We start from the raw sequence: 72,089 nt of genomic DNA on the forward strand, positions 1-72,089 counted from the left end.
TCTGCTTTACATATGATATTTTAATTTCATTACACGCTCAGTTGTAACATTTTGAAAATGTCCCTGCATTTACAGAAATGAAACAACTGTTAACTTTACTTTTACTGTCAACTATTAATGCCTAAATGTATTGTACTGACAACACTTCAATATTTAAACATTATATAAATGATTGTATAATTGCAAACAATGATAAGGATAATTATTACAAATCTTAATGTGAATATTAACATGAATCATGGATAATGGAAAACATATTCATTAAAATCAGCATTGCAATAACAATGATGACGTGCACCCATGGAAACAAAAGGAGCAACCACCAAGAATGTTGCTTTCTATAAGCCATGTTTACAGTGTGTTTAGCATGTTTTCAAATGATTAAAACCCACTTAAATATGATGTGAGCTGTGAGATTTTATTTACTGTCAACACCTCATTTATTTATTCATGTATTTGCTTACTTAGTGTATTTGCACACATACACATGCAGACAAACACAGGAGGGGAACCAACAGGGGACAAACAGACATGATGCTGCTGGTTTGCAGGTTTACATAAAATACTTTTAATGGTTTCAGTGTTTGCAGATGTTTGAAGACACAGACATACAGAGAAACTTGGAGCCTCCAGAGGAAAACAGCTGCTCAGGACCCGAAACCTGTGTGACTAAATGCAAAACACTTAATCCTTTAGCTTAGATAAAGTACTTTTTGTAAAAATCAACACATTTGACCGTTATATGTGTGTAGTTGTGTCAGAAATCAGTCTTAATCAAATTTCATTCAGTGTGGTTTATAGTTTGTTATTTTGGTTTATTATATTATTGTAATTATGGAAGAATTAAAATAAAATTGTAACAAAAACTAAGACATTGTAACAAATGAAGGCACAGCTTTCTTCCTGCCCATGGAGAGATGTAGCTGCAGTTTCTTTATATTCAGTTACAGATAACTTTATTACCTGTTTGCATCAAACTGTCAGCACTCTCTCCACATATTTTCTAGACATTTCTCTGCAGTTAAAACACACAATAATTATTTGATTACTGTATTAGTTTACTTTCTTCAAACATGAAAAAACTCTCTATGTAAGGAATTTATCTCCATCACAGTCACATCTGCAGTGGTTTGTGTACAGCTCTGTGGCTTCCTGTGTCACTGTGGCTTTCGGAGATCAAGATTTGCATTGACTCCGCCTCACAGTGCTGAAAAATAAGAAGAGTAAAATTGACATTTATCAACTGAAGCGAATTGATCGATTTACTCAGAAGGTATTTTTTTTTATTATTTTAAGATATTAATTACAGGAGTGTTCTGCCGAATATTTGCTTATTATATGTGTTTTTTAATTGAGGTTTCAGGGCTGGTTGGACGAGACACACAAAATAAACTGAGAACTGAGTGGATCCAGCATTTGGTGCCTGATTCCGAGCACACAGCTTGTAACAGCAACATATGATCCATTTCTTACATGAATTAATGGCACACAGCTCAACTGAACTGAGTATTGTGATGAATCTTTCAGCCATTTTATGGCCAGAAGTGAGGAGTCGTTTCAGGATTCAGTCCATCTTCCAAACCGCTTGTCTTTTTCATGGTCACAGGGTGGAGCTTTTCTCAGCGCACACTGAACAAGACAGGTCGAAACACATGTACAGACAAACACATTCACACACATGAACACTTGAAAAAGTTAGAGTAGCCATTTTACCTAAATTGCATTTGTGTTGACAGGGTGAGGAAACCATCACAGACACTCTGAGGACGGAGGAAAATATTAATTGTAAGTGTGTTAGTGGTTTCCTCACTGCCATTACATCCATGTATGTTCCACGTCAGGCCATTGCTGGGATTAGTATTAAAAACGCAGTCAGTCCTTGTCTGCCCTCTAGAGTTTTAAAGAGGGGACTGCAACTCATTTCCATTTCAACACAATGTAACTCACAGGTGAATCCTTAAAAATCCCCTCCACTAAAAATTTGTTTTTCTTATGTTTAAGTTCCCTAAAATGTCAGACCTTGACTTTACTGACTTGTATCCATGCAAAGTTTGTCACTAGAGAGGTGTTTTCACATTCCTCTACTGAAGGGGGAGATGTGTGTACACTTCCCTAAAATCTGGGATTCAAACAAGCTAGATTTGGGATGTCACAAATTCGAAAGCCAACAGCAATGCCACGGACAAAGAAACCTGAAACCTCAAACGCAGAGCGGACTTGTGAGTACAGAGAGCGAGAGTTTGCACTAAGTTAGTGAAGTGAAAGTTTTGACAGCAAACATGGTCGAGTGTGCAGTTTTTGGATGTAAACAGGACCTGAGCTTCCTTCCACTATCTACTAGGTAATAAGAAGAGTAGATGTGCTTCCAGCCCCTTTTCAGAGTTTTTATTTTTACTTTTAAGTGGGAAACCCGTATTAAACAAAATATTAATCATAGCAGAGTATTTTTACATACTTTAAAACATGTCTGGAGGGGAACTTGAAAATATAGAAAGATGGTTGTGTTCTGCAATACCTGTCAACCTGTCCAGGACGTGTCTCATTTGTGTATACTTGCTCTTTTACAAACAGGTAAGAATGTAGGAAGTTTAGGGATATTCTGCAGTGATTACCAGTTTTCATGATTTTATTAAAAACAACAACAACAACAAAAAAATATAGAATTCTTTCTCAGTATCTACCAGCCGAGTAAAGATGAGTCCTGTAGGATTTTGTACAGCTGCTCAACCAACTCCAGTCACTGTGAGTCTCGAGCACAATAATAAACAGCAGAATCTTCCGTCTTCAGACTGTTCATCTGCAGATACAGCTGCTGTCTGCTGTTGTCTCTGGAGATGGTAAACCGGCCTTGGACTGACTGAGAGTAGAATTGGCTGCTACCACTAGGTTGACTGATAGTTGCAACCCACTCCAGTCCCTTTCCAGGAGCCTGTCTGATCCAGGCCATCCAGTAGTCACTGAATGTGAATCCAGAGGATGTACAGGTCAATCTGTGAGATTCTCCAGGCCTTTTAACCACTGGTTCAGATTCTGTCAGAGTCTGACCATCAACACCTGTCAAGACAAATAGAAAACATGTGAAACATGTCATTTACACAAATGGAAACTATGTCAAATCCAGATCAGAGAAGATCTTCACCTGCCCAGCAGAGAGTTAAAAGCAGCAGTCCTGTCCTATAGTCCATCATGTTAAACTGTGTGTCCACTGTTCTCTGTCGTCCTCTCTGCAGTCAGATAAGTAGAGGTGGAAGACATCTGAGTTTTGCATTGACTCCTCCTATGAGAGAAAATGAGTGTGTGTATCTGATCTTTTTTTCCTCTGTTTTAATTCTATTCAGTATGGTCTTTTAAGCCATGAATAAATCAACACGAAACAGACTTTATATTAAGAACACTCTTCATTCATTCTGATATATAAAATACACAAACTTTTACATATGTGTATTTTAACACATAGATTTAGTCTCTTATGTTTGGAGAAAGAGAGTTCACTCTACAGGAGTCACTCCTATACAGAGCATTTTCCTGTTTTCCCGAACATTTTTTTATATTAATGCTTTAAATCTTAATCCTGTTCCAGCCTGACAACTAACAAACAAACTGTACTGACAATAATTAAAGCAGTGAAAGTCTCGGTATATTTTGATGTCAAGGCTCTCATTCTTATTATTTTATTTGTTTAACCTTTATTCATACAGAGTAGGTTTGCTGATGTCATGGATACGCCAGGCTCCACCATCCACTAACCATCCACTCCTGCTCCCCATTAGACCCCAATCACAGCCAGCATATAAACCCTGCACTCACCTCAGTATGTGTCCGACCTTGTTACTTGTTGACTAGGACTCTCCATGTTACTCGGCATTATGCATGGTCTCCCTGTCTCCAGTGATCTCCCTCTCTTCATATCTGCAATATCTGGCTGTCATTCAGTAAAGAACATTCTATGTCAATCTCAGTGTCCCCTGCCTGTTGTTAGATTTTTAGGTGACATTGCAGACTTTTCCATGAGCTTGCTGCACTAACATTATTATCATTATTATTACTCACTGTAAGCAGCAGCAGATGAGAGCACAGGGAGCGATCATATGCTCCCAGCATCAAATCAATTATTTTATACCTCTCCTTTCTGACGTAAAATAACAAAAGTACTGAGAAAACAAAGAACAAAGAATGACTGATCATCTCAGGTGTAATTGATTTAATTTGGGTTAAAAGTAAGAAGTCCACCAGAGTACTGGTGTCTTTGAAGAAAACATTATTTACTGTTTCTTTTAAATAATCAACTTTTAAAAACGTATCTGGTTCAGGGTGGACTGAAGTTTGCCAATTAGCTGAGTGGAATGTGTTGTTTTGCTCCAGTGTTAAATGCAGAATCTGCTTAATGGTTGTGGTTATTTAATACAACAATGTTAACAACAAACAGGTGAATGTTCACTAACATCCTGCTTTCATTACTCTCTTCAATGAGAGCAGCAAAATTCAGAGAAGATGATGATGATGATGATACACATTGCATCATTAAGGTGAGCTGGTCATGTATATGAGTGAACAGATAAAGAACAATGGGTGACAGTCTGTGACGACAGTAGGTGACGATATCTGAAAAAAAGACAGCTGAAGGAAACTGATTAAAGAAAAGATGCTGCTGCCTTTGGTCTCTTCTTTCATAATGGAAAGAGTTTTTGCTCATATTCATTATAAATGTATGAATAGTGAAACAAAAACAATCTATTTTTTTTGAGCCATCACTATATCTGTCTAAATCCCAGGTTAGACGTTAGTAAGAAGATATTTCAAAAATAACAAAGAAAAAGTGGTCAAAAGGTTTTGCTTTGAGAAATATCTAAATGTTGACTTTTTTCAGGATTTTATGTGGATTTGGTTATATATAAGAAAAAACATTTTGGTGTACAATCTGAAAATCACGTGGAAGATTTTTATGTTTAAATGTCACCCAAAGGTACATTTTTGTGTCACATTGTCTCCATGCCTGTACTTATGAAGATATGTGGACACAGTTTCATCATACTAATATGGAGAATTTAATCTGCAGCATTGTATGAAACAGGAAATAGTCTTTTTAGATCATCTAAAGCACAAACATAGATCATTATTCCTTAAAAAGAAATAAAAACATCTTATTTCTCTGTATTTGTTTAAGTTGCAACTGAATTTACTATTCAAAAATAAGAAAAAAATAAGACTTCAATATTCAATCAATCACTACTAATTTTCACAACTGACAGTCACGATCAGTATTGTAAAGAAAAAAAGATACTGAGACAACTGAATGTTGCCAGTGGTGGCAAATAGAGGAAGTAGTTTTTGTATGACTCTCCTATTATTGTCTCTCACTGTGTCTCCTCTGGCACAGTAATACACAGCAGTGTCTTCAGGCTGCACATTCTGTCCGTTTAGAGTCACTGTGTTGCTGAAGAGTCTAAGTTGACACTGAACTTGTTCTTTAGTGAATCTTTGACAGTTGTGTCAGAACTTATCCACTCCAGTCCTTTCCCTGCAGGCTGTCTGATCCAAGCTGTGACGTAGCTGCTAACAGAATAAGAGACCTGACAGGTGATGGTCAGACGTTGACCTGGCTGCACAGTCACAGAGGCTGGCTGTGTCAGCTGTTCACACTTCACACCTGTTAAAAAAAGAAAATGTTTAGTAACAAATTATCAAGTTAAACTGCAAAAGAAGAACTGCTGACTTTGACAAATCCAGAGAGACTCACATCCAGCTGCCAACAGCAGCAGCAGAGCTACAGAAAACATGGTTGATGTTGAAACTGACGTGCTGTGAACTCCACTGACAGCCTGATGGGAAGTTTTTATAGCTGAGTAACAAGGAAGGTCACTGAGTTTGCATAGAATCAAACACATGAAGCATCAATGTTGGTCTAACTGGAGCCAATAGAAGAGTCTGTTGACTGTTATTATATCTGCAGAGTGAAAACATGCCTGGAAATCACCTCTGCTTTACATATGATATTTTAATTTCATTACACACTCAGCTGTAACATTTTGAAAATGTCCCTGCATTTACAGAAATGAAACAACAGTTTACTTTTACTGTGAACTATTGATGCCTAAATGTATTGTATTGACAACAATTCAATAGTAAAACATTATGTAAATTCTTGTATAATTGCAAACAATGATAAGGATCATTATTACTAATCTTAATGTGAATATTAACATGAATCATGGATAATGGAAAACATATTCATTAAAATCAGCATTGCAATAACAATGATGACGTGCACAAATGGAAACAAAAGGAGCAACCACCAAGAATGTTGCTTTCTATAAGCCATGTTTACAGTGTGTTTAGCGTGTTTTCAAACGATTAAAACCCACTTAAATATGATGTGAGCTGTTTTACTGAGATAATTTATTTACTGTCATTTATTCATTCATGTATTTGCTTACTTACTGTACTTATGTATTTGCTGCAAACAGAAATCCAGTGACAGCAGCCAGGATCATGTAAATATTATGGAAACTTAAGTGTGATGTGTTATGGTACACAAGGGCTGGACCCAAAAGCACGAGTGGCACAGAGGGAGTTGAAGTAGTTGGTTTCAGTTTATTGTAAAAACACAATGAGTAACCAGGAGTGTGGAGGTAATCGCTGTGAGCTGGTGGACTGGTTGAAGACAGCGGGCTGAGGTGGAGCAGTGGAGATCCGAGGTGAGGTCTTCCTGGAAAGCCGGTGAGGAACATGGAGGGAGGTGAGAGGAACAAATCTGAACACAGGGAGTCAGAGAGTTAGTCAGGGTTTCAGATAACATGAAGGCAATTCTTTCAGAGCAGTAAGTCAGAGGCCGAGGTGTAGTGCCACTTGGGTAAACGGACGATCTGGTGAATACTGGTGACAAGAGCAATACAATATACTGCCAGGTGTTGATTGGTAGATGGAGAGCAGGCGTGTCAGTCTCTGATTGGACCAGAGGCTGCACCCCACAGCACACACACACACACATGCACACACATACACATGCAGACAATCACAGGAGGGGAACCAACAGGGGACAAACAGACAGAGACACTAGGAATGGTACAGCTGTACCATGACATGATGCTGCTGGTTTGCAGGTTTGCATAAAAGACTTTTAATGGTTTAATGGAAACTTGGAGCCTCCAGAGGAAAACAGCTGCTCAGGAAATGAAACATTTTAGATAAAAGATATGGTAGTTCCTGCATTTATAAGTTTGAGACGTAGCTACTTTTTCTTTATATTCAGATACAGATAACTTTATTACCTGTTTTATTGCATCAAACTGTCAATATTCTCTCCACATCTTTTCTAGACATTTCTCTGCAGTTATAACGAGAAAATTATTCTTTGATTACTATATTATTATACCTTCTTCAAACATGAAAAAACCTCTCTTTATAAAGAATTCATCTCCAGACACAATATATGTAGGATTCAAGTAGATTCACTTTGTTTGTATCTGTTAAACTTGAATATGCTGTCATCACTCCACTTCTCCTCCACTTTATAGATCACTGCTGTCTTCTCTCAGAAATGGTTTGAATCAAACTACAGTCTGTGATGGAAAGAGTGAAATGTTCTTACTCTTCAGCTGGTTTGTATTATAGAGCAATATGAGTCTGTTTGTGAGTTATTTTCTCATGAAATGTAACTTTAAAGCCAGTCATACATCAGTGGTACTCAAATGTCTGTGTGTTGTATCATTTTGAATGACTTGACCTGAGGACATGAATCATGTGAGACAGTGCAGGGTCTGTCAGCCCAGTGAGGATGAGAAAAGACTTTTTTAGAAAGGGTTTTTGCTCCGAAATCCCAGAAAATGTTTCTTACTGCAGGATCAGTTGTTCGTCCATCTTTAATCACAGTCTCACAAGCACCAGAATACACAGCAGCTCCTTCAGGCTTCCTGCTGTTCATCTTGAGATCTACTTCCTGTCTGCTGAGATGAACTGACACTGACAGATGGAGCTGCAGTCACTGCTGATGGTAAACACCTTATAGTCCAACTTTGCTGTTCAAAATGTGCTGAATCAAGTTGACACATGACTTTTGTTTAGAAAAGTTTCAACTATCACAACATGCAGTGGACATGAGCAGCAGGAGTGTTCAGCTTTAGTTCAGTCCAGGGTTCGAGTGTCAGTCAGTTAAGATCAATGAGAAAAGCAGATCTGAGAGTCTCCTTTTAGTAACAGAGGAGAGAGAAACTTGACACTGACTGCCCTCTACTGCAACATTATTTTTCACTCTCATATTCTGACTCACTTTAGATTCCACATCATTTACAGACATTATTGTGTCTTAATTTGTAGAAATGTTTAGTATTTGTAGTAGTTTAATTTCAGCAACCAGATTGTTGTGCTGTCTTTGGCCCATTTATGAACCAGTGATCTTTATTGTGTTTAATATTTTATAATGTTTTTTCTCAGGAACAGTTTTCAGGACTTTGTATAACGTATTATTTAAAAAAATATATATGCAATTAAAAATATGGAATACAAAAAAAATTTAAAAGCTATGCAAAAATATAAAATAATAAACAAAACACATAGTATACAATATAAATACTAGAAAAAAACGTCATGCTTGGGCTCTACCAGCCCGAAAGATGAGTCCTGTAGGATTTTGTACAGCTGCTCAACCAACTCCAGTCACTGTGAGTCTCGAGCACAATAATAAACAGCAGAATCTTCAGTCTTCAGACTGTTCATCTGCAGATACAGCTGCTGTCTGCTGTTGTCTCTGGAGATGGTAAACCGGCCTTGGACTGACTGGTAGTAGGAGATAACAGCACTGTCATGTTTTATAAGTGCAACCCACTCCAGTCCTTTTCCAGGAGCCTGTCTGACCCAGGCCATCCAAGAGCCACCAAAGTTAAATCCAGAGGCTGTACAGGTCAATCTGTGAGATTCTCCAGGCCTTTTAACCACTGGTTCAGATTGTGTCAGAGTTTGACCATCAACACCTGTTAAGAGAAAAAAGATATGCATGTCATGTGTTGCGTTGGCAGCACAAATGAACGTACTGTAGGTCACATCGAGATCAGTGAAGATCTTCACCTGCCCAGCAGAGAGTTAAAAGCAGCAGTCCTGTCCTATAGTCCATCATGTTAAACTGTGTGTCCACTGTTCTCTGTCGTCCTCTCTGCAGTCAGATAAGTAGAGGTGGAAGACATCTGAGTTTTGCATTGACTCCTCCTCACAGGGAGGAGAGAGCTGGACTTTACTTGGATCTCACTAACTTTTGGTGAATGTACAGGAGGATTTCATTTGTGTAAAATATCGACATAAACTTTGAATCAACAATCAAAGCATTTTTGTTTTAACTTAACAGGCATACCCGGGAATCTAACGTCAGCCGTCAACATCCACACATTCACAACAGACCTCGTATACTGTAACTATTTTGTTGAAAGTATTTTTTTGATATTATTTTTGTAAATTGCACTTCCATAATTAAAGCTGAAGGAATAAAAACTCATATATATAATTTTTTAGTGTTTTTATGCAGCTGGCATTTGCTCAGAGCTCTGACTGGACTTCTGTTGATCATCATGTAGCTCTGGTGGCTTTGAGCTTTTTAAAATATAGAATCAACTCGGGAAGGGTGATATTATGACATGCTGAGGGCGGCTCTGCTAGCATGTTTTTTTAAAACACTAACCATGTCCTTTGCTCAAGTACATATATGTCATTTTGCAGCATTTAGCTGCATTTCCAATAAAGGGTTTCATTGTTGTTACCTGCCCAGTTGACTCACACGATGATCACACCACATCGCACACATCTCTGCAAAAGATATGATTTAGATCATCATCCTACTTTATGATTTTTTTTAATAAAGATCGTTGTCAAGTTATATGACCTAAAGTTTATTTATATCCAATTTAAATTAATATATTTATTCTGCTCAGCAGCATTTGGTTGGCCATCCATGTACTGGATATATCATGCAGAAAAGTCCAAATATATTTGCAACACTTCCTCTTAAAAATCAAGAATGGGAACATTATTAACCATTATTGTTATAGAAAAATAAAAAAAGAACATAACAAATGTAACAGTGAGTGAGTCACAAACCACAACATCAGCTGTTGCTTTCATAGTGTGCATGTGTGTGTTTTTAGCAACACGTCTGACTTCAGATCTTCTACTGCCACCTGTAGGTCTTTGGACACAAATGTTCTGTGGAGTTTTTGTAAAGCCTCTCTGCTTCCTTTAACCAGTGTGTTACTCTGGCACAGTAATACACAGCAGAGTCCTCTGGCTTTAAGTTGGACAGCCTCAGATGCACCATGCTGTTGCTATCACCTCTGGTGACTTCTATTCGTCCTTGCACACTGCTGGCATAAGTGTTTCTGCTGGCATCGGAGAAGCCGCTCCCTATCCATTCCAGGGCTTTTCCTGCAGGTTGTCTTATCCAGCTCATAACACAGCAGCTAAATGTGAAGCCAGATCCCCTGCAGGAGAGACTGAGAGTCTCTCCGGGCTTTTTTATTTCTGAACTGGAAGGAATGGACTCCATACTCTGACCTGTACAACCTGATGAGATGAAAGGAGAGAGGACCCACAGAAGAAAGCGAGACAGTCAGTGAGACTGGGAAATTTTCTGGTATCACTGACTGACCATCAGTCCATGTTGTGTGATAAAAGATAAAACAGCAAGAAGCAGGAGAACTCACAGGGCAGAGAGAGAGCAACCAGCAGAAGAGTGAGTGTGTTCATCATCCTGAGGCTGGAGATGTGACCTCTGATGCTCCACACAAAGTACAAGAGTAGTCAGCAGGACAGAAGTACACTGCACAGACTGAAGATTTGCATCAGGATATCATGGGGAGGGAGCGGCTCCTGCACTGCTACTCAGCTGTAGTTTAATTCAATTGTATAATTTATTATTTATTTACATTTTTAATATAGCATGTTGAATGTTGAATACAAAATAGGACATTTTCAAACAGCTCCTTTTTTAAAAATATGTGACTTAAATTGTTTTTTAGCGTATTATAAAAATTAAATAACATGGTCTACCTGACTCAGCACATTCATTTATCAATAATTTTCAGTTGTAAAAAGCTTCATGCTTGATTATTTCATGAGGAAATGTGGTCTGTAGGCTGCTGGGTATGTGTGCAGGTACAAAGTAGCAGCAACGTACAAAGTAATCCATCAAAATGACGGCGTTTTTCTACAACTCACAGGAAGAGAAGGTGTAACTGCACTGAATCGTAATGAGACACATTAACTTGTACTTCTGGTTTCTAACATCCTCATGAGATTGACTAAAGATTACTGATTCTCTTAAACTGTTAATGCTGTTGTTGATAATGTGACATTATCTAAATCATAAAAGCATCAACAGTTTCAGGGTAACATTGCATTTATTTTGTAAAATGTTCAAATTACAAACAAGTAAAATAAAGAAAGTGAGTTGTTGAGTTATTGTTGTGAGCGAAGGAGCTTTTAAAATCCCAAAATTAAGATGAATTCTTGCTGTTAAACACTTTTATGCAAATACATCCACCATTTTATTAAAGTGACAGTTTCATCTCATACCTGTCTCTTGCATTTAAAAAAGCTTTGGAAGTTTTTAGCTTTATAAAGTAAATTAATGTAATAATAAACTTTATTACTGATGAAAGTAAATGTTATTGATGTTGTTATATGGTATTGATTATAAGTCCATGAAAATTCATTAAAGATTTGTTTTATATTTATGGCTTTACTGAATTTTTTCAAATGTTAAAACTTTCCTCACAGATGGTAAGTTATGAATTTGACACTGATCTAAAAATTACCATTTGGATAAATAATCTATTTTATATTATTTCCACATCTTAATGATATATATACTGTTTATTCAAAGACGAACTGGTGTTGAAACCATTAGTGGTCTGAGGGCTCCTCCTCTGGTGGCTTCATGTTACAAGTGTTCAGGCACTGAGGGGTTTTTGTTCAGGTCTACTGATGGTTTGTGTTATTGTGGCTCTCTGGCACAGTAATACACAGCAGTGTCTTCAGGCTGCACATTCTGTCCGTTTAGAGTCACTGTGTTGCTGGAAGAGTCTAAGTCGATACTGAACTTGTTCTTTAGTGAATCTTTGTATTGAGAGCCTCCAGTATATTTCATACTGTAGGATTTTGTACAGCTGCTCAACCAAATCCTGTCACTATGAATCTCGAGCACAATAATAAACAGCAGAATCTTCAGTCTTCAGACTGTTCATCTGCAGATACAGCTGCTGTCTGCTGTTGTCTCTGGAGATGGTAAACCGGCCTTGAACTGACCGAGAGTAGTAGATGCTGCTACTGGCACTATTAAGCCTGGCAACCCACTCCAGTCCCTTTCCAAGAGCCTGTCTGACCCAATGCATGCTGTAGCCACCAAAGTTAAATCTGGAGGTTGTACAGGTCAATCTGTGAGATTCTCCAGGCCTTTTAACCACTGGTTCAGATTCTGTCAGAGTCTGACCATCAACACCTGTCAAGAGGATAAAAACATCAAGTGAAATAAGTTGGTTAGACAAATAAATGTTATGTCAAATTAATATCAATTAAGATCTTCACCTGCCCAGCAGAGAGTTAAAAGCAGCAGTCCTGTCCTATAGTCCATCATGTTAAACTGTGTGTCCACTGTTCTCTGTCGTCCTCTCTGCAGTCAGATAAGTAGAGATGGAAGACATCTGAGTTTTGCATTGACTCCTCCTCACAGGGAGGAGAGACATGGACTGGACTCAGATGTCACTTTTCTGTCTGTATGTATGTATATGTTTAATGACGAAGAAGTATCCGTCCAATTCTGAAAAATTTAAAACGTTTCTGACGCATTTCCAATTGAGTAACTTGTTCATCAACATTAACACAGCAGCCAAATAACTACACACAGTCACACACCAGGCAGAAGCAGCAGGGTCCACTCCTTTCCAGGTTGTGGACATAGCAGCATAAGGTCTCTGCCCATGTGATCAATAAACTATTCTGGGTTACACTGCAGAGACAGAGAATGTACCTAATAATGATTGCATCTCAGCATTGACATTATTTCACTACAGTGCAATGATTTATTTTGTTAAGTTTCAGGGAAAGCATGAAAAATGTTCAGTCTGTGTTTCACCCCTGATGCTCTGATGCCAGGTGTCGTGTGGACACGATTCACGTTGGGAAATATGTCACTGGGACATTTACATCCAGTACTTCATCAAGGCCACTGCGGTTAAAACTGGCTGTTTTCAGCACCCATATTTGTCATTTACTGTAGTGGATGATGTGGGAATAGTGCAGGTCAGGGTGTAGCTCTTAGCTGCTGCCATTCAGAAAATTAATTATCACCATGAGGTAAACAAGACTAAACATTTTTTTTCAGCAGTCAGAAATCCAGACAAATGTTAACAAGATAGAGTCTACAGCCATGGCTCTCCTACTACAGTCACAGTGGTGCTTTGAGTTAAATGCTAACATCAGGATGTTAACATGCTCACAATAGCAATGCTAACTTTTTTAGATTAGATTCAACTTTATTGTCATTACACAGGTACAAGTACAAGGCAACGAAATGCAGTTTAGGTCTAACCAGAAGTGCAATAAGCAAGTGCAGGATATAAAGTGTGCATAAATGCAGGATAGAGCAGTATTATGAAAATAGAGCAGTGCTATGAATACATGCTGATATTTAGGCTAGCTTGTATAATGTTTACCATGCTCATCGTCTTTGTTTAACATGTTTAGCATGCTAACATTTGCTAACTGGCAATAAACACATTGTTGCCTGCAGATGAGGCTGATGGGAATGTCATTAGTTGTGCAGGTATTTGGTCACAAACCAAAGTAGACAAGTTGAAATTTTGACCTGATGATGGTGCTTCACCAAAAGATAAGGGATCACCAAAGTCAGCAGCAGTCATTCTCTGGGGACCATGAAAGTCTGTACCAAGGTTTGTGCCAATCCATCCAGATGTTGCGATATTTCACTGGATGTGCAAAAATTTTGACCAGCTGGTGGCGCTTGAGGAAAAGTCAGGGGATCATCAAAATCATGTCAATTCATCCATTAGTTTTTGAGATATTTCAGTCTGGACCAAAATGGTGGCCCAACAGGCCGACATTGCCACCTCTAAAACCGTGCCGCTAGCATGGCTAAAAGTAGTTATTGACTGGTGTTCATTCAGTCATTTGTTACCCTATTTGTATTAGACACCCTTTGATTGGGTGGGGTTTTAGTGGGTGGGCACAGGCCCACATTCTGGATTGATATTAAAATTAAACAATCACATTTCACCCCCAAGAGGAGGATCATTTTATCAGTAAAATAGTGATGACTTCTGGCAGCTAGAAGGCCTGAAGAAGCCAACAAGAACAGCAGCTGTTTCAACCGAGCAACTTGGGGGTATTGTTGCAAACACTGTTTTTGTGACTGAACCTGGATGAACATTTTAAATTGGTGAAGAATGGAAGACTTTTGCCCGAGAGGAGAAGATTGGAGATTTAGTTTTTTTTTAGATTTAGGTGATGGATGAAGTTTTTGAGAGCATTTTTTAAATTTCGTTGTCCTGTGTTCAACTCACATCAAGGCAAGATGGTGAGTCTACTTTTTTCCCCTTGTGTCTACGTAATTGGCATGTTAGAAAAATAGTCTTTAGACTTTAGAAATAATAAACTCCCAGCAATTATACTTGTCATTCTAAAATGAGCTCTGCAGTTGTTGATCAAGTTTTTTTTAAGGTTTGTAAAACTACACCAGACAGTCACAAATTACATGAGCATTGCTGATGGTGTGTTTGTAATGAAGGAAGAGTTTGCGTAGACCTCCCTCTACGGGTTTGAACAGGGAACATGAAACACAGATGTATTTTAAAAGAGTATTATTTCTACGAGAGCAGGGGAAAGTGTAAAATACTAAATGCCTGGAAACTAGTCATGTTGTCGTAGATTATTTGGATGGGACAGACAAGAATATTTTCTCACCACATGTTTAACTCTAAAATTAAATTCATGATTCGTTGGGGATACAAGTTTTTAAATGATAAACCTGACATTTGCTGGAGAAGGTAACTTTAACTGACAGACACACTATTCACTACCTTATGATGCAACACACAAGGAGGCCAATTTACATGATGAGCTTTAAAAAGCAAGTTATGAGCTGAATTTATTCCCTCACTTTAAAGCTTATATATACATCCAGTACAAACAATGATGTATCAGTGAATGTTAGAAAAAACAGAAACAGAAAAACATAAACAATCTATTCTTTTGGCCAGCACTATATTTGTTATACCATTTGGACTCTAAATCACCATTTTAGACAAGTTGAAGATATTTAAAAATTCCAGAGAAAAAGAGGCAACAAGGTTTTGATTTGTTACATATCTAAATGCTACTGTAAAGGGTGTTTTTTTGTCCTTTTTTATTGCTGTAAAATCTGTTAATTTCAGTCAAATTCAGATTTTGTGTGGATTTGGTTGTGTATAGGAACATTTTCTTTAAAAATGTTGGTGTACAATCTGAAAATGACGTGGCAGCTTTGTATTTTCAAATGTTACCAAAAGTAAGTTTTTGTGGAAATCATCATGCATGTAAGACATGTGGACACAGATTCATCAGACTAATACGGAGAATTTAATCAGCAGAAGAATTGCAAAAAAAAGTGATACTGAAGAAAGTGAGTGTTCCCAGTGGTGGTGGTAAATAGAGGAAGTAGTTATTGTATGACTCTCCTATTATTGTTTCTCACTGTGTCTCTCTGGCACAGTAATACACTGCTGTGTCCTCGGTCTTCAGACTGTTCATCTGTAGTTAGGGTTTACTGCTGGAGTCGCTTTATACTGATAGCAGTATTTGATAGCAGTATAGCAGCAACAGTTCTCGGTTCTCCTCCCTAATCTGCTGAGGATGCTATAAATGCACCTGGTGAGGATGATGAGGAGTTGTAACATTTTAACTGCCGCCTACACGTTCTCGACTCTGCGGCCTCTTATAATATCCCAGTCAGTCAAGCAGTGGCAATGAGTGACACTCCTCAGACGGAACGAAAAGGAACTAGTTACAAGGCCAAACTCATCACACAAGCTCTCAAAGGCTTCCAGCTCCTTCTGCTGTGTGCTGCCATGATGCTGTAGATACCAAGAAGAACGCTGATATGAAACTATCCATCTCTATATCCGCCATGAATTTACAGCTCTGCAGCGTACAGCAGAACAAACAACATAACACACAAATATACTTGTACTTGTACCTGTATTTGATATCTCTGTTAATTTATCCGGCTTCATCACAGTGTTTCACAGTTGTGAAAAATGCTTATGATGACACTTTTCTGAAGATAGTTTGTGTTGCCTTTGTGTGTGAGGATGTGTGTCTGCTGTATGCATGTGTGCCGCTTCACGCCTGGATACATGCTGATATGCAAATAAACACAGTGAAAGATGAGTCTCTTGCTTCGAGGAAGTTTATTCGTAGCTCTGACGGTTTCTACAAAGTTTCACTGCTACAGGTGTGGTCCCAGAGGTGCAGAGAGAGGGGAAGTGACTCTCTAAAGATGATATGTTTAGAAACTCCAGGAAATTGAAAAACCTTCAGAGCTTAACTGATAACAGACGTTTACAGTACATTGACTTGATGTGGTGTTATTTTTGATGTTGTGAACAAAATCCTCAGAAGCTTTTTATGTTGATCACAAGCACACTATGACTCATATTCATACTCCCTTTAATGCTTGTGTCTGTACAAATCTCATCTATTACAAGTATCATATCTATCAAATTTATGATGAAAGCAAATATGATCAACAAAATGACCAAACATGAAAAGCAAAGATTTCTGTTTCTACTACAGTACAATTTGTTATTTACATATCAATGACAAGTTAATGCTACACTTCACTAACACATTTTAATGAAAAGTAATCAAGAACCTCTGTAATCATAATGTAACAACAATCCAAATGTATTCATATCAACAATTGCAGTTGTATTTTTGATTTTTCTACAGGTTACAGAGAAATCCATTTTCAGTGTTTAGTTAATCATTATATATGATGACCATTTCATTTAGCAGATGTACAGTAGATCATCGATAATGTACATGTTTTAAAAAAGACAAAAAAACAAATGAAGACCTGTAATCGTCTGCGCTGTGCATCCATCGTCTCTTCATCTGAAAAAAAAAAAATCAAACAATTAAAATCAATATATTATATTCACTTGTCAAATACAGAGTGTTAAACAGCGGTGAGGTTTGACTGATCACTTCAATCTGGAGTTTCACCCAGCTGGAGAATTGACACCCAAACGATCTCTGTGTCTTCAGTACAGCAGATAGTTGTGGCCAGCAGGTTTGCTGCAGGCGACTGGTGTTCTATAACAATTATATTAACTGCTGGACTGGATGAGTGGTGAAAAAAAGGTTTATCTTCATACACCCAGTAACTGGAACTGCCTGTGATTTGTTACTCAAAGATGAAATCTGTAATGTGTTTAATTCAATAAACTGTTGATAAATCAGTTTGTGCATTGGAGCATTAAAACAAACCAGCACATTTTCTGTGGTTGGAGACGCTCTCCACTCTGCTGCTGCTAAATGTTGATCAGTCTCACCTGTGCTGGTTGGCTGTGCCAATAAACTCTGTTCAGAACAGAGCTAGTGAACTGAATGTGATGCATTTCACACCACTTTACTGTGTGAATGTGTCCATCCAAATCAACACAATACACCTGTAATACCACATGTTTCTCAACATGAGGTTTGTTCTAGCCAGAGAGAGCAATTCACCAGTCAGAGAGAATGATTTGGTGCAAGTTAACTTTTCAGATATTGCTGATAATCAATTATATGTTTGATTTTTCTTATTTTTTTGTCTCTTTTGTCTAATTCTTTTGTCTTATTAAGCTAAACTGATGCATTGATTTGCATTACAATGGTCTCCCTTTTCAGGATCATGTGCACTGCACACACTGGACATACCTGGAAAAGTTGGCAGTCCATCACAAGCACAGACAGAAAATCACTAACTTTCACATTCATATCTCTGGTCTTTTCTTCTCCTGCACATTCTTGTCTGTGAAGATGGGAAGAAACTGTCGCACCCACAGAAAAACTGTGCAAAGATGAGTCGGTCAATTGTCTCTCCTTCATGTGGCATTTTTATTGTTCACATCCCTGGGCTTTATTTTCTAACTTGTGCCGTACTTGGTCAAACTATTTACTTATTTTCAGTGAATATATAAATCATGTCTTATATCTTGTACAGTCCTGCATGTTTACCTTGACCAGGCTGAATATCATGCTATAGAAGAGAGAGGATATGAAGAGGAATATGAAGGAGGAGGTTGTGGACCACAGACTGCTGAACTCATCCTCTTCAATAGCATTCTCTGTGCAGCTCAGAGCAAAACCCAGTTTTGACTCTGGAGGAAAATCTAAGAGGAGGAAGGTATAGGTGGTTAGATGAGAGGTGTGTGTGTGTTTGTGTGTTAACAATGCTTTTATATTAAGATAACATATAGATGTCTTTGTCTCTCTTGAATAGTGCTCATAAAGTGGAATCGAGCATTATCTACTCTTTGATCACACGTCGAGTGTGGACCTTTCTCCAGTTGAACAGTGGAACAGTACAGTATACTACTGTGACTTCGTGCTTGCGTTTCAGTTTGTTTTAAAATATTGAAGTCATTCATGAACACGTGCTGACCATCAACAGACTTTGTTGTTTCATTAATGTTGTCGGTCACATCTTGTCCATCAATTTGCCAAGGGACTTTAATTTCATTTACAATGGTCTCGTCCTGTCCAGTAATGATACACTCCAACTCTGCCTGGTTGTTGCTGAAAATTTCTTTGGGACTTGGTTGGTTCAGTGTCACTGTGATAGGAGCTACATAAAAGAGAGCAACAGAGGAAACCATTTCTTAACATACATACACAGAGTATACCACTTTAAGGCTTCACTGAAAACTGCTTCCTTTGTTCTTACTTTTCAGTTTGTTTTAAAATATTGAAGTCATTCATGACCCTAACCCTAACAAAAGTGTCTCCATGCAACATTTATTTGAAACAGTCAGCACACTTCTCAAGCTGTTAGACAATGTGACAAAGACAGATTGGAACACAATATGATGACAAACAAAACTAAATTGACATGTTGACTGTTATTTTTACAATCACAAAGACTGACGACATCACAGAGTGCACAGGTTCCCGTGGCAGAGAGTACACACACAGACAGAGCAACACATCAGCACACAATACCACGTTTAAAGCTGAATCTACTATTTTCTACATTCAATCGAGTTACCATGGGACTTAGACACTCCTCGGGGTTCCATGGAGTCATTGCTGCCAGCAGGCCAGACGTGGCAGTTGAACATGTTGTACTTGTCCCACTTTTCTTTGGTGGTGGTGTAAACACTTGTAACTGAGTAGCCTTGTTGGGTCTTCTGTGGGGGGAAGTTAATGCCATCAGTATATTTGTTGGTATTTTCTTCTGACCAGGCGATGTAGTAATCCTGCAGCACAGGACTGGAGACCAGACACACCAGAGTGACCTCAGCTCCTTTGTTGATGTCCTCCTCTGGGAGGACGTGGACTGTCACTATTGGCTCACTCCCATCTGAAAGAAACACCAGCGAGGTTCATATATAAGCTTTATGTTTGCTATACATAGATTATGACGTGTTTGTGTGTGTAAATTGGCTGCCTCCCCAGACTTACGGATTACTGTTCTACCAGTGAGTCTTCATCCCTCAGTAACATACCTCCTTTGTGGACAGTCAGATCTTGAATAACTGGAGTCATATTGTCTCTAATGGCAGAACAGCGCACTTTGTTGACTCTCTGCCACTCAGTGCGACCACGAGTCATCGTGCTGGTTTTGATGCGCTGACCATCAACAGACTGTTTTTTCAGTAATGTTGTCGGTCACATCTTGTCCATCAATTTGCCAAGTGACTTTAATTTCATTTACAATGGCCTCGTCCTGTCCAGTAATGATACACTCCAACTCTGCCTGTTTTTTGTTAAACATTTCTTTGGGACTTGGTTGGTTCAGTGTCACTGTGATAGGAGCTACATAAAAGAGAGCAACAGAGGAAACCATTTCTTAACATCTGGACGTTCAGTGCAACAGTAAAAACTCTATGTTTGAGAATCACCCTAAAATGTGCCCGTATTTACTGACAGAATGTGCTGACTCTTTCCAGTACTGTGACAATTTGAGTCCACTTTTAAACACAGTGGTAGTGGAGATTAGATATTAAAACTGAGTGTTCCCAGTGGTGGTGGTAAATAGAGGAAGTAGTTTTTGTATGACTCTCCTATTATTGTCTCTCACTGTGTCTCTCTGGCACAGTAATACACTGCTGTGTCCTCGGTCTTCAGACTGTTCATCTGTAGATAGACTTTACTGCTGGAGTCGTCTCTGGAGATGGTGAATCTACCCTGGACTGACTGGGAGTAATAGATAGAAGAACTAGCTGTCTGTATGAAAGCGACCCACTCCAGTCCCTTTCCAGGAGCCTGTCTGACCCAGCTCATAGCAGAGCTGCTGAATGTGAATCCAGAGGCTGTACAGGTCAATCTGTGAGATTCTCCAGGCCTTTTAACCACTGGTTCAGATTCTGTCAGAGTCTGACCATCAACACCTGTCAAGAGGGTAAAAAACATCAAGTGAAATAAGCTGGTGATACAAATAAAAGCTACGTAAAATTAAGATCAGTGAAGATCTTCACCTGCCCAGCAGAGAGTTAAAAGCAGCAGTCCTGTCCTATAGTCCATCATGTTAAACTGTGTGTCCACTGTTCTCTGTCGTCCTCTCTGCAGTCAGTTAAGTAGAGGTGGAAGACATCTGAGTTTTGCATTGACTCCTCCTCATAGGGAGGAGAGACCTGGACTGGACTTGAATCTCACTTGTTTGGTGAAACTAGAATGAATCTGACCAGGAAGTGTCCATCTAAGTTTGTAAATTTAAAAATGTTCTCACGTGTTTTAAATTGAGTAACTTGGTTACCAACATTACTATTACAATCATTTAATTTCTGTCATCAGATTGATTATATCTAAACAATAAGCAACAATCAGAGAAGCAGTGGTGCACAGCACACCTTTATGTGGCCTTGTGATAGACTTAAGGTAATTTCAGAAACGTTACTTAGGAGGCGAACATTAATGTCAGCCTTATTAGGAGCTGCAAACATTTAAGTCAAACCAACCACTTATTTCCTTCCCTGTCATTTCTTCCTGTATATGGACGTTACTGGGATAAGTGCTCAAGCCAGTCCTTATCTTCCCTCTAGAGTTTTAAAACAGGGATGGTCGCTACTTTTAACATTCAAGTTAAAAGTTACTCACTAGTTACAACCAAAAATATAGAGATTTGTTTGTGATTCAAGCCCTGTGCTAGTTTCCCTGGCTTTCATCCAAAGTGCCAACGTGACAGTGAGCACAGAAAAGCAGAATGAACATTGCTGTAACTGATGTTCAGAGGACTAGGATTTCATCTGTTGTTCTTCTTTACAGCTGACTTTTGTTTTGCTTTGGATATTTGAAAACAACAACAACATGCATTTTATCAATGGTTATTCACCTCTACATATCAGTGCTCCACATTAAATGCTTTCATCTGTTGCATCACTCACTGCAGAGTTCTCTGAGATTTTATCAATGTTTATTTACACCTCTATATCAGTGTTACACACAGATACCGCCATCATCTGTTTTTATCTCATTTTCATGATTCTTCACTTTATTAATGTGTAAATTCTGAAAGGTATTCTGTACATGAAAGGTGTGAACACATACACAACTTGTAGAGGATAACTTTAATGTGATATAGTTGGTGTCGGTCCAGTAAAGATGAGTATTGTAGGATTTTGTACAGCTGCTCAACCAGCTCCAGTCACTGTGGCTCTCGAGCACAATAATAAACAGCAGAATCTTCAGTCTTCAGACTGTTCATCTGTAGATACAGCTGCTGTCTGCTGTCGTCTCTGGAGATGGTAAACCGGCCTTGGACTGACTGAGAGTAGTAGATGTTAGCACTGTTATCGCTGATAGTGGCGATCCACTCCAGTCCTTACAGCAGCCTGTCTGATCCAAGCATTGTCATAATCACCACCGAACCCTGAATATGTGCAGGTCAGTCTGTGGGATTCTCCAGGCCTTTTAACCACTGGTTCAGACTTGGTCAGTGTTTGACCCTCAGTACCTACAGACATTTAAACAGCTCATTAGTTTCTGTAATGCAGCCATATTGTCTTTTACCAGGAGGTTTGTCATAAAAACAGTTATTGTTCTTACCTGCCCAGTTAATAGACAGGAGGAAAAAAGCAACCAAATAATCCGGTCTGATCATTGTAAAAGCCAGTTGTCTCTGTCCAGTCTGCAGTGTGTATGTCAGTGATTTAGTCTCTGTCCTTCACTCTGCAACACATATGTAGAGATGGAAGAGATCAGAGTTTTGCATGGACTCCTCCTCCTCAAAGAGAAACACACCACATCTCACACATCTAGATTACTCTTTTATATTATGATGATGATTGTTTTATGATAAAGATGATTTGCAGATTATTCAACCTTAATGTTTATTTATAACCAATCAAAATGTATTTATTTACACTGCTCAGCGGCATTTGGTCGACTATTCACCTACTTATTTAAATTAAAACATTATTATTATTATATATGTTTTAAATCCAGGCTTAACCAGATTTGTGTTCCTACAATGTGATAGTCTCAGTTATTTTAAAAAAAGGTTATTTCTTTAGTCTTTATTTTATTGTTTATGTAAAGGGTTAGAAAAATGGATATACAGGAAATTTAAAAGAAAAAAGGCATTGGGACTATATTGTACAGTTCATGGATAAAAGAACAATTTAAATGTGTTAACAAATAGACACCCATATATATATTATTATTTTGTGTCTATTCTTAAATAGTGATTAAACTTTTTACTGTGTCAGTGCGATATTTAAACAGGTCACTAGATGGCGCATAGCGCTTGGGGGGAATCTAAAACCCTTAAGAGGCAAGTGTCGAGCTGAACGCAAGCTAAAATCTTCTGCCTCTTTGTTTCTACATACTGTCAGCGTGTTTGTTCATTTGCAAAAGAAAAGTCTGGTGAGAAGCTATTCCTTAATTTGGCATTTATTAAAGCATTGGAGGATCAAAAGCATCTTGTACAAGGATCTTTTCTATTCAGAAAACCACAGTCAGCAAGCTGTTAATCTGTAGCCATCATCCAAAAAAAAAATGCTATTCTTAACATTACACAGAGTTTTAAATGAGAACGTACAACTAACAAAAGAAGGTCCGTTTCAGGTGAAACTAGGCAGGGTAAACAGCAGACACTCAGGAAGACTCCTCCCTGAGGGCAGGGCTTAAACAACACAGAGTAGCTTACATTTCTGAGTTCTCAGACCATTTTCACATTTGAGAATTACTTCCGGATGGGAGCCGAAACATCCTGATTCTGAAAACAGTGTCCAGACTGAAACCTTTTCTACGATGGAACACTCCTGGACGAATGAGGGACTACACCGTCTTAATGTTCAAATGATAGGTTCCTACAGAGGTGGGGAGGAGCTGTGGTTTAGACTTAGCTCTCCCTTCGGTGGTGCACAGGCTGGTCCCAGCCTCTTGGCACACGATTCCACCCTTTGTGTGGAGACAGCGCCCTAGTGGAGGAATCCTACACTTCCTCTGTTTGTAAGTTGCTAAAGTCTCTGCTTCGTTCCCCTTTTCCTCTCATGGTCGTGGACAATACATACTGTCCTCAGTACATGATGTTCTTTCTGATATTCCTGTTTCTTTGTATAAATGTAAGCCTGTTTGCAACAGCTAATCAACTTTTCCCTGCAGTCAGGAAGTCTGCAGGACAACACTTTGAATTGTTAAGCCTCATGCCCTGTGTGTGTGTATATGTGTACAAAAGTTTCAACATGTTATTAATATAATAGGCAAGCAACCTTCATTTAAATTTTTAATTCTCACAATACAGGTGGGTTAATTTTCCTGAAACTCACGTGCATGTACCCCAGGATAAGGGGTAATAGTGTGTGAATCCTTGGTGACAACGTACAATGTTTAGAGTTGAGTGGTTTTGCAGTAATGTTGAAATGGAGATGTTAGCTATACACTGCCATGCTAGGCTAGCGGACCTGTTGCTAATGGGTAGCATACACAGTACAATAGAAATGCTAATGGAACACGCGAAAGTGATGGTTTTGTTTTGTTAACCTACCTGAAGATGCATACAGTGTCAATGCATATAGCTCACGTTCTCTTAAGCAGTTTTCCTGTGTATGTGTGTTTGTTATTGACTTTAGAAGAGACGTAAATACAGTAATTTGTGAATGTGTGACAAAGGAGTTGGAGTAATATGAGAGGTAAATGTAATAGTTACTCACTGTAAGGTTGTGTATTATGGGTTGATATATGCAATGTGAGGAAAGTGTTGAACTATGGGAAATGTTAGTTACAAAAACCAAATAAGATTAAATTATGGTTGTTTTACTTTTAAATAAGTAATTCAAGTGCAACTGAAGAACAAGTAAACTTATGGTCATTCATATTGTTTATTTCACAGTGTATTTACATATGCTATGGTTACTTATGTATTTTCTGAAGTTATGGTGATATTTCTTATACTTGAAGATACTGTAACTTACCTGATGCTACAACAAACTTTTTGTTGATTACCTCGGGAAGTCATCGTTTTAGTATTTCCTATGTTGAGGGCAGAATAAATCCTGCAGTCGAGCTGAACGCAAGCTAAAGTTTTCTGCCTCTTTGTTTCTACATACAGTTGCAGGGTATAGGAACATACCCCTCCCTGACACCCACCAGGGGGGCAACATTTACATGTAAAATATTTATTTACATTGGAGGTTAAAGTCACAAAACAATAGCAAATATATTTGCATTCATTTTTGCTTACTTACTGTATTTACTTATTTATTTGCTGTAAACAGAAATCCAGTGATAGCAGCCAGGATCATGTAAATAGTATGAAAACTTAAGTGTGATGCTGCTGGTTTGCAGGTTTGCTTAAAAGACTTTTAATGGTTTCAGTGATTGCAGATGTTTGAAGACACAGATATACAGAGAAACTTGGAGCCTCCAGAGGAAAACAGCTGCTCAGGAACTGAAACCAGTGTGACAAAATGCAAAAAACCGAATTCCTTTAGATTAGATGAAAACTATCATAGTTCATGCATTTATTGGTTACTTTTCGTAATGATCAACACATTTGACCTTCATCTGTGTGGTTGTGTCAGAAATAAAATAACAGTCTAAATCAAATAACATACAGTTTGTTGTTTTGGATTGTTATATTACTTTCAGTTGGTTTGTATTATAGAGCAAAATGAGTCTGTTACATCAGTGGTACTCAAATTTCTACAAATTAAGACATTATTGAGTCTTAATTTGTAGAAATGTTTAGTATTTGTAGTAGTTCAATTTCAGCAACCAGATTGTTGTGCTGTCTATGGCCCTTTTAAGAACAAGTAATCTTTATTGTGGTTTTTTAATTGTTTGTTCTATAATAATTTTTCTCAGGAAAGGTTTTCAGGACTTTGTATAATGCATTATTTAAAAAATATATATGCATTTAAACATATGGAATAAAAATAAATAAAAAGCTATGTAAAAAAATAAAACATTAAAAAAAACACATAGTATACAATATAAATACTATAAAAAAACTTCATGTTTGGGCTCTACTAGCCTGAACGATGAGTCCTGTAGGATTTTGTACAGCTGCTCAACCAACTCCAGTCACTGTGGCTCTCGAGCACAATAATAAACAGCAGAATCTTCAGTCGTCAGACTGTTCATCTGCAGATACAGCTGCTGTCTGCTGTCGTCTCTGGAGATGGTAAACCGGCCTTGAACTGACTGAGAGTAGTATTTGCCACTACCACCACCATCAGCTGCGACCCACTCCAGTCCTTTTCCAGCAGCCTGTCTGACCCAATGCATCCAGTAGCTGCTGAATGTGAATCCAGAGGCTGTACAGGTCAATCTGTGAGATTCTCCAGGCCTTTTAACCACTGGTTCCGATTCTGTCAGAGTCTGACCATCAACACCTGTCAAGAGAATAAAGACATCACGTGAAATTAGCTGGTGACAAAAATAAAATTGAAATAAAATAAAGATCAGTGAAGATCTTCACCTGCCCAGCAGAGAGTTAAAAGCAGCAGTCCTGTCCTATAGTCCATCATGTTAAACTGTGTGTCCACTGTTCTCTGTCGTCCTCTCTGCAGTCAGATAAGTAGAGGTGGAAGACATCTGAGTTTTGCATTGACTCCTCCTCACAGGGAGGAGAGACCTAGATTGGACTTGGCTTTCAGTTTATCGTTTGATGAAACTGGAGAATGAATGATCAGGAGTCATTCCTCAGTCAGTTAATTCAAAGTTTGTTTGAAATGCTTTAATTTCATTTGCATAAAATGTCTATGAGAATTAACACCAAAGACACATGTCCAACTTTGCTTTCAATAAATCTTCAAAATGTTAATTTTTTGTTCAGAAATCTGACACATTTACAAACAAGGTTTATTCAAATAAGTTAAAATATGTATGTATGTTGGCATCATGGTTTCTCATTACTCCCTGTAAGCATATTGGACAGCAGATGAGCTAAATAATCTACAGTTTTCCTCTGATCACAAATATCCACTGGAATTTTTGAAAATCGCTTCATTGTCATCTCATCATGTTACACCATCCACCAATGTTTTGAATGTATATTTGATTGTGGACATTTCACCTTTCTAATGATCTTCTGATGCAGCCAAGTTCACTCTGTGATCAAATGTTTTTCAGCTGGTTTCTCTTTAAAAACTGATTTCATATAATTAATGGTTTGTGACATGGGTAATTTAGTATTAAATAATGCTGTTTGAAGGAACTCTGTCTATTACTGTGAGTAATGTAACATTATAAAGAGAATAAATATTTACTTGTCAGTTTATAATATACAAAGTCAAAGTAAATAGAAAACCCAGTAGTGATGTAGATCACATTGCTGTTTGTTGTCTGTGGAGGTGTTTGTGCAGCTGCTCCACTGTCTTCAGTCACTGTGTATCTCGAGCACAGTAGTAAACAGCAGAATCTTCTGCTGTCAGGCTCTTGACCTCGAGGTACTGAGTGCTGCTGGACACATCTTCAGTCATGATGAAACGGCTTTGAAAGGAGCTGGCATAGCTAGCAGAGTTTGAGCCTGTGTTCATCCTCCCAATCCACTCCAGAGCTCTCCCTGGCCTCTGTCGTATCCAGTGAATATAGTAGCTTGTCATGCTATAACCAGATGTGATACATGACATCTTCACCGTCTCTCCAGGTCTTTTCACCTCAGAGGGAGACTGGTCCAGTTTGATCTCACTCCAAACTCCTGTAAGCAAAGAAATTGTGATCATTATCCAACAAACTTGGAAATCACAGGTTGGACATTTACAGAATTGATTTTCTCACCATGAATAGTAACTACAAAGAACAAACTCCAGATAACTGTATTTTCCATTCTGTGATAAACACTGTAGTTCAGCTCTCTGATCTGAGCGTTTTCAGAAATATATAAAACTGTCCCAGTGTTCTGCCACAAGTTGCTGATGGTGTGTTTATAAGAGAGGAAGAGTTTGCATAGACCTCCTCTCCAGGTTTAAAAAGGGAACATGTGACACAGATACATTTCCATAAGTAGAGTATCTCTGCAACAGCAGAGGAAAATACCAAAAGTCCTGGAAACTATGCTGACAGAGTAGGGAAATAAATGTTATGTGTTCTACAATGACAATCTTTTGAGCTATTTTCATCTTGGCCAAATTACAAAAGTGAAATTTGCATCCTATTTGTGTGTGTGTGAAAAGATGGAGCTATTGTTTAAGTTTGCTTTGTCAGATCTTATTTTCTACCTTGATGCATAGAAACAGGAAAATGTTTCCCCATCTTTTCTAGGCAGTACACACAAAAATGTGTCATATGCATCTTGTATTGAAGGAAAGTCTCTTCTTTCCTGATTTCGGCTGCAGTGGGTGTCAAATGAGATCTGCACGGATAAATTAAAATACTCAACTCATCCTCTGTCCCTCAGTAACCAAAAAATCGTCTCTGCGATTGAGTGGATTCCATAAACATTAATTTTTATCAATTCATCAGAGAGTAATGTCTTCATTAATATTCACAGTTAGAACATGTGTGTGGTTGAGTTACATGGTTGCTGGGTATTTGTGCAGGTCTGTTGGTGGTTTGTATCACTGTGGGCTGACGTACACAGTAATACACAGCTGTGTCCTCAGGCTGCACATTCTGTCCTGTTAATGTCACCGAGCTAGTTGAAGTGTGTGTGTGGTAAAGGAACTTGTTCTTCAGAGCATTATTTTGGTTAAAGTCTCCTCCACCCCACCGATTTAAAATCCAATCCATGGGTTTTCCTTCATGCTGTCTGATCCAACCTGTTGCATAGCTGTTATCAGTCAGAGAATAACCAGAGACCTGACAGGTGACGGTCAAAGACTGTCCAGGCTGCACCACCATTGAGTCTGGCTGGATGAGATCAATACTGTTCACACCTGTGGAAACAGAAATCAACATTATCTCCATCATTCATCTGACTATTCAGTGTTTCTAATGTGTTTATTAGTGTGAATCCACTGAAAGCTCCTCACAGGATCCAGCTGCCAGCAGCAGCATCAGAGCTACAGAGAACATGGTTGATGTTGAAGCTGAACTGATGTGAGCTCTTCTGTCCTCTCACTGACACACACACACACACACACACACACACATTCCTGTATATGCACCGAAGTGAGGTCCAAATAAATTCACATAGGAGGTGAGGACCACCCTTTCTGCTATACTTAGAGACAAATGAATGCTGCATTTCAGCACTAGGTGGCTCCCTGACTCCAGTTTCCACCTCAGCTTCTTTAAACAGACAAATAATTTTTTAAAGCATTTTACCACTGGAGCGAGGACCTTTTCATGGGGGCGCTATTGGGTTCGTTTCAGAATAGATTAGTTTTTCGTATATAGAATGGCCCTTCTGTCTTTAGCTTGCTACCATTTTATGTTTTAGTACAGACAAATAATGTAATACTAAATCAGTCTTGAAGTGTTCTAAAATTAATGTTGTGACCATTGATTAGACTGCTGTACAAAAATACACATGTACTTTTAAAATACAATTACTGCTTTACCAAAGTGAACCAAACTTTAGCAATAAACATCAGTATCATACAACTTCCAATAAAGCTGCAATGAATGCCATCTCCAGTGTACAAAACTAGATTTATTTGATTTGTTAACTGAGACACAACTCAGGATGTGCACAAACCAACAATGGTGGAAGACGTTTTACTTAAGAAAAAGTACTAACAGCACACTTTGAAAATACTCCACTACAAGTCCTGTATTCAAAACCTTAAGTAAAGATAAAAAAATGGAAATACTCAATTAAAGTGCAAGTACAGTACTTGAGCATATGTGCAGTTACATTCCACCACTGTTAACCAAACGGCACCAAAACTAACAATGTTCAAACATGCCAACGACATTAAAAGTAGAACATTGAATTACAATGCAAAATGACGTCTTCAGACCTGAAGTTTCCGTGACGCTGATCTTCGATTAAGAGTCACAATTGTGTTATACACAAAGTTTTTAACATCCTTCCAGGATCTTTGTTCCAAGGTTTTGTCTTGTGTTATGCATTTAGCGCAGTCCTCTTTACCTGGAAATCGCCGCTCTGCCATAAACTTTCCCAACTGTTTGTAGACAGCAATCCTCTCTGCTTCACTCCATGGCCTCTTCAGCTGTACTTTGGGTCCTTCTACAGATGACAAAGAAGAAAATGTAGATTCTTTAACATCCAGTGCATAGACCACAGTGTAGATTTCTTGACTTGGCTCATGCATAGCTGGCACACAGTCACAGAAAGCACCTACTTTTTGCCCAATTTTAAAGAACTTACCTCTTTCTTTCACCGCCGCCTTCTTTTTTCTTCTTTTCTTCTGTCTTTTAGCCAGGTTTAGTCCTGGGCTTTGATCTACAACAGTAACAGACAAACATTAGTTCCTGTTAGTCAGTGAAACCTCAAACCTATATGTGTCTTTTTTTATACGTGCTGAAGTAGGAAAAACAACCAGTAAGATCTTTTAACAAAAGGCAGAAGTTTGTGTACAGTTTGACACAATACAATAAACTGTCCTAATGAAAGCCATTTAACTCACCATCCATATCTGAAGTCCCATCCCCACTGCAGTGCTCAAGAGTCTTTTGGGGGGAGAGGTGGTCAGCCTCTCCATCTGATAAACAAGAGCAAACACTAAGTGACACCTCATAAAATGCAGTGTAAGGAATACATATTGAAAGCATGCAACTGTATCTGCACAGAGGGCTACAATTACTGATACATGAGTTTACATGGGAGGGTTTGCATTAATGTCACTTTTTCAGGTTATACCAGCCCCTTACCACCACTCAGTAACCAAACAAACCTGCAGCTAAAATGAATGTGAAGCGCTATTTAAATATTTTGTTGATTTATGTTTAAAGAGCAATAAAATAATTCAGTAACACATTTGACAAGAGAATTCATTCATAGCCTGTTGATAAGTAAAAAAGTATAGTAAGTTCATGCTCTGTAATGTTAAAATATGTAATGAGGTTAAGATCATACATTCATGAGTAATAGTTCATAATTTACTAAAGCCATAAAATTGGGTAACAGTTAAAATCTAAATAAAATGCTAAAAAAAAACCTGGATTATATTACATTGTTTAGGCTTACTTCATTCTTTGTTGTTTAAGATGTAAAAGTGTTGATCTGTGATCTACAAGTTGGTCTTAATATAAAATCCTGAGACTGTTTATTTCTGTCTCCACCCACATACCTGGGGAAGTTGCAGTTTTTTCCCCTCATTAGAGTAAAGGTCTTGAGGAAATATCACTACCACTCGTGATTATTTCTTGAAATTTTCAACACGCATATCTCAACTGTTTTATGTCTGTGTATGTACACATTTAACTCTGGAAGGCAGACTGTCTAATATACTATTAATCACAATTCCTGCCATCAAAATATCAAGGGAAGTGATAATGAATGCTGTCAACCCTGTGCACAGCTGGCACACAGTCACAGAAAGCACCTACTTTTTGCTTTGAAGTTTATGCATTTTTGCCCAATTTTAAAGAACTTACCTCTTTCTTTCACCACCGCCTTCTTTTTCTTCTTTTCTTCTGTCTTTTAGCCAGGTTTGGTCCTGGGCTTTCATCTACAACAGTAACAGACAAACATTAGTTCCTGTTAGTCAGTGAAACCTCAGGTATAATGGTTATGAAGGTTCATGTGTATTCAAGCGCTGACATTCAAATCTGACCACGAAGACCTGACAGCTAGCTGCTAACTCTTACATTTTCTGAGATCAAAACTGCAAGTTTACAAACATTACAAAAATAGTTCTTGTTCACAAATGTATCACCGAGGGCCAATAATTAAACTGCCACAAACAAAAGAACACTAAATATGTACTGTGATGGATTACCCATCTCAAAAGAGCTACAAATTGCACTGAAACTACTACTGATGAATTATTAAAATATGAAAAACAACCAGTAGGGTTTTTTTTTTTTTTTTTGGCAAAAGGAAATAGTATAATAATAAAAGCGATTTAACTCACCATCTATATCTGAACTCCAATCCACACGGGGTTCAGAACCTCCATCTGAAAAACAAGAAGTCAAAAGACTGACAAAAGTGACACCTCATACTATGCAGTGTAGCATAGGTAAATGAAAGCACAAAGCCGCCTGTGCTTAGTAGTGTAATAACTATTTATTTAGCAGTTCAGTTCTCTCTTTTTTGGATGGAATATTTACCATTTTGATAAGTTTGGCATTAATGGAGCCTATTATTTTGAGATACTGGGAAAGGTATTGATTCTTTTTTAAGACATAAAAAGGTTCCAAGGATAACCTTTTAATACCATTAAATATCCTTCCTAACCCAATAATTATTATACAGTCCCTAACTTACCCTCTATATCTGAGTCCCGATCCTCACTGCCTGGTCATGTCTGTTTTTCGGGAGAAGAGGTCAGAACCTCCATCTGAAAAACAAGAGCAAACAGAAAGTGACACCTCATACTATGCAGTGCAGGAAAGGAAGACATACTGAAAGCATGCAACTGTATCTGCAAATTGATAGCAGAGGGTTTACATGAGTTTATATACACTAATGCAATCTAATACAACTGTTCTGCCATAAAGACACCATGAAGACTTTTATAAATCCTGCAGTGTTCAGTTTTTGTTGACACTGTCACAGAGGAGTTCATTCAGTTCTGTGTTTTATCATTGAGGTCATGATGATGATGATGATGGTGATGTACTGCATTAGATTCAGAGGTGTTTCTAATATGCTAATGAGTTATAACCCAAAGATATTCAGTTTACAATTGTATATAAAAAAGAGCATCCAATCATCACATTTAAGTAGCTGGAATCAGCAAATGTGTAAAGCATTTGTGCTTTAAGAATCACTAAAAGATTAAATTCTATCAAAATGGCTGCAGATTAAATGTTGAATCGACTAATAATTGCAGCTATAATATTGACAGGTTTAACAGGGATAGCATCCTAATTCTTAAATACGCACCTTCAACCACCTCTCTGTCGCGTTTCCTTTCCCTCTGTGGGACAGTCACAGAAGTCGATGTTTGACTTTCAGCTGTAAAGATAACAATGACCAAATATTAGTGCTCAGTGGTCAAAATATTCTTTGCTCATGCAAGCATTCACTTTCCTTTAATTTCCTTATTTTCTTTTGTTCAGCATATTTCACCTTGTTTACTAGATTCAGAAACATTTTCTAAAAATATCCTACTTCAGTTGGCAGTATGAGGTGTAACAGTAACACTAACGCTAATTTTGCAAAAAGGTATGACTGTACATCTCTGGTTTGCCTAGAAGTGTATTTCTATGAGATTGATATTGTCCAGCTGTAGTAGATTGTACAGATAAAAAGTAAATGGCTTTCTGCATGGAACTTTGGTATTGTGCTTGAAATCTCCTTTATTTCTCAGTTGTTCCAAAAGAACCTTTCTGTCTTTTGATCCTGATGGAAAGCTGAAGGCATATGCTACATCCTTGATCTCCATATGCTTTCTCTGCAAATGTCTCGCCATCTTTAAGTTTGACTGGCCACAGTAGAGACAATAATGTCTTTTGTCCCATGCTCGTTTGCTATCTTCCCTTTTTGTACAAGTTTTTATGGTCACAGTTGATTTTGTTTTGTTCGTCTTTTTGTTTTTGTTTTCACATAAGTTGTGAGGTTCTTGTGTTCTTGAATGGTGCACTTGCCTCTTTGCTGACCTTCATCTTCACTGTCTGGACCTTTGAGCTCTTCATCACTGGACAGTTTCTCACATGATGAAGCTATGTCTCGGCTTTTCAAATCTTCCTCATCACGGGATGATGGTGTAATCTGAGTTGGCTTGTAGTCAGTGTCCGATCCCGTATGGCTAGATAATTCGGATCCAGAGGAATCACTCTCTGGATCCTCACGGATATAGTCCAACTGTAAGCAAAAAGCATAATCATCATCAGAAAAAGTTGTGTGAAAGTAAAATAGCATGAGCGCTTTCAGACAATTTCCAGTCATCACATCCACAATCATGTACAACTTTAAAGAGTCACTTTACCTTTATAGATGGACTCTCCCTCTCACTCGTTCTGAGTGAAGTCAATTGTAATAGTGTATTGTAACAAAACAGTGTGATACTTTTTTGACCCAGTTTGGTTACGTGGACATTCCGGTCAACCATGTTGTTGCATATGAGTGGTGATAAAGGAGGAGAAATCATAATTCAGGGTGCTATGATTAGATAAAACAATTTGTGCATATTAATTCATAATTTCCATACTTTTACATTCATAATTTCCATTTGACTTATTAATACACCAAAATACGCAAACTGACAAAGCATGGCATGTTTACTTCTACAATTCAATAAGACAAATTAGCCTTTTGTCTTGATAATGTTTGTTTATAATATATACAGTAGAAAGCAGTACTGATACTGAGTGGATTATCCTGTTAAAGAAAGTGAGTTTAATTGAATCTTGACTAACAGGGCACAAAATTAGCACCAGCCAAATGCTGGTAAAATATGCAAATGGCTTGTAGATTTTCCTAGCCATTTGGCCAGTAGACAAAAAAAGTTAATTTGCACCCTGTTGACTAATAAATCTGTGCAGCTGACATCTTGAATCTACTTATTTTCCAGCAAGCCGTTTCTTCGTCACTGACTTTCTCTCCATTTAACCCACATTGTGACTGTCACACCTTAGAGAATCTCTCAGAGAGATGAAGTAATGCGTCAGCTCTACATGTATGCAATTAGACAAGACCCAGCAACAGACTGGCTACAGTCCTGCTGACACCTTGGCCTCGGCACAGTCAAAAAGTTGCAGATACTGCTCGGGACTCTACTTTAATGAAGAATTTGATTTAATCAGCTACTATCTGTGAGTACACAACGAGCAGACACTGATTAGAGTCCACTACAAAAGTTTCATGCTCAGTATAACAACAACATCCACTGTAGACTACATAACTGTAGCTGACCTGACATGACATCAGTCTATTTAACTGGCAGCCTGAACTTCAGGAACAACATAAATCAGATTAAGTACTTTCTACAGAGAGTCACATTTCTAAAGAGAATCATGATGGATAAGAATTGATTCTTTTGTCATCTCTAAACTTCTAAGGACTCCAGATGTGGAACCTTGTGTGTATTATATGTCCTCAGTTTACGTTATTAGTTTTATATTAGAATTCCTCCTTTAACATTGAATTACAACTACTGCCAACTATTCCAGGGAAGTGAAAAGTCTGTATCAGGATAGAGGAAAGATTCTGTAACATACCTGTGTTGGCATCACAGCCATCGCCTTTTGGACCTAACACCGAAGAGAAGATAGAAGATTATTTCCTGTTATCGTCTGAAACAGTTTCAACAAAAAATTCCAGTCACGTACAGCTGGACAGTGATGCTTTAGTGCTGCTTTCATTTCATTTCAAGTGATAAGACATTTCATATATTACTTATATAGTACATTTAAAAGGGCATTCATATATTTAATGTATAAATCACAATGTTAAAAACTGAATTGGGCACCCTGTCATAAGTACATGAAGTTACAGTCCACACACTGTAGTCTGTATATTTGCATTTAGTGAGTTTGGTCTGTATTAATAACATGCATTCCCAGACATCTCAAGTCTCCCACCAGGCAATGTGCTATTTGTGCTTCATTTCCAGATACTGATATATACACTCAGCAGCCACTGTATTACACCTGTACAGTCTAATGCAGTTTAGCACAACCATGCCATAAACTCTACCTTTACAAAGCTCATGTTAAGTTGTTCTTGTCATAGTCTGTCAATTCAATTCTTGTTTATCACTGAAGTCATAGTTAAAGGTGGTGTTGTATTGGACTGCATTATATTGCAAAGTGTTTCTGTTTTTGTCCTCCCTACTACAAGGGGGGTAAGAATATTAAAAACCAGAAACATGTCCAGTACAACACCATCACTAACTATGCTCAGTGCTACAACATATAATTTAGTTAACACATTTTTTTCTTAAAAAAGAAACATATGTATACAGAAGCAACTTTATGGCAGCACAGTTGTATTGTATTATGTGTACCCAAAAAAAGTGTTGTGTTGTAGCTTTATTCAGTTACTTTGTGAAATCGATTGCAGGCTACAGCCAAACTTTAACTAATTTCAGAACAAACTGTAATCAGCATGAAGTATAACTGAAAGATCACATGTCCTTCTAGGTCAGGACTTTTTATTTTTTATTTTATTTTTTTTAAATGGTGGCAACTGTTGGTCATCTCTCTGTGCCAGGATGCCAGTTTCCCTTTAAAATATCCTGTCAACTGTGTTAACTGGGTGGACAGTCACAGAGGTGGGAGTGAGAGAGGCAATAGGAACGGTACAAAACAGTAGCTGATAAATTATGAATTATTCACGCAGCAAGCCATGAGTGCAGAGCTGTTTTGGGATCAAAATTAAAAAGTACTGTTTTGCATCTATTTCAGTGACTTTTCTCAGGCTGATGGCATCTTTAAACTGCATTTCAACTCAAGTGTTTAGTTCACAGTTGAAGCTGAACTTTACTGCCACAATCGTTGCATTCTAACTCTTTTTCCACAGTTATCAATACACAGTGAAATGTCCCAAAATTTCACACACACATCATTAAAAATGATAGCATGTGATACTTAAGGATACAACATGAAACACCACAAAAACACTTATGAACCACAGGCATTTAAAGTTATTTCCACAAACTGAGAAAAATGGTACAGTCTATGTTTAAAAATGCTTAAAATGGTTATCTTTAAATGAAGGTTATAACTTACATTTGGCCACTTGCTATATTTTCAGAGAAGCTAGTGGAATCTTAATGCGTCTATCATTAGTGGCGCACGAGTTAATTCGCTTGTTAGGAACTCCACGGTCAGAATTAAGTTCACATATACAAAAATACACAATTTCTACCTAAAATGTACTATAACTTGGCTTTATTTGACAATTACTGTAGTGTAATAAGTTTCATCCTGGCAAAATAATATTGTACAGTTAGCTGACATGTGGAAGCAAAACTCAAGAGCAAGACATCATAAAATCTTACCTGCACTGAAGCTGTCTGGAAAAGCCTCCTTTCGCATCTGCTATGGTGAAGTTTGAGTCTCTCAATTCTTCTTCTAAATCTCTCCAGGGTCCTGCCGTGTTTGTCCAAAACTCCAGACTGCAGGTCGCTCTGAATTGAAAGGTGGGGAAGGGCACGTAACACGCTCTGTAGGCAGCAGAGCAAGTGCAGGTGAGGGGGAGCCCTCCCTTGATGGGCCATCAATTAAGCCTGAGCTGAAGGCTGCCAGTGCACCACAATATTCTCCACTTCTCAGCTCTGACACACAGGCCTGTATTACAGGCTAGAATGTTGAAAATAAAGCAATTACCACATTTATCAGTACAAGTACTACTACAGTACTACTACAGTGCTTAAAATTAAAAGTTTTTACTTAAGTAAAAATACAAAAGTATCAGAATTTATTTAAAGTACCAAAAGTAAAAGTACACCTTAAAAATAAAAGGAGTAAAATGGCCCATTTCAGAATAATCTATATTAAATTATTGGATTGTAATTATGCATTAATGTGTTCATCACTTTAATGTTGCTGGTAAAGGTGGAGCTCTTTTAGATTACATTATTTGCTGCTCTGAAGGATCAATAAATACTTATATTAACCGGTAATAATGCATCATAATTTATTTGTTGATTATATTTGGTATCATTAATCTGAATTTGCAAAGTAACAGGGTTATCAAAGAAAATTTAGTGGAGTAAAACAATATTCCCCTCTGAAATGTAATGTAGTACATTAAAGTACAAATTGAAATACTCAATTAAAGTACCTCAAAATTGTACCTAGGTACAGTATTTGATTAAATGTAACTAGTTATTTGCCACCACAGATGTATATCACACATGAGGGACCAAACATTAACACCTTTCAGTGTATGCAGTCCAGTTCACTGCGACAGCTTCAAAAATTACAGTTAAAATGAAATAATAATAATAAAAGGTGAGTAAAATGGATGACTAACTTTGATGCTTTATATTTGAATGAATACTTAATTTGACTCAAAGCATGGTTTGTATATCTGACACATTTTTCATCCCAACCTTTAATTAAAGTGTTATGATTCTCTGTTCACTAGCTTTTTTTCTAAATCTTCCACAGTATTCTTAATCACATGCTGACCCTCAGTTCTACAGATTTGAGTTTACTTACTCATTTAACATTGCTGTTGACAATAAGGATAAAGTGATAACACAAAACACATGATATTCATTTTTCTTGTGTTCTTTGTTTGCTAATGCAGCTTTGAAGTGTTTAGAAATTAGTAGTAAGGATCCTATTACATGAGCTCACTGAGTTAGCTAAATAGCAAAGTGATATGAATTTAATTTTACTTTGGTGACTGTGTTGGCATCCCAAGACCAGTTTCAGGTACCATTGAGGAACTAGGAGGTGGAAGGTGGCCCAGAGCCTCTAAACTACCTTCAGTTAACACTTAACCAGGAGTGGCTCTTCCTCAAAGTGTCTAACATCCATATGGCAGACAGAAAGTTGCCATGTTCATGTGACGAAGCTATCCAGCCACATGATATAGCTGTGGAGGGGGCTCAGTGGCTGCCACAGTTTGTCAGAGTCTGAGGCCTGCTAGCTAGCCCCATTCAGTAGCCTAGCCAGGACAGTCAGGCACCCTGGAGGCAAGGTCTGTGACTGGCTGTCCAAAGTGATGCCACAGTTAACTGTCCAACTACAGGTTGAGTTTCCACTCACTCCAGCGGCCTCCTGAACATCAGACCCATCAAACATTGTTCTGTATCACTGCACTGTAGCTACTGTGAGAAGTAAAGCTGCATGTGCTTTCATCATGCATTGTATGTGTGTTTTAATTAATAATAGGTTACCAGAAGATAGCAACATTTATTTTTAAACACAGCAACAATATCTGTGAAAGCACTATTCAAAAAACATGTCTGTGTAAGTAATTATGTAGGTAAAAGTCTTTCTTCCCTTTGTTCTGTCAGGCCACATGTAGATAATGTGAGCAGGGCTAGCAAAGTGGAAGGCAACTGAGGTGAATTAACACAAGTATTCTGTGTATTTGTACCTACAGACAGTTCTTCTCAGTTTCAGATATCTTTTTGTCATCTGATTCTGCTCTTCTTCTCTTGACCATGGGTTTACTTGTCTTAGATAGATTTTGGCTTAATTTCATCTTTCCTTTAGAGGCATATATATGAAACATAAGAATTCAGTAACCACAAAATAAGATAATTCTCAAAAGATGTAATGGCTTAGCATAAAAACAAGTTTGAACCCAGATGCACGAGACAGAGGATAAGTAAACATTTACTTGTGGTCAAAAATAGGGCTGTGATGAAATGGTAAAAAAATCATATTGTGATTATTTTTACAGATATTGCGATTGCGATATAATTCACGATTAATGGGAATGATAATTTTTGCATCAAAATTCTAATTTTCACAGAAAAACTATTAAAATCATGATGATGTGACATTTGTTGCAGTCTGTACCAAACAAACATGTTTTCTTACATCTGAAGAACAAGATTTGTAGTCCAGGGCATCTCTTTAGCTCTACAGTACTTCATTATAATGCTGTTTTGTCACACATTTTACCTTTATCAAAAAATTGCAGCTTCTGCGATTTGGATATTGCTTTTGGTCATATTGCGATTTCGATATTATTTCGACACTTGTGCAGCCCTAGTCAAAAACCAGGCAGGCAGATGAAAACAAGCAAATTTATACATAAAAGGGGTCAAGCTGACAGGAGAGTCACTATATGGTAGGGAAAACAAAGCAGACATCAGAATGTGTGGCTGCCGTTGTAACAAAAGATTAAGAAAAGCCAAATGTGGGCAGCAAGTTTTGCTCTGGGTTGTATCATTGTCATCTTGTGATTGTCACTTTTACATTCATATGTAAAACTTCATGTACTTAAGTTGTGCACAGGTTGAAGAACAATGTCATAAGAACAAAATTTTACAATGTAGTTTCAGTCGTCATACTGCAGTTAATATAGTAAGGCCTTCCATTTTTATGTAACACATTTAGTATCAGATAACAAGATTAGGACTTAGGCTATGCTAACATCAGCATGCTATCATGTTCGTGAATGACAATGCTAACTTGCTGATGTTTAGCAAGTGTAATGTTTACCATGTTCAACATCTTAGTTTTGCATGTTAGTGTGCTAATTAGCATTTACATTTATCATTAGCATTTGCTAATTAGCCCTAAACACAAATTATTGTCATTTATTTAGTTATGACATTTATTATTATGGCATTAGGCACTAGATGAAAAGTCAGAGGATCATAACGTAATTACAATTCACCCGAGGGAAACATGAAATGAACCACATTTCATCACAATTCATCCAATAGTTGTTGAGATATTTCAGTCTGGACCAAAGTGGTCGACCCACTGACTGACACTGCCATCCCTAGAGCTACACTGCTAGTGTAGCTAACAATAACAGGCGTAAACTGAGGAGGAAAAGGCAGAAAGTCATTTTAGCTTGTGTGTGTGCAGCTAGCACTTAAGTTAACTTAGCTACCTTAGCTTCCTTTGTAATCTCTAAACCACCACCACATTAAGTGATGAAACTTCTGTGCACCAGGAAATAAGTAGTTTGCCTACATAAATGTTGAGGTATTCAGCTGGAACTAAGTCTCTGTAATAATTCAATATATCATCAATTGGTATTCTTCTGGAAATTTGCTTCCAGTGTTTGCATCATTTATGCTGTGAGTATGCATGTGTACATACACTCAAAAGTAAATATGTTGGAGAGCTTTAGTTATCTATATCTTAGCAGACAGATGCTTTGCATGCTTTGGTGCTTGTAAAATTTACTAACACTCTAATCTACTAACACCCAGTTTCATCTGACAAAATCAGTAGTTACTTGCTATTGGAATTTAAACCATCCAAATACTATGCAGAGTGTTAAAACTGTGGTCTGACAGGCCATTACACAACACAAATTACTCACAAGTAGCTAAACATGAAGAAAAAGTCAATTTGGAATTTAAAAACTTGAGCAGTTTACATTTAAATTAGTTTTCAGGTAGGGTCTAAGAACTCTTTCCACTTTAGATGTAATGTTATGAGTGATTAAAACAAATTATAACTTTTTTAATATCTTAAAAGTATAACACAAAAGTAGATTAAATTAACCAAAATGAAATTTCATATACTGTATTTCATTTTAACTAATAAAACCTTGTGACTGCCTTTTTCTAGTCTTTCTGTAGTTTAAGTTGCTCCAGTGCAATAAATCAGCAATGTCAATAGGGGGCGATAGAGAGCAAAAAGTGTGTGTATTCAGATTATGTACACACACGTGTAGATAGACATTTATTCTCAGTTTGGCACTTTTCTGAGGACCTCTCTGAAACTTTGAGAGAAACACTTAAACAGCCTCTGGAGGCCATTACAGTGAAAATAAAGTGAGGACCGGCCTAAATGTCCTCACTTTGCAAAATGGTCCTCACTCCAAAGGTTAATAACTCTAGGTGGTCCTCACAAAGATAGCTGTACAACACACACACACACACACACACACACACACACACTTCACTTCCTTATATGTGACCTTTATTTGCATATTGTTGAATAATTTTTATTTATATCAGTTGAAGGTGTAAACAATGTGTCTCCTTGAGAGACCAGACTGGAGAAATCAGTTATTTAAAGAACATATTTTTATGAAAGAGCTTATGTGGACTTAAATGTCACCATCTACATGGTAAATTTAGCAAACTGGTAGAGCTGCTGTGATTTGATTTACAGTAAGATTATATTTAAAAACTCATAAAGATGGTGTAAGTAAATGTAGAGAATCTGAATATCGTATGATACAGAGCTTTTTAAAGGAAAGTTTTCACTGTAGTTGAATTAATGTTGTAATCACAGTAAGGTTGTCTTCTTATAAATGCAGGGGTTGCTGTGAGTCATGATAAACTGTCCCAACACACTGACAAATACATTTTTATTGATGAAGTGTGTTTCGTTGTTAGTTGGCCATCATTCAATACAGAGATCAGTGTTGGAAGGAAAACGTTGTTGTTATTGCAGCATCACTTATTCATTCAGCTTTCATCACAATGACTCACAAGCACAAGAATAAACAGCAGCTCCTTCCAGATGTTTGTCTTGAAATCAATTAGAGATGGTGAGATGGTGAACTCCAACTAAATGAACACATGGAGCTGCAGTCACTGTTGATCCAGCACTTAAAATGTTGTATTAGTGTTGTGGTGCAGCGAGCTCACAAAGGGTGTGAGTATAAAACTCTGGTTCAGTCCAGGGTTCGAGTGTCAGTCAGTTCAGATCAATGAGAAAAGCAGATATGAGAGTCTCCTTATAGTAACAGAGGAGAGAGAAACTTGACACTGACTGCCATCTAGTGTTTTTATAAAAGAAACTGCAACATTAGTTTTCACTCCCATATTGTGACCTACTTTAGATGCCAAATGATATTTACATGAATGTTGCTGAAATGTGTGCATGTAGTATTTCTTTTCTTCATACCTGGACAATGATTTCAGCATATTGTTTTGCTGTCATTGGCTGTTTTGTGAGGAATTGATCATTACAGTAAGACATATTTTTTTATGTATTTAACGGTTATTGTTGTTGGTTAATGATAATCTTTATCAGGGCCAGTTTTTATGAATTTATTTAAAACAATGAAAATTAAAAGAAAAATATAGTTCTTTCTCAGGATCTACCAGCCCAGTAACGATGAGTCCTGTAGGATTTTGTACAGCTGTTCAACCAACTCCAGTCACTGTGGCTCTCGAGCACAATAATAAACAGCAGAATCTTCAGTCTTCAGACTGTTCATCTGCAGATACAGCTGCTGTCTGCTGTTGTCTCTGGAGATGGTAAACCGGCCTTGGACTGACTGAGAGTAGTAATTGCTTCTACCACTACCACTACTGATGTAAGCAATCCACTCCAGTCCTTTTCCAGGAGCCTGTCTGATCCAGGCCATCCAGTAGTCACTGAATGTGAATCCAGAGGCTGTACAGGTCAATCTGTGAGATTCTCCAGGCCTTTTAACCACTGGTTCAGATTCTGTCAGAGTCTGACCATCAACACCTGTCAAGAGAATAAAAAACATTAAATAAAATTAGCTGGTGACAAAAATAAAATTGAAATAAAATAAAGATCAGTGAAGATCTTCACCTGCCCAGCAGAGAGTTAACAGCAGCAGTCCTGTCCTATAGTCCATCATGTTAAACTGTGTGTCCACTGTTCTCTGTCGTCCTCTCTGCAGTCAGATAAGTAGAGGTGGAAGACATCTGAGTTTTGCATTGACTCCTCCTCACAGGGAGGAGAGAACCAGATTGGACTTGTATGGGGCTATTATTGTAGCAAAACCATTTAAATATGTCAGTGGAGAGTTGTGTAACTGTATCTCAGTCTGTGTCTGCGCAATCAGATTTGTAAATTTGTCAAATAGTCTCTAAATGCATACTGAGATTCATGAATGTGTACAGGAATCTGTAAATATGTATTCAGAATCTCTGTGTGACTGATTAGATTTGTAAATGTATAAAATAAAAAAAAATTCCAAATCTGTATTCAGATTTTCAAGTGTATTGAGATTTGTAAATGTGTAGACAATTCTGTAAATGTGTACATAGATATTAATGGGTGAAAAGTATTTTGCTATTTTGCAGGAGCTGTATATACAGATGAGTCATCAGTTACAACTCAGGTCTCTTTACACGTGACTTTTGCTGCACTTCTGCAAGATCTGCAAATGTGTGTAGATTGGTTATGAAAATGCAATCTGCAGGATGTATTATAAGAAGTAGCTGTCATATGCCGTCCTTGGGGGAATAAAGTAGAAGAATATAAAATAACTTAGCTTACCATTTTCAAAGAGAAAATGAAAAGCACCCTCAAATGAGGATTTTCTAAACAAATTGTAAATTTGTACTCTATTCGGTGCAAATAAATTCTTCAACACACACTCTATTTAAGTTATTTTCTTCTACTTTTATTCCTCCAAGGACAACATATAGCAGCTAGCTTGGTAAGATATGTCGATATGGGGCACTGAATTTGATGAATTTACTGTTTATCAGACCACACATGAGACAAGGCTGGAAAAATGATAGGTGTTTCTTAGGGCCAGGTCTCACTACTGTACAAAAACACCCTCAGGAAGGAGTCTTCCTGAGGGCAGGGCTTAAGCAACACAGAGTAGCTTAAATTTCTGAGTTCTCAGACAATTTTCACAATTGAGAATGACTTCCAGATGGGAGCCGAAACGTCTTGATTCTGAAAACAGTGTCCAGATGACTACGACTGAAACCTTTTCTACAATTATAGAGCAATATGAGTCTGTTTCAGAGTTATTTTCTCATGAAATGTAACTTTAAAGCCAGTCACACATTTCTGGTACTCAAATGTCTGTGTGTTGTATCATTTTGAATGACTTGACCTGAGGACATTAATCATGTGAGACAGTGCAGAGTCTGTCAGCCCAGTGAGGATGAGAAAAGACAGAGTTTTTGCTCCAAAATCCCAGAAAACGTTTCTGACTGCAGGATCAGTTGTTCGTCCATCTTTAATCACAGTCTCACAAGCACCAGAATACACAGCAGCTCCTTCAGGCTTCCTGCTGTTCATCTTGAGATCTACTTCCTGTCTGCTGAGATGAACTGACACTGACAGATGGAGCTGCAGTCACTGCTGATGGTAAACACCTTATAGTCCAACTTTACTGTTCAAAATGTCCTGAACCAAGTTGACACATGACTTTTGTTTAGAAAAGCTTCAACTATCACAACATGCAGTGGACATGAGCAGCAGGAGTGTTCAGCTTTAGTTCAGTCCAGGGTTCGAGTGTCAGTCAGTTCAGATCAATGAGAAGAGTTTCATTATTGTTACCTATTGACTGACAGGATGATAAAAAACAACCAAATAATCCAGTCTGATCATTGTAAAAGCCAGTTGTGTCTGTCCAGTCTGCAGTGTGTATGTCAGTGATTTAGAAAAACACTTGCTTCATATTATTATTTTGGAAATGTGTTTTTTAAATGATGTCATCAACTTATTCTGCTAACTTATTTGAACCATTTTTAATTTCAGACATTCAGTTCAGCAGCCTTTTGTTGACCATTGCTATAATGGGCATACCATGTATTTATGTCCATTTTTAAATCATCAGCTCACAGCTGGTGCACATTGACGGAGACATTATTAACCATCACATTGCTGTTGAAGAGCAGCGCTTGGTAAAAACCCAAATCACCTTTCAGTGGAAAACCACAACATTAGCTGGTGCTTTCATAGTATAAATATTGGCCTTCTACGCATTCCTCAGAGCTGATGAATTCACTACATCCTCTCAGTAATTCGACCCTAATAGAGATATTTTCTTTTATGATTTGGCCTTTCATTCTTGTCACTACAGTCTATGTTTGCCTTCAACACTCCAATTAAGGAGGTGCTTGCTCTGTAATTGTGGCTCACACTGATTCCCCCTTTTGCCCCTTCAAATCCATGATAAAATACCTACGAATTAGACCTATCACTAGCTCTCTCTCTCACTCTCCGCTATCTCTCACCCCAGCAAATATTACCTTATCAAAACACTGGCAAGTCCTCATCAATAGAAACCTTTCCCCTCAGCATTATTCAGGGCATTCCTTCAGGATAGGTGCTGCTACTTCCGCTGCCAACAAAGGCATTTCATCTCCCTGCAACAACTGGTGAGTTGCTCATCTTCTGCTTACACCTCTTACATTCGCCCTGTCATTCTGGCCACATTCAGGTTTCAGGGTCGACACTTATTATTACTATTTTATAATAAGTGTAATAATCTTAATACTTGTCTTTTCAGCTATGCATTTCTCTGTCTAATTGTCCCATTTCATATTTTATTAGAAATCCACCACAGCCTGGTAAGGTAAGAGTCACATTGTGTTGGTGTGTTGTTGCTTTCTTGTCTTTCTCTTCTCTCTTTTTGGCAGATTTCCTACACTACTCAAGACTTCACTACCCACTTTCAAATAAGATGATGTCACGATGGAGTCTAATCACCAAAGATTCTTCACATTTCTCATCATCATTAAGCACACGTCAATAAGAATGTGTTCATTCACAATGAAGACTCTCCTGATTGAAATGTCCTTAACTTACAAATGTCATTATGTAGTAGAAGTTTCTTTTTCGCTTTACTACTTTGTATAGTAAAGCCGAACAATCCACTGCTGGTCCTGCACTTCAGGTAAATTATAATTAAATGTTTTTTTTTTTTTGTTTATTGTTGTTCCTGCCACATAGCACCTTGCTTTTTCATGTGCTTTGTTTTGAAACAAGTTATATTTTCTTCTGACTGAGTATTTACACGGCAGAATGTTTTTAAGGATGTTTATTGAACCTCTGCTGTCTACTGTTCTAATGTTGCCTGAAACTGACAGACCATACAGAGAAGCTAATATTATTGTACAGCTAATGTTTACTAATTATTCTTAGAAAACATTTCATGTTTGAGGACTTTTTTGTTTTCTTTTAGTACTGCCATTTCCACAACAAAACTGTGTAAACTTTTAATTGGTTAAAAAGTTAAGGCAACGTTGCAAAAGCTTTTTGAGTATACTCAAATAATGGGCAGTGAAGCTGAAGTAACAAAACATTTTAAGTTGAAGGTTCTCGCAACAAAAAATATGCAGATGTATGTTTTAAAATCTATAAGAACACACAGTTTCCAGTTTATCAAATGTAATAATTTAAGTATTCTTAACTGAAGTTCTTACGTACATGAGCAGATCTGAATAGCAATGTTCAGTTTGACTAACTTAAGATAGCGCTTTCAGTCAACTTCTTAACCTAAGTTGACACAACACATTAACCTTTAGATGAGTAAACTCCAAAAAGCTGTTCAGCTGGTTGCTTTACCTTTTTAAGTTTTCTAAACTTTTCTTTTATTACAGTGTAATAACTTGATTATTTAGTATATCAGGGTATTTTGTGTTTTATAATTTACGAGAATGTATACCGTTTCATTATTATAATTGTATTGAGGCATTGTAATTTCATTTGTGATAAATAATTTCATTGTTTATTATACAGTTAAAATATGCATTTGCATAGTGTTAAAAGTTTATAAATAGAAGAAGAACTCATAGTTTATTCAATAGGAAAGAAACACAGTAATGTTTGTTTTGTTATTATTTGATTTGCTGGAGTGTACGTAATGACGCAACATTAGAGCGTAGAGAGAGAGAGAAAAAACAACACACGAGAAGCGCGAAGGACTGAGCAGCAGTGATGGGAAGTTCGGCTCTTTTCAGAGAGCCGGCTCTTCTTTGGGAGCTGAGCGGCTCTTAATTTAGGATTTTTTGTAGGCCTTTATTTTACCATAACTTTGCAAAAATGAATGGTTTATGTGTAAAAACCCTTTCATGTGCAGTGTTTTTATGAGAATCCTTATAATTGCCTAATTTTGTGCATTTATTCTGTATTGCCTAATTTTTTTGCATATATTCTGTAACCCTAACCCTAACCCTAATTTACAGTGGACTCCACTGCAAGTTAATGACACTGAACCCCCTCTCTGTTTTTACATAATGCTATGATCCCATATCCTCACATCTGATTGGCCGCAATGCCATTGCTGACCAATCAAAACAAAGTTCTGCCTTGAGGAGAGCTCAGGCTGAGCACTGAGGTAAGCAGCGAAAGGAAAAAAACTGGGAGCCGACTCTTCTGATTAACTACAAAGCATCGGCTCTCAGAGCCGCATCTTTTGCGCATGACACCACTACTGAGCAGCAGTGACAGTGGCCGCACATTACATGAGCTCGCAAAACCTGGGAAAAGCGCTTAAAAGCCGCGCTTCAGCATGCTTGGAAAACTTCCCCTTGTTTCGGAGGACTGCGGACGACTCGCAGACGACTCGTATATCCTTGTAAAATTGCAAACAACGATACAGATCATTATTACTAATCTTAATGTGAATATTAACATGCATCATAGATAATGGAAAACATATTAAAATCAGCATATTCACTTTAGTGTTTTAATAAACATATTTAAAAGTATTTTTCTTTTTCATACTTTATATATTTTTCTTTCTGTTTCTACACTTATTCTAATTATCATTCTTTATTGCATGTTATCCTTCTTAGCACAGCCTCAAGAGTTTGCCACCCTGCATTTCACTGCACATCTTGTGTGAGCATGTGATACATTAAACCTCTGAATCTTGGATGTTTGAGGATATTTTTCTGACTGTTTCCCTTTGCATAAATCAGAATTTTAACATCTTCTCAGCACCATAATACACAGATTCAAAATGAATCATTTCCTTGTAATGAGGGAAAGTCAAACTTCTCAAAGGCTCTTTGGCTTCAAGTCAAACACATTTAAAAACTCAACAACTTCTCTGTCAGTGAGTAACAGGCCACACATACTCTACTTACTCTACTTAATCTACTTATTTCTATTTACTTTTACAAACATGCATGTGATTGAGTCACATGGTTGCTGGGTATTTGTGCAGGTCTGTTGGTGGTTTGTATCACTGTGGGCTGACGTACACAGTAATACACAGCTGTGTCCTCAGGCTGCACATTCTGTCCTGTTAATGTCACTGTTCAAGCAGAAGTGTCTCTGCTGTAGCCAAACTTGTTCTTCAGAGCATCATTTTAGTAAAAGTTCCCTCCACCCCACTGATGGGAAATCCAATCCATTGGTTTTCCTTCACGCTGTCTGATCCAACCTGTTGCATAGCTGTTATCAGTCAGAGAATAACCAGAGACCTGACAGGTGACGGTCAAAGACTGTCCAGGCTGCACCACCATTGAGTCTGGCTGGATGAGATCAATACTGTTCACACCTGTGGAAACAGAAATCAACATTATCTCCATCATTCATCTGACTATTCAGTGTTTCTAATGTGTTTATTAGTGTGAATCCACTGAAAGCTCCTCACAGGATCCAGCTGCCAGCAGCAGCATCAGAGCTACAGAGAACATGGTTGATGTTGAAGCTGAACTGATGTGAGCTCTTCTGTCCTCTCACTGACACACACACACACACACACACACACTTCACTTCCTTATAAGTGACCTTTATTTGCATATTGTTGAATAATTTAAAATGTTATTGAAATCAGTTGAAGGTGTAAACAGTGTGTCTCCTCCAGTGACCAGACCGGAGAAATCGTTTATTTAAAGAACATATTTATTTATATTGACTTAAATGTCACCATCTAGATGGTTAATTTAGCAAACTGGTAGCGCTGCTGTGATTTGATTTACTGTTAAAAAATGTCTTAAAACTCATAAAGTTGGTGTAGGTTAATGTAGAGAAACTGAATACTGTATGATACAGAGCTTTTTAAAGCAAAGTTTTCACTGTAGTTGAATTAATGTTGTAATCACAGTAAGGTTGTCTTCATATAAATGCAGGCGTTGCTGTGAGTCATGATAAACTGTCCCAACACACTGACAAATAAAAAAAAATTGTTAAAGTGTGTTTCATAGTTAATTGGCCATCATTCAATGGGAAATGTGTTTTCAAAGTCCTGACATGCTTCAGTGCTTCTCATACAGAGATGTGTGTTGTTCAGTTTTTGTACAGCTTTGTAGTCTGGTGTGTCACTGTGGCTCTCGTGCACAATAATAAACTGCAGAGTCTTCTGGTTTTAGACTCTTCACCTCTAAATACACAAGATTTTTGGACATGTCTTTGCTGATGGAAAACTGGCCTTGGAGACTTTGGGCAAATATTGTGCCAGTTCCGCCATCAATGTGTCCGATCCATTCCAGTCCTTTCCCTGGTTTCTGACGAATCCAGTGCAGCCAAGCCAGAGCAAGTCCTTCCACTTTACAGGACAGAGTGACTGGTTCTCCAGCTCTGCTGACCACTGGCTCTGAGGAGGTGAGGGACTGGCCCTGAGCAGCTGAAAGAGACACACAGTTTAGATGACGGGGAGCCAGCAGACATCCAAAGCTCCTTTCCTCCTCCTCCTCCTCTGGACACCGAGTGAAGCACTCACCTGACAGTTTCAACCCACTCCAGTCCTTTTCCAGGAGCCTGTCTGACCCAGTTCATATAGTAGCTGCTGAATGTGAATCCAGAGCCTGTACAGGTCAATCTGTGAGATTCTCCAGGCCTTTTAACCACTGGTTCAGATTCTGTCAGAGTCTGACCATCAACACCTGTCAAGAGGATAAAAAAAGTGAAATAAGCTGCTGACACAAATAAAAGCTGTTAGTTTAAGATCAGTGAAGATCTTGACATGAATTCAGTTGGAACACAATTAAGAACTATGTCAAATTTAGATCAGTAAATATCTTCACCTGCCCAGCAGAGAGTTAAAAGCAGCAGTCCTGTCCTATAGTCCATCATGTTAAACTGTGTGTCCACTGTTCTCTGTCATCCTCTCTGCAGTCAGATAAGTAGAGGTGGAAGACTGAGTTTTGCATTGACTCCTCCTCACAGTGTGGAACTGTATCTCAGTCTGTGTCTGCGTAATCAGATTTGTAAATTTGTCAGATAGTCTCTAAATGTGTACAGGAATCTGGAAATGTGTATTCAGAATCTCTGTGTGACTGATCAGATTTGTAAATGTGTAAAAAAAAATCTCCAAATCTATATTAAAATTTTCAAGTGTATTGAGATTTGTAAATGTGTAGACAAATCTGTAAATGCGTAAATATAATGGGTATTAATGGGTGAAAAGTCTAAGTATTTTGCTCAAGGAGCTGTATATACAGATGAGTCATCAGTTACAACTCATGTCTCTTTACACGTGACTTTTGCTGCACTTCTGCAAGATCTGCAAATGTGTGTGGACTGGTTGTGAAAATGCAATCTGCAGGATGTATTAGAAGAAGTAGCTGTCATATGCCGTCCTTGGGGGAATAAAGTAGAAGAATGTAAAATAACTTAACTTACCATTTTCAAAGAGAAAATGAAAAGCACCCTCAAATGAGGATTTTCTAAACAAATTGTAAATTTGCACTCTATTCGTTGCAAATAAATTCTTCAACACGCACTGTGTTTAAGTTATTTTACATTCTTCTACTTTTATTCCTCCAAGGACAACATATAGCAGCTAGCTTGGTAAGATATGTCGATATGTGGCACTAAATTTGATAAATTTACTGTTTATCAGACCACACATGAGACAAGGCTGGAAAAATTAATTAAAAATGAGTGTTTCTTGGGGCCAGGGCTCACTACTGTACAAAAACACAACTTTATTCACCGAGTTGGGTGGAACTGGATCATATCAGAATATTTTCCCTTTAGTGTCCTCCGGCTCCTCTGCTTCAACTCTGGGTGATTTACGAGTTTCCTGATGGACAAATGCTTTACTTGTTGTCAAAGTAACCGCTAACTGCTGCTAACTTTAGCTGCTGTCAGCTAGCTTAGCCCGGTTGGGAGTTTGGAGCACTGGGGGAGTGTTGGTGTTGTTTACACCGCTAGCACAGGAGCTTTGGTGGGTTGGTAGAACCAAAGATGCTGTATAACCAAATGTCTCTGGTAGAACTGTTAATGAATAAAGTTACCGAACGAGGAATTGACGATTGATTATTGCATTTTCACAACCACTACCCAGCTCAACAATGTGCTACCTCTAACGGGTATGTAGGCTTATAGCTACTGAGTCTGAAGCACAGACAAATCACCACACAGCCGATTGAGAGGCCCGCCTGAGTTGTAACTGATGACTTGTCTGTATTTCCAAAGTGGACCTTCAACATATTGTCTATTGGACACATCTTCAGTCATGATGAAATGGCTTTGAAAGGAGCTGGCAAAGCTAGCAGAGTTTGAACCTGTGTTCATCCTCCTAATCCACCCCAGAGCTTTCCCTGGCCTCTGTCGTATCCAGTGAAAACAGTAGCTTGTCATGCTATAATCAGATATGATACATGACATCTTCACCGTCTCTCCAGGTCTTTTCACCTCAAGCATCAGTTAGTTAAGATGAATGAGATGAGCTGTAACTGTCTCATTACAGAGACAGAGGAGAGAAAAACAAGGCTTTAACTGCCCTCTATAGGTTTAAAGTGGACCTACAACATATTGTCTACTTCAATACAATATTAATAAACTTATTTTCAATGATTCCCAATATCTCGATAGATATTTATGTGCACATGTAGTATCCTTTTATTCATAGCTCTTGGAAATTTTTATTGGACTTTATTAGCAGTAACCCACAGACGACAATACGCAAATGTGTACCATGACCTATAACTTTTTTCTGTGTTGTGTAAAGTCATATCCACAAAAATACAGAGCGATTTGCAAATATACATAACTTACAGCTTGTGACATTTGTGACTTCCCTCCTATTTATTTGTGAAATCTTGTCCAATATGTACCGCAGCATATTGGTAAAAAGGCATCTGTAAATTGAGGTGCAGTTACTAGTCCCTCGCATGAGCTGACAGAACTTCAGTCTGTACTGGAAGAAGAGTCATTCTCTGACAAAAAAGGCCCTCGCCCTTAGGACCTCTCTCCCTCTGGTTCTTCAGCAGAGTACCAGGGGTGAAGAATAGAGGGCACAGATCCCTGCATGGACCCGCTGAAACATGCTGGAGGCTGCTTATGTCAACTAATAAAGTCCAATAAAAACTTATAAACCTTTCAGCAATTAATATCTAAGTATACATTTACAGATTTTCAATACACTCTGAATACAGATTTGAATTTTTTTTTATACATTTACAAATCTGATTACGCACACAGAGATTCTGAATACACATTTCCAGATTCCTGTAACCATTCACAAATGACTGGAGTTTGAGAGTTAAAAGCAGCAGTCCTGTCCTATAGTCCATCGCCTTTTTATGTTAAACTGTGCATCCACTGTTCTCTGTCGTCCTCTCTGCAGTCAGATAAGTAGAGGTGGAAGACATCTGAGTTTTGCATTGACTCCTCCTCACAGTGTGGAACTGGATCTGACTTGGATCTCAGTTACTGTTTGGTGAAACAGGAGAATGAATGTTTACTGTACATGAGTCATTCCTCCAAGAGTCCCTCTTTCATGTTTCAGTATAATTTGTGCAACATGTTGACAAACACATTATTCAAGTTGGTTATTAAGCACAGTCTGCATTTTGTGAAGACTTTGACAATACTTTATCCATTTTACAATACACACAATACCAATAAGTGTGTCAGGAGAAAGAAAACCCCAGTAGGAAAGAGAATATTATTTAAGCTTCAAAAACAAATTCAAGAAAAATATGTAACCCCTCAGTACATGGATGCCATGAATACCCATGTTTTTCAGTCAGTACAAATAAAGCCAGATACACAAACATATAAACTCCGTTACCTTGCGTAAAAAGAATTTGCAGTGAAAACTAAAAGTTTTGTCATCCTCTCTGCAGTCAGATTAGTAAAGGTGAAGATAAGTTTTGCATTGACTCGTCCTCACAGGGAGGACAGAGTTTGGCCTTTAAAAAAACAGTAATGTAGGAGTTGCGACACCAGCCAAATAAATTTAATTCAGTCAATCTTAATTTAACACTTGCTTAATTTGAATTGTCTTCAAAAGTGTAAGGCATGAGAAAAAACACAATAAGTCTCATTCCAATATTATAAATAGTTATTTAGTTTTTAAATTTTATTCAAATAGGTCAAACTTAAAATGAAGAGAAGCTGAAGAGCACTGATTGAGTGAAGTTATTTCTGCTTTTATCATCAATTTAATGTGTCTATTTTAATAAAAATAAAAAAGTTACAAAAAGGGACATGAAGATGGAATCATTTGTTTCATTTCTTGTTAGATGAAGAGCTTTTTAAAAGGCAGTTATGAGCTGAAATAATGCTGACATTAATTCACATGAATATTGTGAGTCAGTCCGGAAGTCATTCTCAATTGTGAAAAATGGACCGGGAACTCAGAAATTTAAGATAATCTGTGTTACATAAGCCCTGCCCTCAGGAAGGAGTCTACCTGAGTATCTGTTGATTACTCTGCCTAGTTACACCTGAAACTGACCTAATTGTTTCCATGATGGCTCAGTAATCAGGCCTATTGTTTTCTGGCTGTACCTCCCTCATCACGCGTTAAGTACCTGATTAGCATATGATTGGCGTGACCAAGGTTAATTGTTCACTAATATTCTGCTTTTATTACTTTCAACATATCGCTTATCATTGAGAGCAGAAAATTGACAAAAGATGATGATGATGATGGTGATAAACATTGCATCATAATATTTTTTTTACAACTGCTATTCCATCCCTGACAATCTTCTGCAGATATGTCCAGACATCCAGCACCCCTTGTGTCCAAGAGGGACATCTAATCATGTGGCTGGTGGTGATAAACTTTCCACCTCCATGAGGAAAAGATTTCATCTATGGTGTTGAGGAATGGAGAGGAGAGTAAGGTGGAAGGAAACGTGACGCCATCCTGGGATGGGCTGTAAACCACTCTGTGACTGGAAGAGATGGTGAAACGCCACATCGTCCCGTATAATTCCAAAACGTTCTGGATTCTGCCTCACCTGCCCCCTTTCCCCACCTGGCACACATCTTTCATAGAGGTCATCAAGGAATGAAACAACAGCCTCAGTGTACCAATTAGGAGTTTGTGCATTTTATTTTTTTATTTCTTTTTAGTTCTAAACATGTGGCTGTTTTTTTATTCTTTTTTTAGTCTGGAAGTCGAGGTGGAAGACATCTGAGTTTTGCACTGACTCCTCCTCACAGGGATGAGAGGCCTAGATTGGACTTGGCTTTCAGTTTATCGTTTGATGAAACTGGAGAATCAATGATCAGGAGTCATTCCTCCAAGTCAGTTAATTCAAAGTTTGTCTGACATGCTTTAAACACCATAAACAACTTTGCTTTTAATAAAACTTCAAAATGTTAATTAAGTGAAACAGCATTGAAAGGAGCTGGCATGGCTAGCAGAGTTTGTAGATGTGTTTATTCACTCAGTCCACCAGTCAGCTACTAACTATAACTGAGCTAACTAGCTAACAGCAGCTAACAGTTAGAATTAGCAGCAGTTAGCAATAATATTAACAATAATATTAATAATAATAATGTATCATTAGCGTTTTAGCTTGATACCCAAAGTGCTTCACAGTGAAGGGGGGAAACTCGTGGTCCACCACAGAGAAAGTGACTGTGAGAGTTAATTGTTCTGTGTGTTTCAGTCTGTGATGGACTTCAGGGTGTTTTCCTGTCCTGAGCAGGAATGTTGGGACAGGTTTCAGTCCCATGATGACTGGGATGATGTGGAAAAGGAAATTAATGTATTATTATTGTGGTAGTGTAGAGAGTTTTTGTATTGACTTTGTAAAGTGCCATAAATCTGCTAAAAAAATAAAACAGTATCTTGTAATCTTCACACATACGAGTGTTTTGTGTTTCCAATCACACATCCTTTCCATTTACTGCATCAAGACCAAGTGACAGATCACTTAATCCTCACAAAGCCTTTGCCACTAAATGGTAGTCTTCACTCATTTTTTGACTATTAAACAGCTGGCATGTAAACCAAAATGTCCTCCAAGCACATCAACAAGCTGACTTTATTAAACATCTTATGAAGTGAAATTGTTCATCTGGTAGCTTGATATTATTCTCAAGAAGGACATGAAGTCATTTTAATATTTTTAAATAAATCGTAGAAAAGGTTTCAGTCGTAGTCATCTGGACACATCATGGAAACAAAAGAAGGTTAGTTTCAGGTGTAACTAGGCAGAGTAAACAACATATACTCAGGAAGACTCCTCCCTGAGGGCAGGGCCTAAGCAACACAGAGTAGCTTACATTTCTGAGTTCTCAGACCATCTTCACAATTGAGAATGACTTCCGGATGGGAGCCGAAACGTCTTGATTCTGAAAACAGTGTCCAGATGACTACGACTGAAACCTTTTCTATGTCTTCTTCTTTTCCTTTCGGCTGTTCCCTTTCAGGGGTCGCCACAGCGAATCGTGTGCCTCCATCTAACCCTGTCCTCTGCATCCTCTTCACTCACACCAATTAACTTCATGTCCTCTCTCACTATATCCATAAATCTCCTCTTTGGTCTTCCTCTAGACCTCCTGCCTGGCAGCTCCAACCTCAGCATCCATCTACCAGTATATTCACATTCTCTCCTCTGAACATGTCCAAACCACCTCAATCTGGCCTCTCTGACTTTATCTCCGAAACATCTAACATGAGCTGTCCCTCTGATGTACTCATTCCTGATTGAAATACAAACTGAAATATGAAAGCAATGATGAATGTTTAAATTTGATTGGAGCTTTGTGTAATTTGGTCTTTTTGGCAGCCATCAGCAGATATGAGGGGTCAAGAAAGACTAAGATAATTCTTTGTTATTGTTCTTACAGATAAAGTGCTGGTCAGCCTCATAACAGGAGATGATCAACCTGATGGTGTGTAAACTCCGCTCTTTGCTTCAGTTTAGGACAAGCTGTGACAGAAGCATAGTGTGGGGAAATGCATCAGATATTCTGAATTAGGGGGTGTTTTAAAAACAGCTTGTATAAAGTGGTTTTACAACACTTTCTATCAGTGACTGTCACAGTCACATCTGCAGTGGTTTGTGTACAGCTCCGTGGCTTCCTGTGTCACTGTGGCTTTCGAGCACAATAATAAACAGCAGAGTCTTCAGTCGTCAGGCTGTTCATCTGCAGATACAGCTGGTCCATGTTGTTGTCTCTGGAAATGGTGAGGCGATTCTGGACTGACGGGAATAAGCTTTAATGCTTCCACTGTGAGCAGAAATGTGGGCAACCCACTCCAGTCCTTTTCCTTCAGCTTGTCTGATCCAGCTGATATCAGCATCATCATCTGATATTCCTGCATAAGTACAGGTCAGTTTGTGGGATTCTCCATGCCGCTTCACCACTGCTTCAGACTCGGCCAGAGTCTGACTGCAAACACCTGGGGAGAAAAGCAGTCTGATCAGAGCAGAGCCGAACAGAAACCTTGACATAGAAAAAGAAGCAGAAGTGTATGTTCACCAGAAATGGAGTGTTAGACATGTAGCTAAATATTTGCTTATTATATGTGTCAGTGGTTTGGTCTCCTTCCTTAGTTTGCAGTGAGTTTCAGGGCTTGACTCTGCCTCACAGTGCTGAAAAATAAGAAGAGTAAAATTGATATTTATCGACTGAAGGGATTTAACACACAGAAAATAAACTGAGAACCTAGTGGGTCGATTTGCATTTGGTGCCTGATTCTGAGACACAGCAAACTGAGCTTCGAGCATTTGGTGCCTGATTCCGAGCACACAGCTTGTAACGAACGGACAGTATAAGCAACATATGATCCATTTCTTACATGAATTAATGGCACACAGCTCAACTGAACAGAGTATTATGAATAAATCTTTCAGCCATTTTATGGCCAGAAGTGAGTAGTCGTTTCAGGATTCAGTCCATCTTCCAAACCGCTTGTCTTTTTCATGGTCACAGGGTGGAGCTTTTCTCAGCGCACACTGAACAAGACAGGTCGAAACACATGTACAGACAAACACATGAGCACACATGAGCACTTGAAAAAGTTAGTGTAGCCATTTTACCTAAATTGCATTTTTGTTGACAGGGTGAGGAAACCATCACAGACACTCTGAGGATGGAGGAAAATATTAATTGTAAGTGTGTTAGTGGTTTCCTCACTGCCATTACATCCAGGTATGTTCCATGTAATGTTCCATTACTGGGATCAGTATTAAAAACGCAGACAGTCCTTGTCTGCCCTCTAGAGTTTTAAAGAGGGGACTGCAACTCATTTCCATTTCAACACAATGTAACTCAGTGGTGAATCCTTAAAGATCCCCTCCACTAAAAATGTGTTTTTCTTATGTTTGAGTTCCCTAAAATGTCAGACCTTGACTTTACTGACTTGTATCCATGCAAAGTTTGTCACTAGAGAGGTGTTTCCACATTCCTCTACTGAAGGGGGAGATGTGTGTACACTTCCCTAAAATCTGGGATTCAAACAAGCTAGATTTGGGACGTCACAAATTCGAAAGCCAACAGCAATGCCACGGACAAAGAAACCTGAAACCTCCAGCGCAGAGCGGGCTTGTGAGTACAGAGAGCGAGAGTTTGCACTAAGTTAGTGAAGTGAAAGTTTTGACAGCAGACATGGTAGAGTGTGCAGTTTTTGGATGTAAACAGGACCTGAGCTTCCTTCCACTATTTACTAGGTAATAAGAAGAGTAGATGTAGATGGCTTCCAGCCCCTTTTCAGAGTTTTTATTTTTACTTTTAAGTGGGAAACCCATATTAAACAAAATAAAAATCATAGCAGAGTATTTTTACATACTTTAAAACATGTCTGGAGGGGAACTTGAAAATATAGAAAGATGGTTGCGTTCTGCAATACCTGTCAACCTGTCCAGGACGTGTCTCATTTGTGTATATTTGCTCTTCTACAAACAGGTAAGAATGTAGGGTGTTTAGGGATATTCTGCAGTGATTACCAGTTGTCATGATTTTATTAAAAACAACAACAAAAAAATATATAATTCTTTCTCAGTATCTTCCAGCTGAGTAAAGATGAGTGCTTTAGGATTTTGTACAGCTGCTCAACCAACTCCAGTCACTGTGAGTCTCGAGCACAATAATAAACAGCAGAATCTTCAGTCTTCAGACTGTTCATCTGCAGATACAGCTGCTGTCTGCTGTTGTCTCTGGAGATGGTAAACCGGCCTTGGACTGACAGAGTAGTAGATGCTGCTACCACCACTACTGATAAGTGCAATCCAATGTGAATTTCCAATTAAAAGTGCTTCACTCTTGTTCCAATTCACTTTTGCTGATGATAAAATTTTAAAATCTTCTAAAACTTTCATTAAAACCTGCACATCATTGTGTCCATTAATTAAAACCACCACATCATCAGCATAGGCAGACAAAGAAATACTGTTTTCACAAATAGGTAGATTCAAACCACAAATATTTTCTCTTAACTTTTGCAACAAAGGTTCAATAGCAAGGGTGTATAACATTCCAGACAAAGAACAGCCCTGTCTAATACCCCTACAGACTTTAAAAGGAGTGCATAAGCCACCGTTTATCTTGAGCACACTCTCAACGTCACCATAGAGCACTTTCACTTTATCAATAAAATCCTGACAGAATCCAAAGGCTTCTAAAGTTCTCCACAAATAAGAGTGTTCAACCTCAATGTTGAGCACCTTGGAGACATCAAAAATATCCCGTATAAGGGCAACATTGTCGAAAATTGACCTACCCGGGACACAATAAGTCTGATCTGGATGCACCACTTGATCAATTACGCTAGCTAACCTATTAGCTAATACTTTTGAGAGCAATTTATAATCAGAGCAAAGGAGCGAAACAGGACGCCAATTCTTGATTTCTAAAAGATCTCCTTTTTTGGGGAGAAGAGTGATCACTGCTCTACGGCTACTCAATGGCAACTGGCCTGAGCTCAAACTGTCATTAAGCACCCGCAAAAGGTCCTCCCCAACCTCTGTCCAAAAAAACTTGTAAAATTCAACTGGAAGGCCGTCAATTCCTGGCACTTTACCGGAATCCATGCCTTGAAGGGCCTTGTGAAACTCCCCCAGGCTTAAAGCACCCGAGAGCTCTGCATTGGCCCCCTCTGACACTTGAGTCAAACTTAAAAAAAAAACACTCTCAGAATCCCATCCTGACCCCAACTCATTCTTGTATAAGTTTTCATAAAAACCACAAGCTCTTTTTCGTATTTCCGCATGACTAGATAAAATCACTCCGGCTTCAGAGCGCAAAGCATGCAAAAAACGTTTTTGCCCATTCTTCTTCTCAAGGCTAAAAAATATTTAGATGGTGCATCCATCTGTTCAATACTTAAAAAACGAGAACGAACCAGAGCTCCTTGTGTTTTCAACCCGAGTAGATCTGCTAGCTGGGTTTTCTTGTGTGAGATCATCTCTGTGTAATTTTGATTACTTGTTGAATCAGCTAAACTCTGTAGTTTCATTATCTCTACCTCCAAGGCCTTCATAGAACTATTTAACTCTTTGGTGACATTGCGGGTGTACTGTTGACAAAATTGTTTTATTTGGACCTTTCCAAAATCCCACCATTGCTCTATGTCTTGAAATGAATCTTTTGTTTTTTTAAACTCTTCCCAAAACACTTTAAATACATCCTTAAAAACCTTACTACACAATAAATTAGTATTAAAGTGCCAGTATGCACTATGTGGTTTAACTTGATTTAAAAAGAAAAAACCCAATACCATATGATGATCAGAAAAACTGACTGGTGAAATGACACAACTTAAAAATACCCAACTGATGTTTAAAACCATAAAAGCGGTCTAATCTAGCAAGGGATAGAACATTGTCACGAACATGAGCCCATGTATACTGTCACATAAATCATTCACATTTATCATCTTAATGAGATGATCATGTGACGGCATATGGGGCTCAATATGATTTCTGTCACTATTATTTTCTGTACAATTAAAATCTCCTCCTAAAAATAAATATTCTTCAGTACTGCATTTTTGTAACATGGTGCTAAGGGCATCTAAAAACACCAATCTTTCCACTGCTGCCGTTGGAGCATAGACACACACAAAAACAAAGACATATTTTTCAAAACTAGCTTTTATTTTTAAAATTCTTCCTTTTACAATCTCATCAACTTGATAAGAGACTGGACAAAAACTCTTTGTGAATAAAATACCTACACCCCCGCTAAGTGTGGTGTTGTGACTGAGGACAGAAATACCCTCCCACTCCTGCATCCAATCAGCAGCATTTTTAACATCACTGTGTGTTTCTTGGATAAAAATAACATCTATTTTTTTCCGTTTAATGACTTCAAACAATTCAGCTCTTTTTTTACCATTTCTTGCACCATTCACATTTAATGACACACTTCAGCCATACTCAAGAATAAAAATAAAATCAGACTATGATTCATATTCATTGATTTAAGCTTTTTCACTGCCATCATCTAAATCCAAATGGACTTTTCGCACTATTTTCTTTAACCTGTACACCTCTTTGTTTGAAAAACATCCTTCAGCCATGAAATTCTTCGTTTTTTCCACAAACTGTCCTACATCTGGGAAGTACTCATTGACCAACACCCCAGGACACAGGGACAGTTTAATGTCATCTACATCATAATTGCTGCTGGAACACTCACTTTGTGACAACGTAACACTTGAGTCAGATAACTCACTGTCACTCTCTGAATCAATTGGATCAACAACATCTTCAAGATCTAGTTTCTTTAACTGTCTACAATCATTAACTTTATCTGACTTCTTCCTTTTCAAAGGCACTTTAAACAACGCTTGTTCTGACTCAATTTCATTAGGCCTACCGTCAACCTCCCGAACATAACCCATAACCATTCCTGAATCTCTTTTATCGCTTGACTCACCTTTGTCTCCCTCGTTCTCAACATCTTTAGTACTTTCGATGTTTTCCCCCACTGAAACCAAAGCATCCTTCGCAGTCCCAGCGCTCTGAGCTCCATCATGATCGCTCGCCCGCGTCTCCGCGCCCTCTGCACCGGCTGAAGCCTCCCCGGCCAAACGATTGTCTTCCTCTTGTTTGCTTGGACAAGCTCGGACCAAATGTCCGACTTTACCATAGCTAAAGCATTTGATTTTGTCAGTGGCAATGAAAACCACATAATCAAAATCACACGGAAATTCAGCGAGAGGTCAAGATCAGCGTCATTATTTACGATCATGTAAGGGTTAGGGTCTGAAAGACACAACATGTTTCAGTAAGGGAGAAACACGGCCAATTGGAATCTTTTTAATCAAGGAGACTAGTTTTCCGTAACGAGACAAGGCTTGCGTTAAAACATCGCTAATAAATGGCGGGACGTTCGAGAGAGTAACTCTTTTAGACGGTAATGAAAGTGGAAGAACAGGGATAAGCACACCTTCTAAAATAATTCCCCTCTGAACTACTTCGTTTGCTTTTTCTATTGTACTCAAGAAAATTACAATAGCGCTATTCATCTCTGAGGCAGACAAAACATTCTCATGTCCCACAATTTCCCCTACAGCTAAACAGCAACTCTCCACACTCACTGTCGCCGCCACTTTTACACCGTGACGACGCGTGAGTGAACCAAACCATGACCACCTGGACCCGCCATGCCCCCCCCACACACACACACACACACACACACAAAAACACCCCCCACCCGACTCCAAAAGACAAAGTACCCAAAAAACGTACCCAAGCTACCAAAAAAACGAAAATACTTTAAACCATTCAAAAAAAGAAAAAAAGATAGAAAAGAGAAACAACTCAAGCACGAGTCACCACTCACGTTCACGCTCACACCGCACTCACTCCCAGCATGCACTCCGAGAGAGAGAGAGAGAGAGAGAGTGTGTGTGTGTGTAGGTCATTCACTATCCCTCAGATTGTGGCATGTCACACACACACACCCTCACACACACTAAGAGTAATCCCATTGGCAAAAATGAAATATTTTACAGAGATTTCCATGTCAGCTCTTTGGTTTTGACTTTCGACACTTAGCATCTTTTTTGTGTTGATTGTGGCATGTTTACATTTATGCAGCAAACTGGTCCTTTTAGCACTGAGCACCATTTAGAGGGGTGAGTCTGTGTGTGTGTGTGTGTGTGTGTGTGTGTGTGTAGGTCATTCACTGTCCCTCAGGTTGTGGCATGTAGATACATATTGGGCAGATAATTTTTTAATTTATTATTAATTTTGAGAGGTAATTTATTGAATTTGAAATATGAGATTACAGAGTTGAACTTGTTAAAGTAAACGTTCCTTATTTCATTGAATGCTGTACATTTTAGAGGAAGTGCATCTTTGTCTCAGTCTCATCTTCCCCTGTCTCTCAGTAACAAAAAATGTCCTCCACCATTCAGTGAATTCCATAAACATCAATCGACGTTATCAGCTCATCAGAGAGTAATGTCTTCATTAATGTTCACATGTGTCTGGTTGAGTCACATGCTGGTTGCTGGGTATTTGTGCAGGTCTGTTGGTGGTTTGTATCACTGTGGGCTGATGTACACAGTAATACACAGCTGTGTCCTCAGGCTGCAGATTCTGTCCTTTTAGAGACACTGTTCGGTCAGAGAATAACCAGAGACCTGACAGGTGATGGTCAAAGACTGTCCAGGCTGCAAAACCATTCGTCAAAGCATTCATTCCATATTAAATTGATTAACTAAAATTAAACAAAACATGATGGGCATCTCATAACTCAAAACTGTAATTAAAAAAAAACAGGTACAGTAATACTGAATGTTTTACATTTTATATCTAAAATTTATCATTTTATTAATCATGTGAGATAACTGTGGTAAAGATGAGTCCTGTAGGATTTTGTACAGCTGCTCAACAAACTCCTGTCACTGTGGCTCTCGAGCACAATAATAAACAGCAGAATCTTCAGTCTTCAGACTGTTCATCTGCAGATACAGCTGCTGTCTGCTGTTGTCTCTGGAGATGGTAAACCGGCCTTGAACTGACTGAGAGTAGTAGATCTCAGCACTGTCATATCTGATAAGTGCAACCCACTCCAGTCCCTTTCCAGGAGCCTGTCTGACCCAGGCCATCCAGTAGTCACTGAATGTGAATCCAGAGGCTGTACAGGTCAATCTGTGAGATTCTCCAGGCCTTTTAACCACTGGTTCAGATTCTGTCAGAGTCTGACCATCAACACCTGTAAAACCAAAGAAAAGACATGCGTTACGTTGCTGGCACAAATGAAAATTTGTGAAATCAAGATCAGTGAAGATCTTCACCTGCCCGGCAGAGAGTTAAAAGCAGCAGTCCTGTCCTGTAGTCCATCATGTTAAACTGTGTGTCCACTGTTCTCTGTCGTCCTCTCTGCAGTCAGATAAGTAGAGGTGGAAGACATCTGAGTTTTGCATTGACTCCTCCTATGGGAGGAAATGAGTGTGTATCTGAATGAAACGCCTTTGAAAGGAGCTGGCATAGCTAGCAGAGGTTGTTTATGTGTTTATAAACCCAATCCACTCCAGAGCTCTCCCTGGCCTCTGTCGTATCCAGTTAATACTGTAGCTTGTCATGCTATAACCAGATGTGATACATGACATCTTCACCATCTCTCCAGGTCTTTTCACCTCAGAGGAGACTGGGCCAGTTTGATCTCACTCCAAACTCCTGTAAGCAAAGAAATGCTGATCATCATCCATCAAACTTGAAAATATTAAACATTGTTTACTTTGTAATTGCAGAATTGATTTTCTTACCATGAATAGCCACTACAAATAATAAACTCCAGGTAATTATATTTTTCATTCTAAACTCTGCAGTTGAGTGATTTCTGATCAAAGTCTTTCTAAGATTTATAAAACTGTGGTAGTTTTTCTGTCTCAAATGATTTGACAGTTGCTGTTGGTGTGTTTACAAAGAAGGAAGAGTTTGCATAGACCTCCCTCTGCAGGTTTGAAAAGGGAAAGTAGATGTACTTTAACTGCTGTCTGTGTTGTGAGTATGTAGAGTATTTTAGGAACAGGACAGAATGTTGTAAAATATTGAATCGCTGGAAACAAAGTATTTTACTGTAAACATACTACATATTTTTAAAATGCGAAACTACATAAATTACAGGTACAGTATAAATATACAAGGATCCCACTGCATGAAACTGACAATAATTTCCTCAGGCTCTGGTCATCTCAGCATTTTCATCCTTCTTGACCTCCATGCTGCTTTTGATATCATCAACCACACCATTCTCCTCTCCTGCCTTGCACTGCCCTCTCCTGACTTAAGTCATATCTCACAGACAGACAACAGTTCATCAGCATTAACAACTGCATCTCTTTCACCGCTCCTTTGTCCCAAGGCGTCCCCCATGGCTCCATGCTTGGTCCTCTCCTGTTCATCCTCTACATGCTCCCCCTCTGCAATATGATCCGTCATCATGGTCTCCACTTCAACTTCTACATCTACGGTGTCCACCTCTAAATATCCACTAATCCCATCATCACTGCAACTCTCTCCACCCTGACTAACTGCCTCACCAAAATTAAATCATGGATGCAAGCCAACTTTCTCAAAGTGTTCCCTCCCAGACACCATACATCCACAACCTTGGAGTCAATTTTGACACTGATTTGTCATTCAAACATCATGCAAATCTCATCACTAAAACGGCTTTTTCTAATAGCATTTCAGAGTTATTCTGTAATATAAAATGTAAAGTTTGTCTCGGCTCAGTTGATCCATATTCACTGGTAGACCAGCACTTTTACATTGTGTAATTTTGTAGTATAACCTGTACCATAATATTAATTTCTGTTTTTTAAAGTTTTTACTGTATATATATATAATAGTCTATCACATATCCATGGTTTTTACTGGCAAGAAAATGGCAACCGATTTGATTATGGAATTTGTTTTCTCAGCTAGTTCAGAGAGCAGGAGCATGCAATGGTTTTGAAAAGCAGTCTGAGGCGATCACACGTCTATACCAGGCCTACATACTTTTGAACACTAAGTATCATTAACACGTATTTGTAGTATGTTACCATTATGTTAACCACTAGAATACAAATTTGTGATGTGACACATACTGAGAGAGACAAAGGAAGAAAAGTATTGGAGTAAATTATGTCAGCATTTACTCTTACCATGTCCACTTAAACTACTTTGTTAATTGCTGTTGTTTGTGCAGAGTGAAAACACTAATACCTGCCTGGAAAACAGCTCTGCTTCATGTTGGAGTGTGTTAGAACAGAAAATATTCATTACCAAGGCAACAATGTATCTTAATTGAATTGCTTAATGTTGATTACAAGTTTCATGATGCACCCTAAAATGTGCCCATATTTATATCAACAGAAAGTATTGACTCTTTCCAGTACTGTGAAAATGTGCTGCTTTTAAACACAGTGGTAGTGGAGATTAGATATTAAAACTGAGGGTTCCCAGTTGGTAGGTGGTAAACAGAGGAAGTAGTTTTTGTATGACTCTCCTATTATTGTCTCTCACTGTGTGTCTTCTGGCACAGTAATACACTGCTGTGTCCTCGGTCTTCAGACTGTTCATCTGTAAATAGAGATTACTGCTGGAGTCATCCCTGGAGATGATGAATCTACCCTGGACTGACTGGGAGTAATAGATAGGAGAACTAGATGTGCCAATATAAGCAATCCACTCCAGTCTATTTCCAGAAGCCTGTCTGACCCAGGCCATAGCATAGCTGCTGAATGTGAATCCAGAGGCTGTACAGGTCAATCTGTGAGATTCTCCAGGCCTTTTAACCACTGGTTCAGATTCTGTCAGAGTCTGACCATCAACACCTGTCAAGAGAAAAAGAAAACATGTGAAATATGTCAGTTACACAAATGGAAACTGTAAACTCAAGATCAGTGAAGATCTTCACCTGCCCAGCAGAGAGTTAAAAGCAGCAGTCCTGTCCTGTAGTCCATCATGTTAAACTGTGTGTCCAGTGTTCTCTGTCGTCCTCTCTGCAGTCAGATAAGTAGAGGTGGAAGACATCTGAGTTTTGCATTGACTCCTCCTCACAGTGTGGAACTGGATCTGACTTGGATCTCAGTTACTGTTTGGCGAAACTGGAGAATGAATGTTTACTGTACATGAGTCATTCCTCCAAGAGTCCCTCTTTCATGTTTCAGTATAATTTGTGCGACATGTTGACAAACACATTATTTAAGTTGGCTGCTTCATTATTAAGCTCAGTCTGCATCATGTAGCAACACTGACAAAAGTTTAGACATTTTTCAAAACCCTAAATTGAGTGTTTTTAATTGCATTTTAATAGAAACAAACATCAAATAACACCTTATCAAATGTTGTCCATCATGTTATACTGTTGATTTTAACAATTGAAATCATTTACAGGACATCAGGGGAAAAAAACCCCAATTGGAATAAAAGTGAAGAAAACTGCTGAGAATATTATTTAAGCTTTGATAACAAATTCAGGAAATAAATGTAACCCCTCAGTACATGGATGCATAAATACCCATGTTTTTCAGTCAGTACAAATAAAGTCAGACATACAAACATATAAATTCTGTTACCTTGCATAACACAAAAGCTGCAGTGAAAAATTAAAGTTTTGTCATCCTCTCTGCAGTCAGATTAGTAAAGGTGGAAGACAACTCGGTTTTGTTTGTTGGACTTGAAAAACAATAATGTAGGAGTTGTGACACCAGCCAAATAAATTTGATTCGGGTAATGTAAATTTGAAGCTTGCTTAATTTGGATTTTGTGTTTTAAGTTGAACAAAGTATCCTCCAACAAACATACTTTTTTATATAAGTATTTCTTTATTAGTGTAACATCACCTGAAAATAAGAATTGTATGTTTTCATTACCTTAGAATAAGCCATTTTTATATACAGAGGGAGCGGGTCCCCTGTCATGGAGGTCGCCATGTTGCACCACTATATTTCTACAGTAGCCCAGAACGGACAAAACAAACACTGGCACAAGACTGGGCCTTTTGCATTTTTCGTGAGCTTTGCGGCCACCTTCTCCTACACGCTTGGAAGGGGAGGGTGTTAACATTAACAGATTTATTGTGTTTGTGTGTGTGTGTGAGAGATAATTTGTTTTGATAAGTGCTCTATAAATAAAGTTTTATTATTATTATTATAATGTATAGATATTTATGTGGCTAAAATGTGGACATGTAGTATTTCTTTTAATCGTACTTTAATCGTACCTCGACAATGATTTCAGCAAACAGACTGTTGTGCTGTCCTTGGCTGTTTTGTGGGGAAGTGATCATTACAGTAAGACATGTTTTAATGTGTTTAATGGTTATTGTTGTTGGTTAATGATGATCTTTCTCAGGGCCACATTTCATGATTTTATTAAAAACAAAAAGATAAAATAAAAATATAATTCTTTCTCAGGATCTGACAGTCCTGTAAAGATGAGTGCTGTAGGATTTTGTACAGAACTTGTTCAAAACTAGTTTGGATGACTATGTATGGATGATTTTTGACTGTTGAAAGATCTTTGTTTTTCTTTGACTGATTTAACTATATAAACACAGTAAATAATTACAGACAAAGTCTGAAGTAATATTTGTCTAAAATTTAAACACATTTATATGCTGCTGATTAGAAAACCCAGATGTCATTATGATCTCTCCACAGACTTGTTATCTGTGGAGGTGTTTGTGCAGCTGCTCCACTGTCTTCAGTCACTGTGTATCTCGAGCACAGAAGCAAACAGCAGAATCTTCTGCTGTCAGGCTCTTGACCTCGAGGTACTGAGTGCTGTTGGACACATCTTGAGTAAAACTGAAACGGCTTTGAAAGGAGCTGGCATAGCTAGCAGAGTTTGTGCCTGTATCCATCCACCCAATCCACTCATATGGGTGGTGGTGGTATGTAACCGTTTTTTGGTTTTTGGTACCCTTTAATTCGTATGTGGCCCCAGCCTGGCCCCCCCATTTGAAATGGTCTGGAACCGCCACTAGGAATCCATGCCTTCATCACATCCAAACTCAACTCCTGCAGTAGTAGTCTTTATGGTACACCCTCCAAAGACCTTAAGAGACTCCAGTACATCCAGGACTCTGCTGCTCACCTGCTCACTCACTCCTGCTCTCATGACCACATCAATCTTGTTCATCGGATACAATTTAAATTCCTTCTCTTCACTCAGAAAACCCTCCATGACCAGGCCCCCTCTTATCTCTCCAACCTCCTCCACCCCCACACTCCTTTCTACAATTACTCTGTTCCTCTAACACCAACCTCCTGTCACCATCATCCAGGACCAAGCTGCTCCAATCTTGTTGTGTTTAAGAAGTTACTTAAAACTCTCCTTTGAAAACAATTTTATGCAATGATATTTTGTTTGAGTTGATTTAGGTTTGTTAATTTGCCAAGTAACGTGTCTAAGTATCTTGAAAAGTGTAATTTTTCATGCAAGTAAAAAATTATTCCTCTGTTCTTTTTAATTTTATTTATATATAATCATGTAGGTTACAAATGAAAACAATGTGCTGTACAGTCAAATGAGAATATCAGACATACAGTAAATATTCAATCAGTCACATCTCTGTTTATTAGGCCACAAATTGTGAGAAAGACAAAGGAAGAAAACCTTCTTGCTGGAGTAAATTGTACAGGCATTTATTTTTTTCCACGTGCACTTAAGGTACTTTTTTGATTGATATTGTTTGTGCAGAGTGAAAACACTAATCCCTGCCTGGAAAACATCTCTGCTTTGGAGTATTTTAGGCTCTAACTGAAGAGGAAATATTCATTACAAAGACAACAATTTATCTGAATTGAATAGTTCACTGTTAATTACTAATTACATGATGCACCCTAAAATGTGCCTGTATTTACTAACAGAAAGTATTGTCTATCCAATAATGTGAAAATTTATATCTACATTCAAACAGAGTCTTCTTCTTTTCCTTTCGGTTGTTCCCTTTCAGGGGTCGCCACAGCGAATCATGTGCCTCCATCTAACCCTGTCCTCTGCATCCTCTTCACTCACACCAATTAACTTCATGTCCTCTCTCACTAGATCTGTAAATCTCCACTTTGGTCTTCCTCTAGACCTCCTGCCTGGCTGCTCCAACCTCAGCATCCTTCTACCAATATATTCACAGTCTCTCCTCTGAACATGTCCAAACCACCTCAATCTGGCCTCTCTGACTTTATCTCCAAAACATCTAACATGAGCTGTCCCTCTGATGTACTCATTCCTGATCCTGTCCATCCTCGTCACTCCCAAAGAGAACCTCAACATCTTAAGCTCTGCTACCTCCAGCTCTGCCTCTTGTCTTTTCTTCAGTGCCACTGTCTCTAAGCTGTACAACATCACTGGTCTCACCACCGTCTTGAACACCTTTCCTTTCATTCTTGCTGATACTCTTTTATCACACAACACACCTGACACTTTTCTCCACCCGTTCCAACCTGCTGGCACTCGCCTCTTCACCTCTTTTCCACAGTCTCCATTGATCTGAACCGTTGACCCTAAGTACTTAAAGTCCTGCACCTTCTTCACCTCTGCTCCCTGTAACCTCACCGTTCCACCTGGGTCCCCCTCATTGACACACATGTATTCTGTCTTACTGCGGCTAAGCTTCATTCCTCTGTTTTCCAGAGCAAACCTCCATCTCTCTAGATTTTCCTCCACCTGCTCCCTGCTCTCACTACAAATCACAATGTCATCCGCAAACATCATAGTCCATGGAGATTCCTGTCTAGCCTCATCTGTCAGCCTGTCCATCACCAGAGCAAACAAGAAGGGGCTCAGAGCCGATCCTTGATGCAGACCCACCTCCACCTTGAACTCCTCTGTCACACCTACAGCACACCTCACCACGGTCTTACAGCTCTCATACATGTCCTGCACCCCTCTAACATACTTTTCTGCCACTCCAGACTCCCTCATACAATACCACAGCTCCTCTCTCGGCACCCTGTCATACGCTTTGTCTAAATCTACGAACACACAATGCAACTCCCTATGACCTTCTCTGTACTTCTCCACCAGCATCCTCAAAGCAAATACTGCATCTGTTGTACTCTTTCTAGGCATGAAACCATATTGCTGCTCACAAATGCTCACCTCTGCCCTTAGCCTAGCTTCCACTACTCTTTCCCACAACTTCATTGTATGGCTAATCAGCTTTATTCCTCTGTAGTTGCCACAGCTCTGCACATCTCCCTTGTTCTTAGAAATTGGCACCAACACACTTCTCCTCCATTCCTCAGGCATCCTCTCACTCTCCAAGATCTTGTTAAACAAACTAGTCAGAAACTCTACTGCCACCTCTCCTAGACACGTCCATACCTCCACAGGTATGTCATCTGGACCAATTGCCTTTCCACTCTTCATCCTCTTCAACGTCCTCCTCACTTCACTCTTGCTAATCTTTGCTACTTCCTGCTCCACACCGGTCACCTCTTCTACTCTTTGTTCCCTTTCATTTTCCTCATTCATCAACTCTTCAAAGTACTCCTTCCATCTTCCCATCACACTCCTGGCACCTGTCAATACATTTCCATCCTTATCTTTAATCACCCTAACCTGCTGCACATCCTTCCCATCTCTATCTCTTTGTCTGGCCAACCTGTACAAATCCACCTCTCCCTCTTTAGTGTCCAACATAGCATACAAGTCCTCATATGCTCTTTGTTTGGCCTTTGCCACGTCTCTACCTTCACCTTACGCTGCATCTCCCTGTACTCCTGTCTACTCTCTTCAGTCCTCTCAGTGTCCCACTTCTTCTTAGCTAACCTCTTTCTCTGTATACACTCCTGAACTTCCTCGTTCCACCACCAAGTCTCCTTGTCCACTTTCCTCTTTCCAGATGACACACTGAGTACCCTCCTACCTGTGTCCCTGATCACATTAGCTGTAGTGATCCAATCATCTGGGAGCACTTCCTGACCACCCAGAGTCTGTCTCAGCTCCTCCCTGAAAACTACACAACATTCTTCCTTTTTCATCTTCCACCACTTCGTCCTCTGCTCTGCCTTTGTCCTCTTCATCTTCCTCACCACCAGAGTCATTTTACACACTACCATCCTGTGTTGTCTGGCTACACTCTCTACTTTACAGTCACTGGTCTCTTTCAAATTACAATGTCTACACAAGATATAGTCTACCTGAGTGCTTCTACCTCCACACTTATATGTCACCCTATGTTCCTGCCTCTTCTGGAAGAAAGTGTTCACTACAGCCATTTCCATCCTCTTTCCAAAGTCTACAACCATCTGTCCTTCTGCATTCCTGTCCTGAAGACCAAACCTGCCCATCACATTCTCATCACCTCTGTTCCCTTCGCCTACATGCCCATTGAAATCTGCACCAATCACCACTCTCTCACCTCTGGGGATGCTCTGCATCACTTCATCTAACTCACTCCAGAATTTCTCCTTCTCTTCTAACTCACATCCTACCTGTGGGGCATAACCACTCACAACATTGAACATCACCCCTTCAATTTCCAGCTTCAGACTCGTCAACCTGTCTGATACTCTTTTCACCTCTAGAACATTCCTCACAAACTCCTCTTTCAGGATAACTCCTACTTGGTTTCTCTTCCTATCTGACCCATGGTAGAACAACTTGAACCCTGCTCCTAAGCTTCTAGCATTGTTACCTTTCCACCTGGTCTCCTGGACACACAGTATATCCACCTTCCTTCTCTGCATCATGTCAATCAACTCTCTAGCCTTCCCTGTCATAGTTCCAACATTCAAAGTCCCTACTGTCAGTCCTACATTCTTAGCCTTCCTCTTCTCTCTCTGCATACGAACACACCTTCCTCCTCTCCTTCTTCGTCTTCGACCAACAGTAGTCCAATTTCTACCGGTACCCTGTAGGTCAACAGCACCGGTGGCGGCCGTTGTTAACCCGGGCCCCGACCGATCCGGTGTGGAAGTCATTGTCATGATTCGCATTTTTAATTTG

The 72,089-nt window shown here is 38.5% G+C and overlaps 3 pseudogenes and 9 gene segments (V, D, J or C); all 12 read right to left on the minus strand.

The window, feature by feature from the left end:
- Positions 1–2,601: 2,601 nt before the first annotated feature.
- Positions 2,602–3,194, minus strand: LOC122872684. The segment is given in 2 exon segments: positions 2,602–3,054; positions 3,140–3,194. Coding segments are annotated over 2 exon segments (366 nt in total).
- Positions 3,195–4,844: 1,650 nt separating this feature from the next.
- Positions 4,845–5,993, minus strand: LOC122872678 (annotated as a pseudogene).
- A 2,659-nt stretch (positions 5,994–8,652) lies between these two features.
- On the minus strand, positions 8,653–12,618 carry LOC122872686. The segment is given in 2 exon segments: positions 8,653–8,966; positions 12,565–12,618. Coding segments are annotated over 2 exon segments (363 nt in total).
- On the minus strand, positions 10,114–10,831 carry LOC122872679. The segment is given in 2 exon segments: positions 10,114–10,542; positions 10,683–10,831. Coding segments are annotated over 2 exon segments (438 nt in total).
- A 3,323-nt stretch (positions 12,619–15,941) lies between the features above and the next one.
- Positions 15,942–20,148, minus strand: LOC122872691 (annotated as a pseudogene).
- A 104-nt stretch (positions 20,149–20,252) lies between these two features.
- On the minus strand, positions 20,253–20,802 carry LOC122872685. The segment is given in 2 exon segments: positions 20,253–20,630; positions 20,718–20,802. Coding segments are annotated over 2 exon segments (363 nt in total).
- An 889-nt stretch (positions 20,803–21,691) lies between these two features.
- On the minus strand, positions 21,692–22,399 carry LOC122872683 (annotated as a pseudogene).
- A 2,810-nt stretch (positions 22,400–25,209) lies between these two features.
- Positions 25,210–26,344, minus strand: LOC122872689. The segment is given in 2 exon segments: positions 25,210–26,075; positions 26,162–26,344. Coding segments are annotated over 2 exon segments (360 nt in total).
- A 654-nt stretch (positions 26,345–26,998) lies between these two features.
- On the minus strand, positions 26,999–27,701 carry LOC122872681. The segment is given in 2 exon segments: positions 26,999–27,382; positions 27,463–27,701. Coding segments are annotated over 2 exon segments (366 nt in total).
- A 14,416-nt stretch (positions 27,702–42,117) lies between these two features.
- On the minus strand, positions 42,118–42,927 carry LOC122872682. The segment is given in 2 exon segments: positions 42,118–42,786; positions 42,874–42,927. Coding segments are annotated over 2 exon segments (366 nt in total).
- A 6,100-nt stretch (positions 42,928–49,027) lies between these two features.
- Positions 49,028–50,062, minus strand: LOC122872676. The segment is given in 3 exon segments: positions 49,028–49,694; positions 49,726–49,871; positions 50,013–50,062. Coding segments are annotated over 3 exon segments (582 nt in total).
- A 12,937-nt stretch (positions 50,063–62,999) lies between these two features.
- On the minus strand, positions 63,000–63,492 carry LOC122872687. The segment is given in 2 exon segments: positions 63,000–63,354; positions 63,437–63,492. Coding segments are annotated over 2 exon segments (363 nt in total).
- Between the last annotated feature and the right edge of the window lie 8,597 nt (positions 63,493–72,089).

This window comes from Siniperca chuatsi, unplaced genomic scaffold, assembly GCF_020085105.1.
Source record: "Siniperca chuatsi isolate FFG_IHB_CAS unplaced genomic scaffold, ASM2008510v1 Contig00084, whole genome shotgun sequence".
Lineage (NCBI taxonomy): Eukaryota > Metazoa > Chordata > Actinopteri > Centrarchiformes > Sinipercidae > Siniperca > Siniperca chuatsi.